Source organism: Microtus pennsylvanicus, chromosome X (genome assembly GCF_037038515.1).
Source record: "Microtus pennsylvanicus isolate mMicPen1 chromosome X, mMicPen1.hap1, whole genome shotgun sequence".
Classification (NCBI taxonomy): domain Eukaryota; kingdom Metazoa; phylum Chordata; class Mammalia; order Rodentia; family Cricetidae; genus Microtus; species Microtus pennsylvanicus.
This window is the reverse complement of record NC_134601.1, coordinates 54394242-54466330: the sequence shown is the minus strand read 5'-3', so window position 1 is coordinate 54466330 and position 72089 is coordinate 54394242. Positions and strand designations below refer to the sequence as shown.

The window sequence follows — 72089 nt, the reverse complement described above, 5'->3', positions numbered from 1 at the left end:
ATCCATATTAAACCTGAGAAAACTTGGAAAGGAATTCTAGACACAATAGAACAGAGTTAAGCACAGCTTAACACTATGGTTCCTTTAAAAGAGGTCTTCCTGATTCAACAGTAGCAGAAAAAGAAAAAAGAATGCTTGGTTTCAAAATGGCTGCTTCCTGGTTCACCAGCACAAATGGCTCTGACTATGTTTAGGAGGTTAAGCTCTGGAGCATTTGAAAGAGTTTGTGGTCTTGAGTATTTGTATGCCTACTTGAAGTTAGGAGGAAATTAACTGAGACCATGCCTGAAGATTAATGCCCCTGCGTGGGCAGGCAATAGGTTCAGGTCTGCTAGGAATCCACAAAAAGGAGAGTATAACAAATTCCCTTCCACCATACACAGAGCTATTTCTAGGCCACACAGTACTCTGCATGGCATATTTAGCTATTATTCAGATAAAAATAATTTATGTGTTGCATGCTCCTTCTGAGAGTTAAAGTGGTGAGCATGGCTCCTACCTGACAGTCCCAGAGGGCTGGTAATGGTACCTCCACCATTTTGAAAAGTGAAGAGAGGAGGAGCCAGCCACCAGGGCTTACAGTTTTAAAAGCTCTCTAGGACTGCTTGATGTTGTGCTATATGAACTAGACGTGCAGCCCCCCCCCCCCAAGAAAAAATAACTGCTGAACTTGCCTAAAGGTGAGACAATCCTGTGGAGTTCCTGCTACAAGAAAGAGTCTGCCAGACATTCTGCAGGACACAGAAGAAAGTGACTGATAAACTGCCAATATAGGTAGAACGGTCTTTGAAATTTCTTGCTTCTTGGTAAAGTCTGCCAGATGCTATGGGCCTGTAAGCTGAAGATGGATGCCCCAACAGTACAGAAGAGCTTTGGATGACTGTCCAGGCAGCATGATGTCTCTGTCAATTCTAGAGTTTTGGAAGTTTCTTACAATACACCTCTTGTTTACTTAGGTAATATTATATCCTTCTGGAGTCTTTGATGGAGTTAAAGAATAGATAGTTATATTTATTCCTTTCCTTAGTTATGATAATATAGAAAATAGATATAAATATTATAACTAATTCATGCTTAATACCTGTTCTGTTATATGTAATTTTACCATGTTAAAGTGAAAACCTTCCTTTTTATTTAAACAGAAAAGGGGAGATGAAGTAGGAATTCCTTCTTTATATTTGTTACTTCTATTGGTTTAGGAATAAAGAAATTGTTTTGACCAGTGGCTTAGCAGAATAGAACTAGGCAGGATAAACTAAACTGAATTCTGGGAGAAAGAAGGCAGAGTCAGGAGGAAGCCATGTAGCCCCACCAGATACCGATGCAGGAAGGAAACTTGCTGGTAAGCCACAGCCACGTGTCAATACACAGATTAATAGAAATAGGTTAAATTAAGATGTAAGAGTTAGCCAATAAGAAGCTAGAGCTAATGGGCCAATAAGCAATTTATTGAATACAGTTTTCTGTGTGATTATTTTGGGACTGAGCAGCCAGAAACAAACAAGAGGCTTCCTACAACACACTGGTGTGGGATTTTTCCAGTTTCTTTCTCTTTTTTTTTCTGATGTTGTATTTATTCTAGTGAATTATTTTTTTTAATTTATTTATTTATTAAAGATTTCTGTCTCTTCCCCGCCACTGCCTCCCATTTCCCTTCCCCTCCCCCATTCAAGTCCCCCTCCCTCATCAGCCCAAAGAGCAATCAGGGTTCCATGCCCTGTGGGAATTCCAAGGACCACCTACCTCCATCCAGGTCTAGTAAGGTGAGCATCCAAACTGTCTAGGCTCTCACAAAGCCAGTACGTTTATGTAAGCATTTAGTGCTATGAACTTTCCTCTTAATACTACTTTAATTTTGTCCCATAAATTTGGATATATTGTGTATCATCCTCTTGAATTTTAAGAAGTCTTTATTTCTTTCATTATTTCTTCCTTGACCCATTAATGTTTCAGTTGAGCATTGCTCATTTTCCATATGTTTGTGCAGTTTCTAAAATTTTCATTGCGGCTAAATTCTAATTTTAAGCCATAGTGATCCAATAAGATATATGAGGTTGTTCCATTTTTTTGTATCTGCTGTTTGCGTTGTTGCCCAGTATGTGGTCAATTTTTGAAAAGGATCCATGAAATACTTAGAAGAAGGTATATTCTTTTAAGTTTGGATAGAATGTTCTATAGATGTCTGTTAAGTTCATTTGAGTCATAACATCTCTTAGTTTCCTTATCTCTCTGTTAATTTTCTGTTTGGCAGGCCTGTCCAGTGTGGAGAGTGGGGTGTTGAAGTCTCCCACTACTATTATGTGGGGTTAAATGTGTTATTTAAGCTTCGGTAGTGTTTCTTTTACATATGAAGATGCCCTTGTATTTGGGGCATAGGTATTCAGTATTGAAATTTCTTCTTGAAAGATGTTTCCTGTTACTAAAATAAAATGTCTTATTTGTCTCTTTTGATTGATTTTAGTTTGAGGTCTATTTTGTTAGATATTAGGATAGCTACACGAGCTTGTTTCTTAGGTCCATTTGATTGGAATTTTTTTCCCAACCCTTTACTCAGAGGTGATGTCTTTCATTGAGGTTGAAGTGTATTTCTTGTATGCAGAGGAAGGATGGATTCTGTTTTCATATCCTATCTGTTAGACTTTTTATATGTTAGTATCTTTTTAATAGGTGACTTGAGTCCACCTACATTAAAGGATATTAGTGACCAGTGATTGCTAGTTCTTGTTATTTTAGTTTTCATTGTTTGTGATGTTATTATGTTTTTCCCTTTTTTAGGATTTGCTGCTGTGGGATCATCTATTGTACTTATTTTTGTGGATGTAGCTATCATCCGTGGGTTGGAGTTTTTGCTCTAATACTTTGTGTAGGGCTGGATTTGTGGCTAGGTATTGGTTAAATCTGGTTCTGTCATGGGATATTTTGTTTTGTCTGTCTATGGTGACTGAAAGTTTTCCTGGGTATAGTAGTCTAGGCTGGCATCCATGGTCTCTTAATGTCTACATAACACTTGACCAGGACTTTCTGGCTTTTGTTGCTTCAATTGAGAAGTCATGGGTAACTATTTTAAATTGGCCTTTATATGGTGCTTGACATTTTTCCTTTACAGCTCTTAATATTCTTTCTTTATTATGTATGTTTAGTGCTTTGATTATTATGTGGTGATGGGACATTTTTTTATCCAGTCTATTTGGTGTTCTGTAAGTTTGCTTGAATATATTTTCTATGCTCTTGAGTTGAACTTTTTCTCCTTTTTCTATCCCTATTATTCCTAGGTTTGGTCTTTACATGGTATCCCAGATTTCCTGGATATTTTGTGTTAACCTTTGTGCTTGATTTAATGTTTTCTTTGACCAATAAGTATATTTCCTCTATTGTGATTTCAGCCCTTGAGATTCTCTCTTTCATCACTTGTATTCTGCTGTTCATGCTTGAGTTTGTGGTTCCTGATTGTTTTCTCATGATTTCTGTTTCTATAATTTTCTTGGCTTGTGTTTTCTTTCATCTGATTGATTTTTCTTGATTTTCTTTAAGGGACTTGTTGATTTCGTCCAGTTTTTTATTTGTCTTTTCCTCCATTTCTTTTAGGGAATCTTTCATTTCCTCTTTAGGAGCCACAAACATTCTCCTAAAGTTATTTTACGTCATTTTTTATGTTTTATCTATATTGGGGTGTTGACTGAGTTTTCTGTCTTACCAGGTCCCACAGCCATTTAGTCCCAAATAAACACACAGAGGTCTACATTAATCATAAACTGATAGATCTATTAGCGTACGTTTCTTATTAACTCTTATAACTTATATTAACCCATAATTCTTGTCTGTGTTAGACATGTTGCTTGGTACCTTTTTTGGCAAGGCAGTCACATCTTGCTTTCACTGTGGCTAGGTGACTACTGCAGACTGACTCTTTCCTCCTTCCAGAATTCTCTTGTTCTCATTGCCCCACTTCTACTTCCTGCATGGTCGCCTTGTCTATGCTTCTTACCTGGCACCTGTCCAATCAGCATTTTATTAAACATATACAAGTAACAAATCTTTACAGGGTAAAAACATTGTCCCACAGCACTCCCCCCTTTTTAACAAGAAATCTGAATCTACGATAATTTGTTTAGCTTTCTTCCTGACCATTATCCATACATATTATAACAAACACTCTAAACAAAAAAATCCATAATCCATTTTTTTAGGAATGTGGAGATAGATTTCTAGGATATTTCCTGCTTATTGGAAGTTCTGATATGGGGACCTAAAGAAAATTTAGAATTATGATCAAGTCTTGACTAGAGAGTATCCTGTGAGGCTTGATAATCTCAGGCAGCACTATTTGAACTGTTCTGGATATAGAACTAAGACATCTGGGCCATCTGCTCCTATTGGAGATTTCTCAGAGGGGTCCTCCTTGATCAAACCTGATTTTTCTTAACCCAGAATGAATCCATAGTTTATCATTTCCTGTTGATACCAAAGCAAATCTTCTTCTCCAAAGTAGCATACCTTTTGACTTAAATTTTTAAGTCAAGGCATTTTTAAAATATATATTTTGTATTAATCCAGCAGCATTTATAATAAAATATTTTTAGTAGCTTTTGTTCTTTCCTCAGTAGTCATACAATTCAAAGACAATGCATTAATATTCAGTATCCAGACTCTGTGTATTTTTCATCTTTACATGACTTTACTTTAAACTCTATTTCTTTCATTTTTAATTCCTTGCCTTTTTGAGACACTGTTCCTCAGTGTATCTTTCTGTCCTGGAACTCACTCTGTAGACCAGGCTGTTCTTGAACTCACAGAGTAAGTGGATTTAGATGTCCATGTTGGTGCCATTTGTTGACCGAGTTTTCTGTCCCACCAAGTCCCACAAACATTCAGTCCCAAATAAACACACAGAGGCAAAAAAGGTACCAAGCCATGTGGCTAACACAGACAAAAATTATGGGCTAATATAAGCTATAAAAGTTAATAAAAAGCATGAACTAATGGTCCAATCAGTTTATGATCAATGTAGGCCTCTGTGTGTTTGTTTGAGACTGAACGATTGCGGGACCAGGCAGGATAGAAACATTGGTCAACATTGGGGTGTTCAAGTCTTGTTCTTGTAGAGCCACTAGTCTTGTTGGTGTCATGTTACTCTTTGTGGTGTTGTGTTCTTACCTAATCTACCTGTCTTTTCCTCTGATTGGTGTAATTTGGGCTGTGTCTCTAGGAATCTGTCTTCCAGGTGCCAGTCGATCCAAGGCACAAGTGATTGCTGCTCATGGTGTAGTCAGGGTTATAATTCCAGACACTTTAGAGATCATTTGGCATCCCAGGAACATGCTCAGTGCTCCTAGTGGTACTCTGCAATTCCAAATGTATTTTAGGCTTGTTTCCATGGAGATCACTTGCTTGGGCCTGCGCCCATTGAGGTCACTGGCTCAGGCCTGGTCCCACAGAGGAGGCTGACTTTAGCCTACTTAGGTGGAGCTTGCTTGTTCAGGCCTGCTCTGATGGAGGACACTGGCTAGGGCCTCCTCTGGCAGAGGTTGCTGGCTTGGGCTTGTTGCCACAGAGGTCACTGGCTTGGGCTTGTTCCTGTGGTTGTCCCTGGCTGGGTTCTGCTTCCACAGAGGTCCTGTCTTGCGCTGGGTCCTGCAGTGGTCCCTGTCTCGGACCTGCTACCTTGGTCGTCACTCCTTTGTACCTGCTCCTGTGGAGGTCACTGACTAGGGCCTGCTCTGCCAGAAGTCACTGGCTCAGGCCTGCCCCTAAGGAAGCTGCTGGCTCAGGCCTATTCCTGTGGATATCCCTGGCTTGGTGCTACTCCCGCTGAGATCCTTGGCTTAGGCATGATCCCATAGGTCTCTGGCTCAGGCCAGCTCCCTTGTCATTAGCTCCCTAGTACTTGCTCCTAAGGAAGTGTCCTGTTCCTACAGATGTCTTTATCTCAGTCCTGTGCCCACAAATGTCCCTGGCTTGGGCTGCTCCCAAAGAGGTATTGGACTTTGGCCTGCTCCCTTGGCAGTCACAAGAACACTTACTTGGGCCTTGTCTGGCACAGGTATCTGACTCAGGCCTGCTTCCACAGGGATTGCTAGCTCGGCAAATGTTGTATTTCTTTAAACTTGAATTCATGCAGAGATTCTTCTGCTTGTTTGAGTGACTTAGTGATCTTCAATGATTTTATTTTGTTGTTGTTGTTGTTAAAAGTCTCAGTTTATTTGCTGCTTTCTCTTTCATATTGCTAACTTTTTCATTGATATTATTGATCTTATAAACTATTCTGTTCAGTTATTCCCCACTGTTGCTGGCTGATGGAGGAAGGCCATTAGTTAAGTAATAAAGAAACTGCTTGGCCTCATAGGTTAAAACATAGGTCAGAGGAGTAAACAGAACGGAATGCTGGGAGGAAGAGGAAGTGAGCTCAGACTTGACAGCTCTGCTCTCTGGAGCAGAGATGCCATGCTCTGCTCTCCCGGGCAGACACACACTATGACACATGCCAGGTCAGAAATGCTGAATCTTTCCCGGTAAGACCAGAGCTACACGGTTTATTAGTTGATCGGGATATCAAAATTAGCCAGTAAGGGCTAGAGCTAATGGGCCAAGCAGAATGGGCCAAGCAGTGTTAAAAAGAATACAATTTGTGTGTTGTTATTTCGGGGCATAAGCTAGCAAGGCGGCTGGGGTGCTGGGGATGCAGCCCTGCTGCTCCGATTACAACAGTTGGCTTTCTTTAATGGTTCGTAATTCTTCTTTCAGACAATTTTTCATTTTTATCAGAAAATTTTTGAAAAGTTCATTGGAATTTCATCTTCTTCAGAATGTTTGGGTTCAGTAGTTGAAGTGTTAATATTGTTTGAGAGATTCGTGTTAACTTGTATTGTCATGTGTTTTTGTGTTTCTATGCTGTGATTTATTGATCCGTTGGCTTGCATGTCTCTTCTTATTATTTTGTGTTCATTTAGAGGGGAATATTTTTTAACACAGGTAATTCTTGAAGGTTTGATATCCAGTGTGATCCAAGGAGGAGAAATCAAATTTCTCTAACAAGAATAGTAAGCCATATACAATATGGAAATACATTTAAAATTGATTGAAACTGTGTTTCACTTGACAGGATCTAAAATCATCTGGGAGACAGGCCTCTTGCATGTGCCTATAATAGGTTATTTTGATTTCGTTAACTGATATATGGAGAGCATTTTTTGAAGCTCAAGGAAAAATTTTATAGTAGCTTAAAAAACCTTTGGTTGACAAGATGTGAATACCAAACATCTGCCTAAAGCAAGATAATGAAGTTGGGAAGGAAAACAGCCATGTTCTTTGATTTATTGGCAAATGTCCACCATGTGGCAGCAGGCAGCCATATGGTAGAGAGTTGACAGAGGAGCTTCAAAGAAAGATTGATATTCCAACATATCAGAAAAACACAATTTGGTTTTAACCAGCATCTGAAAGAAAATAGAATAAAGGGAAAGGAACAGTTGTAAGGTTAGGACTCATAAAGTTGGGTAGACCCACAGAAAGCTCTTGGCTTCTAGGCTTATCGGAGTTATGAAAATTCTGTTTAGGAAATATTCCATATTCTTTAAAAGAAAAGTAATATTTCTCCTATTTCTTTTGTGTGCTCAATCAGAATCTACCTTCCAGAGGGGTGGTCCCTAAGTAAGGTCAATGACACTGTATTAGTTACTTTTGATTGCTGTGATAAAATACCATTACCAAATGTGACTTATAGAAGAAAGACTTTACTTTGGATTATAGTTCTAGAGAAAGACTCCATAGTAGCCGAGAAAGCGTAGTCACAAATAGATGGATTGGGAAGCTAAGAGATCACATCCTTGTTTACATTCAGAAAGAGTGAGACCTAACTGGAGGGAAGTACAACAAAGGTATAAGCTCTCAAAGCCTATGCTCAGGCCCCAGTGATAAATTTCTCCCAGTAAGGCTATATGTTCTAAAGGTTCCATAACCTCTCCAAAAGTACCAACAACTGTTGAAATATCTGAGCCTATAGTGGACAATTCTCCTTTAAAAACCACACTGTCCAACTGGAAGTTTAGATCTCCACCCAGGCCAGAGAATCTATTCTCTATAGCCAAAGGACCTTTTATTTCTACTCTAACATGCCCCCTGTAGAGGTGATGGAGGAAGGTCATTGGTTAATTAATAAAGAAACTGCTCGGCCTGATAGGTTAGAACATAGGTGGGTGGAGTAAACAGAACAAAATGCTAGGAGGAAGAGGAAGTGAGCTCAGACGCCATGCTGCTCCTCTCCAGGGCAGACCTTCCTGTATCATAGAGGTAATTTTAAAATCATTTGGGAATGAGATTAGTGATCAGATCCCCTAAACAATTTGTGTGTCTTTGACCTCTGAAATGATAAAGTCTGCTAAAAAGTCCCAGAAAGTTTTTCATCTTTAGCCAAGAAAGAAACTGCTTAATTTTCCATGGTGTCTCCTAACACTAAACTACTTAGCCAATTTCTACTCCTCATTCACCCACCATTCTTTCCCTTGAAGAGGTCCCTCTAGTTGTTACTATAGAAATGGGCTATGACTAATTTGGCTTCTTGAGATGAATGGGGACATCAGGTATAGGAATTATGGCAGTGCTCTAGATCTAGATCTAAGATCTCAAAAGTACAGGGGTAGATTAATTTTTAAAATAGCCAAAAGGAAGAAGGAGAGAAAGTCTTTGACTAATACCTGGAAGAAGATGTGAAGAAGTTAAAACAAGGGTTTTTAACAATAGAAGCCCTCACAGAGAATCAGGAGAACAAAGGATATTTTTTTAAATGTCTAAATAAAAGTCCACTAGAGTCTCTTGATAGCATACTTCCATTTCAACCCTTAATATTTTTTTTCACTTTGTGTTTTGGCCTCTAAGAATGGACATGAGAGTTACGAGTTCAGGATCTGCTTTTAGGAAATTTGATGGCTGTTGGAGTGGCTAGAATCACAGTGTGAAGTCCTTCCCAAATAGTTTTTGGAGTGGGAGAGAAGAAATTTGATCATCATTCAATTTTTAGTTTAAAACAATAATGGACCTATGTATTTTGGCTGCAGGTAGGTGCTGCATTATTGAATTGAGCCAAGATCCCATGTCTTCTATCTGGGCATCATTTTCCTTATCAAGAAAAAATCATTAGTGAGAACTATTTGTCTAAATAATTTCTCATATGAATTTGAGCCTAATGTCTAGGGATGGGGTAAGTCCTTGAACTGTTAAGCAGGCATATAAGCCATTTTAATCGGTGATTATACATTCCCAGCGAATGCTTAGACCATGGATATGACAAAATTAACCTTTTAATTATTATTTTAAGACAAGTTGTGAATCTTACTTGCCTTTGGGGTCATTTGTGATAAGAATAACCCCCTGAGTCCTCTACACTCCCTTTTTTTCAGTTGTTCCATCTTCCAAATATAAATAAAAAGCTTGACTGTGACTTTGCTCAGAAGTATTAAAGAAACGTTTTTCTCTGGGTTTATCCTGCTCCTTATAGGCTTGACATAAGTTATTATGGTCACCCCAAACAAGAGAATGGGGACTTGCCAAAGCTGCAGGATATTTTTTGAGTGATGCTCCACAGTTCCCTAGAAGCTAGTTGACTCTGGAGGACAGGGAAAAATATTGTCCCTCTATTTCCTCTTACCACATTAGTGTAGGACTTCAAATAGGGTTGTTGGAGACCTAGAAGGTCAGTTACTCGTGCCTGTTTCTTTTTAACCATTGTACAATACTTGGATAAAGTTTGGGCAAAACTAAATATGTTTAAATAAACCTTGATTAGACATTATTTTTTAGCCTTAGCCAAATCTTGTAACTGTTACCAAGAGAAAAAAAAAAACCCAAAACAAAACAAAACAAAACTCCATTGATAGAAGTAGAAGTTTGATAACAATGTATTGGCATTTTTCTTTAGAAAATTTAATATCATATGTATATCATCTCTAAGTCTCACATTTTATGTATATTATTTAGCATTCTGATAGTTTTGGGACTGTCTTAGTCTTTCCTGATTTTTTTCACTCTCATGAAAAAAAAATCCAGGTATCTTAATCTTTATACATAGATCCTTTATGTTCAAAATATTTTTATTCTTATATTCCTCTAACATTTATTTTCCTGACTTCCTGATTACCTTTAATTTATTTTTCTATTTCATACCATGAGATACAGTAAAGAAAATTTACTGTCTGTTGTAAGCATTTTCTTTTTGAGGGGACTAAGCAATAAGAAGACTCATCTTAATGAGGAAGTTGCCAGTTCCTGGAGAGAGGAGAGCATCACAGAATATATAATGTGGAGAATATGAACTGAATGCTATCTTGTATTTGTCTCATTTTGTTCCTGATTGTGAATACAATGTGATCAGATGCTTCAAACTTTAGGTGCCATTTCTTCTCATCTATAATGGACTGAATTCATGAAATATGAGCCAGAATAAACTACTATTCCTCTCTTAATTGCTTTTATTCATGGATTTTATCACAACAACAGCAAAGGAAACCAAGACAGAAATTAAGATATCATCATTATCTATAAGACAGAAATTATTAAAAATTAGTGGGAAAAGTATTATTCAGTTAAATGTCATTTAAGATAAGTTTGGAAATAGTTAATGAATGACATGAATGAAGGTGAAAGAGTCAGTAAAAGAGAAGAAATAGACACCTCCCTATCCAACAACTCATAAAACACCTCATACCAGGGACTGAGAATTTAGTTTGAGAAACAAAAACTGCTATATATAGTACTATCTGTCCATGCAGCAGGACACTTCCTTCTCACTATTTTTAACACACACACACACACACACACACACACACACACACACACACACAGTATTTTAATTTTTTTAAATTATTTTTTATTATTATTAAAAATTTCCACCTCCTCCCTGCCTCCCTTTTCCATCCTCCTCCCCCCACTACCCTCCCCCTCCCTCTCCAGTCCAAAGAGCAGTCAGGGTTCCCTGCCCTGTGGGAAGTCCAAGGTTACCCTCCCCCTCCATCCAGGTCCAGGAAGGTGAGCATCTAAACAGACTAGGCTCCCTCAAAGCCAGTACATGCAGTAGGATCAAAACCCAGTGCCATTGTCCTTGGCTTCTCAGTTAGCTCTCATTGTCCGCCACGTTCAGAGAGTCCGGTTTGATCCCATGCTTTTTCACCTCCAGTCGAGCTGGCCTTCCTGTGGTCCTGATTTCCTTGCTCATGTTCTCCCTCCTTCTGCTCATCATTTGGACCTTGGGAGCTCAGTCCAGTGCTCCAATGTGGGTCTCTGTCTCTACTTCCATCCCCTGAAATGACCGGAACCTATAGTCATACTAATGAATATCTTGCATATCACCATGATTTATTTTCTTATCTGCAAGTCCTTTGAGTCATTCCTTTTATTTCTTTCCAATGCATGTCATAGTAATAGCCATAATTACAGTCAAACTTCACTAAGTAGTTGTCACCAATTGCATCTTCTTACCATACCTGTTTTAATTTTTTCTAAGACTTAACTTTTATTTCATGCCTGTTTTTTAAAAGTACTTACAAAAGACTTGACTAATATCTCTTAAAATCTGTACTAACATATGAGTTCTAAGCATGTCATCATTAAAAAAAGCATGTATAAAAGAAGAGATAATGAAAAAATGAAATAATTTATCTAGCGAGTACAATCCAGAAAGACATATAGAAATTCAATAAAATATAAAACCTTAGAAACAAAATTCCTTCACCAAGATGGTGTACAATAGGACTCCAACATTGCAAAAATAGGATAGACACTAGAGATTTAGTGTGCTTCTCTTTTGTGTGTGTATCTGTGTGATGATAAAAGATGACTAAAATATACTCTAGAATTTCTCCAATAAGGATCTGTGGTAGCATAATTATTTCTAATCTTTATTTTCATAAGGCATGAAATTCAACTTTATCAAGCAAGCTAAATGAGAAATTCGATTTGAACTCACATTAAGCTGTATATGATTATATACCGTGTCATTATCTTGTATCTGTTTGTTTTAGCAGTAATTCTATTACTGAGAAATTCAGACTGTCAGGGGTTAAGCTAATTTCCTTTTGAGTTCCAGCCTGTTTGGAGTTTAATTGCTGTTTGTTAGCCTGAAATGACTATATGTAATAAGATGATAATTTACTGAGAAATGACATAATCTAGAAGGCAGATAACTCATCATGTTTATTTGTGAGCTTGGATCTATGGAAATCAACCATCAAGTCAAATGGTCGTGTGTGTATATGTGTGTGGGTGTGTGTGTGTTTGTGTGTATGTGTGTGTTTGTGTGTCTATACTACAAAGAGATACCAAAGTATGAGAAGTGAGATTATCCAAGTGAGCACACCCACACTCCCTATGTGTAATGATGAGTGTGTGTGCTTTAGTTTCATGTTTTGAAGATTGACACTGTGGAAAAATCCTGTTCATATTTTTCATCTATAATGCAGCACAGAGAAATACCTTCAGCCTGAACTCTCACTGCAGTGTAGAGGAAAGAATTCCTGTGGCATTAACTGAAAGGAATGGTAGCTTAAGTAGAGCAGAGCAACATAAAGGCTGGAATATATGCATATTCAAACTGGCCATCTGCACTATCTACTTACACTTGAGGCATTTCTGCATGCTTATTTCCCAGAAACATTTTAGTGAGGAGCTCACTTTCAGTACCTGAGCTAAATCTCTTCTCTCAGAAGAGTGTTTGTGACGTGATTCTAAAAGAAAGTAAGAAATAGCTGAATAGTTTTTCATAAGTGCATTTCAGAGGAATTGCAGTCTATGAACAATCTCAGTGGATGTAATTCAATTTTTTGGCTAACATGTAAGATTAATGCATGCCTCAATAAAAGTAGATACTTTCATTGGAAATGAATAATATAAATAAGGTAAGAAGATTAGTTTTTGTTATGTTGATATGAAAATTATGAAATGATAAATAAGATATAACAGCATAAATAAAAATAAATATGTAAGTCATGTAAATTTCCCAATTATTTTCTGAAAAAAAATATACCAATATATTTTTTAGGGAAGACAGAACTTTAATTAAACCTTTATGTATGTATCAGACTAAATATTTAAATAAGGAGTAAAGAATTTTAAATTCTTGCCTCAACAACAATCATACTGATATTGCCACAAGAAGAAATATGAGTTGAGCAAAATGTGAGCATAAATTTTTATAATGATTATCAATCTATATACAATGAAATAAATCTATAAGAAATAGATTGAGGCATCAAAAATGAAAGATTTGTAAACATATGTATGATTTATGCTTTGGTATATTAAATACAATGCACAGACCTCTAAGATGGCTTATGAACACAGGAGGTAATTTATGACATATTTTGAATAAGAGTTGAACTCATTATATATAGATTTTTTTCTTTCCTCATTTCCATACAAGAAATATTTTCTGCACGATCTGTTATTTTCTTTAGTTCATTTTCTGTTGCCATAAATAACTACCACAGGATGCTACAGAGAGTTATTTAACACGAGTTTTGAAAATTTAGAGTTTAAAATTGTAGTCTACATACATGCTCTGCACTAGTTTCTGACCTTCTTGTGGCACCATGACATGGAAAGAGACATCATACACAGAGAGACACAAGTCCCATGGTATTCTTCCCTTGTGATCTTGTGCAATTCCAATCTATCCCAATAGTCCATTTTCAAATAACATTAATGAAAATGGTCAAAGATTAAATTTCAAACACATGCATTTGGGAGGGCACATTCTAATGATACCATAAGCTGACCAGAATTCGTAGCTCAGGTATGTTCTAGACATAAGTCATCATACTTCTGACATACCACATTCATTGTCCGTGATTACTGTATTGAACTACTAATACACTGATATTTTGTCATCATGACTTAGTCAGCTTTGAAAGGTATTATCTACCAGACATCATAAACATGAGTTTGGCGATTAAATTTGGACACATAAATGTTTGGCAGAGGCATCTAAGTCATAGTAATTTTACAGTGATGTGTTCTAGGCATCAGTCTTCTTTGTCAGATAATTATTTCAAAGGTATTTCTTTAAAATATTTTGCTTGAAAAGTGTATGATTTCTATTAATTTATAATGATGTGAAAAGAAGAAGAAAAGCACAAAATAATTCCAAATCAGACACAATAATCAACAAAGTAACAATTCTTACTATATTATCAGTTTGAGTGTAAATGAATTAAAATATTTATGACTAAATTGATAAAAAAATACATAACCTAAATATATGTTACCAATAAAGAACTCAGTTTATGTATGTATATGTAATGACATACATAGGCTGCAAGGAGAAAGATATAAAAAATAGTTCATGGAAATTATAAACAAGAGAGCAGGTGTAGTATACTTACATAGACAAAATAGATTTTTTTAATCAAAATCTGTCACAAAAGAATGGAAGGTAATTATAAAATAGTCAGAAATGTGTATAAATATATACATATATATCTTCATCTCACATATATAAAAATATTGACAGACCTGTAGGAAGGATGGCTAACACATTAATAGTGGACTTCCAGCTATACACTTTTAAAAATACATACAATGCCCAATCCAAAAGTGGTTAAAGGACCAACCATGAATAATGGTATAGAGTAAATGAGCATAGTATGCAGCTGAGAGACATTTCACCAAACAAGAGAATGCAAATTCTTCTCCAGACCATCTGGATTCTTCAGAATATCACATGTTGGGTCACCAAACAAATCTTAAAAAATTTACAAAGACTAAAATCAGAGCAAATAATAGAATGAAGCCAGAAGAAACAGATGAATACTGGACAATTCATGAGTATGCAGACATTAATCAGCACAACACTGACTCACAAGTCAGTCAGAGAAGAAACCCAAAGGGAAGTTAGAATGTGTCTCAAGACAAATAAAAGAGAAAACACATCATAACACATATGGGAGGAAGCTACAGCAGTATTAGTCCTTGTTGTGTGACTACATTAAAAAAGGAAACTCTTAAATTACCTACTTAAATTTATAGAACAAACTAAATTAGAAATCAGGCCCAATGTTAGCACAATGGAGGAAGTGAAAAGAGATTAGAGCAGAAATAAAATAAGGATCAAAGCCTGAACTGGCCATTTTCTGTTAGCAGGCAAGGCCTCATGTTGAGGGATTGGAAATCAGGGAGCCTGTACTCGGTCCTCTGCATATATGCTATTGCTGAGTAGCATGACATTCTTGTGGGATTTCTAACAGGGGTAGTGAAGTAGTCACTGATTGTTTTGCATTCTTACAGGACCCTTTTCCTCCTACCGTGTTGCCTCATCCAGCCATGGTATGATGATATGTTCCTATTCTTATAGCAACAGATTATACCATGTTTGGTTGATATCCCTTGGAGACCTGCTCTTTTCTCAAGAGGGAGCAGTGGAAATAGAGGGAGGGTGGATCTGGGAAAGAGAGGAGGTGGAGGAGAGAGACTGCGGAAAGGGAGGGAGGGAAAACTGAAGTTAAGATTTAATATATGAGAGAAGAATTTTTAAAATTCTTTAAACAGAAAAATCAATGAATAATGGTTTATTTGAATTTATAAATAAAGCTTTTTATAAATTTATAATTGCAACATGGTGTTCTGATGTACATATCCATTATCAAATGACTGCACTAGGTACTTTAATTTATATTATCTTCCATACGTGTGTGTGTGTGTGTGTGTGTGTGTGTGTGTATGACAGGAAGAGAGAGATGAGATTACAGACAAATCTACTTCAACCAATTTTTAAATGCACAATATGCTACTTGTAGTCATTATGTGAAACAGATTTCTGGAATTTTTTGCTATTGTCCAATGTAAATTTTGAGTTCTTCAGATAGTGCCCCTCTTTATCCATCCCTCCAGCAAACAGCGTTTCTTTTTGTTATCTCAAGTTTGATATGTATTTAGGCTTCAAATATAAATGAGAACGTGTAATGTCTATCTTTCTGTATCTGTTCTTTTTCACATTAGTAGTCCTTAAGGTTAATTCATCTTATGTAAAATTACATAAGTTCATTATAATGGCTGAATATCAGAACATTGTTGATGTATTTGTGTAGTCATATCGTTGCCAAGTTTCTTTATTCTTTCATCAGAAGCTATGCAATTAGATCAAATTCTGATTCTTGACCATCACAAGTGTGCAATGGGCAGCAAAGTGCAGATAATACTTCGGCATGCTCTTATCTTTTAGTCCTGGGACTAGTAGGTCATATGGTGTGGTGTAGGAGGTCCTTTTGTATTTGTGTTGCTTTCATTGGTTATTAAAGAAACTGCCTTGGCCTAGTTGATAGGGTGGAACTCGGGCAGATAGAGAAGACAGAATGGAATGCTGGGAGGAAGAAGGGCAGAGTCAAGATGCCATGATTTTCCTGCCCTATAGGGACGCTGGTTAGACTCATGCCCGTAAACCACAGTGAAGTGGCGATACCCATTAATGGAAATGGGTTAAATCAAAATGTGAGAGTTAGCCAATAAGAGGCTAGATATAATGGGCCAGGCATTAATTTAATTAATGCAATTTCTGTGTGATTATTTTGGGTGTAACGTAGCCTGAAGGGATGGAACAAGGGGCCCCGTGCTCCTGCAACAGTGGTGGTTCAAACTCCTTGAAGAACATCCATATTATTCCCAAAGTGTTCATATGAATTACACTCTCACCACACGTCTTCCAGGAGACAAAGTTCCCCTTCCTCACACTCATATCACTTGTTATTTTGTCTTTTTGGTAATAGACAACTTAAGGTATATGATCTAATATCTCATTTTATTTTTAATTTGCTTTCCCTGATTAAGATGTATAACATTCTCTGTTATTTGTTGGTCATTTACACGTTTCCTTTGACAAATAGTTGTTCAGATTATTTTTGTACATGTTTAATTAAGAAAATTGTTTCTCATTTTTCAAAAAGTTTTCCATAGTACCTTTGTGAAAAATTTAGTTATAAATCTCTAGGTATGTTACTGTTGTCATAAAAGATAGAACTTCATTCTTTCTATGGCTGAATAGCATGCCATTGATATATATATATATATATATATATATATATATATCCTTTTTAAACATCCCTTTATTAGTTTATTGTAACATAGTTTACTAACATTTCTTTGCTATTATAAATAGTCCTGGAGAAATAGAAAATTTGCTTATATATACTTACATCATTTCACTTAGGTATATAATCAATAATAAAAGTTTTGAATCATGTGATATCTCTTTATATTTTGATTATTTGAAAACTTCAATTCTGTTTTTCATGAAATTAAAGCTGTAATTATTTGAATGTTCACCAAAAATATTCATTTGTTGCCTTTTTCTCCATATTCTTGCCAGTACCTGTTATATGCTAAACCTTTCATAATATCCATACCTGTTGGGATAAAGTGCTATCCTTATGTAGAATTTATTTCAAGATAACTCAGCATTGATACACACACACACACATACACACACACACACATAAATGCTAAGTATTTATATGCTGATTTTTCTCCTGCAGTTTAAGACATTATTTATTAGCTTTAATAGACTTCTTGTGAAGTGTTTTGGGCTTTACCAGTCTAAGATCATGCTACCTGCAAGCAGTGGCAATGTGACTGCCTTGAATTTAAATCACACTTACTTATTTTATTTTTTGGTTGATTAATCTACACAAGGCTTGTAGTACTATATAATCCATTAATGATTTACTCATTATTGGTCAGTTAAGTTTTCTATTTATTATTTTATTTAGGTAAGGTACATGCATCTGGATTTTGTCTATTTTTAGCTTATCAGATTTCTAGATATATATATTGCTTATGATAACATCTAAATTTCATTTGAGGTATAATGATTCCCCTCTGACTTATGGGGACTCTTATTTATCTTTTTCTTAGTATGGCTAAAGATTCATTAGTTTTGCTTATCTTCTCAAAAAACAGTACATTATTTCATTGGTTTTAATATCTGCTTTAATTAATAAATATTTATTACATCTGTTGATGGGTTTTACCGTATTTCCATTCATGCATAAATAATACATTGTTAGAGCAAATAATTCAGCCTTCTTCCAACCCTAACCACAAAGCTCAGTTTCTAGCTCCTAATGATTATATCCTAACTTTAGATTGACCTTTAGTTGTTGTTGTATCCACATATGAAAATAAAAGGATGAAATACTTGGTATTCTGTTTCTGGATTTCATTTTTGTGGATGAATAATACAGATCATGGTATACATGCTATATGTTCTTTATCAATTTATATTTTGTTGGGCATCTGGACTGGTTCCATACCTTATGTATTCTCAATAGTGGTACTGTTGATGCAGGATGTCCTTCTGAATATGTGTTGCTTTTATTGGTTAATGAATAAATCTCTTTCAGCCAATGGCTTGGCAGAGAACAGCCAGGCAGAAAATCTGAACAAGATACAGAAAGAGAGTAGGCAGAGTCAAGGAGATGCCATGAAGTTCCTGAAGGAGAAAGATCCCCACCAGAACCTTACTGGTAGGCCACAGATGCATGGAGATACACAGAGTAATATTAATTGGTTAATTTAAGATATAAGAGTCAGCCAGGAATATGCATGAGCCATTTACCAAGCAGTGTTAATAATTAGTATAGTTTCTGTATGATTATTTGTGTTTGAGAAGCCAGGAAATGAATGCACAGTCTCTGCTTACACACAGAAAATGTGAATACAAAGGTATTTCTTTGTATTTTTGCATAGGAGTGAGATATCTGAATCATATGCTATTTCTACTTTTAATCATTTGAGGACTTCCGTGCTGTTTTCCATAGTTGTTTGCTTAGTTTACATTCCCACCAATACTGTACGAGTTCATTTTCCTTCCCATATTCACTGGTACTTTTTGTTTGTTTTGTCGTTCTACATGGGGAAAGATGTGAGGCAGCATTGATTAACATTCATTAATGTTTCCCTGTCAGTTAATGGTACTGGGTGATTTTCAAACTTTTATTGGTTATTTGTACTTAATCTTTTGAGAAGTTCAAATGATCTGGATATTTTAAAGATTTATTTATTCAAAAACACCAATGATAGTTTATGGTGGAGAGGATGTGCAGTAAGGGGAACACTCATCCATTGCTGGTGGGAATGCAAACTTGTGCAACCACTTTGGAAATCAGTATGGCAGTTTCTCAGAAAATTGGGAGTCAACCTACCTCAGAATCCAGTAAGACCACTCTTGATAATATAACCAAAAGATGCTCATTCATACTACAAAAGCATTTGTTCAACTATGTTTATAGCAGCATTATTTGTAATAGCCAGAACCTGGAAACAACCTAGATGACCCTCAACTGAAGAATGAATAAAGAAAGGATGCACATCTACTCATTAGCATACTATTCAGCGGTAAAAAACAATGACATCTTGAATTTTGCATGCAAATGAAAGGAAAACACTATCCTGAGGAAGATAACCCAGACCCCAAAATATGAATATGGTATGTACTCACTCACTAGCAAATTCTAGCCATAAACAAAGGACATTGAGCCTATAGTTTATGATCCTAGAGAAGCTACGTAATAAGGTGAACACAAAGAAAAACATATATAGATCCCCCCTGGAAATTGGAAGCAGACAAGATTGCTGGACAAAAGTTGGGAGCATGGGGGTCAGGTGGGGTAGAGGGAAGGGGAGTGGAGGAGAGAGAGGGGAGAAGGGGAAGGTTGGGGAGAGCTTAGGGGAGTGGGATGGTTGAGATGGAGGAAGGTTGGATATGAAAGCAGGAAAGGAGATATCTTAATTGAGGGAGCCATTTTGGGGCTGGCAAGAGGCTTGGCTATGGAAGGGTTCCCAGGAGTCCACAGGGATGACCGAAGCTAGGACACTGGTCAGTGGAGGAGAGGGTGCCTGAATTGGCCTTGTCCCATAGTCACACTGATGAATATCTTGAATATCACCATAGAACCTTGCTTCTGGCGACAGATGGAGACAGAGACAGAGACCCATATCGGAGCCCTGGACTGAGCTCCCAAGGTCCATTTGAAGAACACAAGAAGGGAGAATATGAGCAAGGAAGTCAGGACCATGAGGGGTTGGTCCACCCACTGAGACAGTGTGGCTGAACTAATGGGAGCTTACCAAATCCAGCTGGACTGCAACTGAACGAGCATGGGATCAAACTGGACCCTCTGAATGTGGCTGACAGTTGGGACAAACTGAGGAGCCAATGATAATGGCACTGGGATTTGTCTCTACTGCATGTACTGGCTTTTGGGGATCTTATTCTCTTTGGATGCATGCCTTCCTAAGCCTGGATGTAGGGGGCTGGGCCTTGGACTTCCCACAGGGCAGGGTGCCTTGCCCTCTCTTAGGACTGGAGAGGGTGGGGGGGAGGGACTATGGGGGAGCAGGAGAGAAGTGAAAGGAGGGGAGGAAGTGGGGATTTTGATTGGTATTATTTCTAAAGTAATAAAAAAGATTTATTTATTTATGATGCATTGTGTGTTCTGCTTGCATGTACACTTTCATACCAGAAGAGAGCACCATATTTCATTACAGAGGGCTGTTAGCCATGTGGTTGCTGGAATTGATCTCAGCACCTTCGGAAAAGTAGGCAGTGCTCTTAACTACTAAGCCATTTGTCCAGCCAGATCTGGCTCTTTTTAATTGCAATAGTTGTTTTTGTATTATTTTAAACGATATTATTTACTTTGTTTCCCATGCTTTTGGCATGTTCTCCTGAAAACGCCTTTACCAATATTTGGAAATGTTTTTCCCATGTTTATTTCTAGTAGTTTAGTGATTTGGAGTCTTTGATCCAGTTTGAACTTCCCTGTAACAAGAGTGAATGATAATTATTAGCTTTTAAACTTCTGCATGTGGCTTGTCAGTATTTCCAGCATTATTTCTTTAAGACACTGTCTTTTCTCCGAAATATGTATTAGATCCTTTGTACAATTGTACCTAGGAATGTCTGTGGGTCGGGTTCTATGTGTGTTTGTTTATATATATCACAACAATTAATGAAAATGAAGGCCATGGATTTGAAAAAGAGAAAGAAGGGGTAATAGGAGCATCTGGAGGGAAGAAAGGGAAGAGAGGAGGGAAACGATGTAATTGTATTATAATCTTGAAAAAACAGTAAATTTGAAAAAATCAAAGGCAGTGGTGGCGTATGCCTTTAGTCCCAGCACTGGGGAGGCAGAAGCAAGCAGATCTCCGGGAGTTCAAGGCCAGCCTGGTCTACAAGAGCTAGTTCCAGGACAGATTTTAAAGCTACAGGGAAACCGAGAGAGAGAGAGAGAGAGAGAGAGAGAGAGAGAGAGAGAGAGAGAGAGAGAGAGAGAATTAGCTGACTGTGGAATATGAGTTTATTGTTTGGATTCATTCTGCCCCAACAGACTAAATACTTGCTTTGATGCTAGTACAATGCTGTTTTGATTATTGCAGCATTGTAATTTATTTAAATTTTGATAGTATCATATCCTCAGTGTGTTTGGTTGTTTGGGGGAGATTAACATTGCTTCAACTATTTAGTCATTTGTTCCTATAAAACTTTTAGTATTGATTGTCTATTTCTTTGAAGAATAAAATGAGAATTTTATTAGGAATTTATTTAATCTTTACATTATTTGGAATATTTAGTAACTTGTTAACAATGCAAAATTTTCCAAATTCATGAGCAGAGGATTTCTTTTCATTCATTTTTCTAAGTTCTTTCATCAAGTTTTGTGCCAGAATGTATGTCCATGTCAGTAGGGGCTCAAGAATGGGGTTCCATTTAGATGAGAACTCTCCTACAATGTAATAGAACAAAAAGACCCCTTTGTCACCAGAAAAGGCTTCCAAGAACAAGGAATCTGGTACTGATGCCCACACAAGGTAAAGCTACAAGAGGAAAAAGTTTGCGCCCAGTAGGAGTCTATCAAAAGAAGCTCAGCATTCTAACCCATCCTCAGAGAGCCAGCCTGACTTCAAACTCTATTACAGAGCTATAGTATTGAAAACAGCTTGGTATTGGCATAAAAACAGAGAAGTCGACCAATGGAATCAAATAGAAGACCCGTATTCTAACCCTCAATCATATGAACACCGGATTTTCCATAAAAGAGCTAAAAGTATACAGTGGAAGAAAGAAAGCATCTTCAACAAATGGTGCTGGCATAACTGGATGTCAACCCGTAAAAGAATGAAATTAGATCCATATCTATCACCATGCATAAAACTCAGGTCCAAATGCATCAAAGACCTCAAGATAAATCTGAACACACAGAATCTGATAGAAGAGAAAACGGGAAGTACTCTACAACACACGGGCACAGGAGACCACTTCCGACGTATAACCCCAGCAGCACAGACATTAAAGGAAACATTGAATAAATGGGACCTCCTGAAACTGAGAAGCTTCTGTAAAGCAAAGGACACTGTCACTAAGACAAAAAGGCAGCCCTCTGACTGGGAGAAGATTTTCAACAACCCAGCAACTGACAAAGGTCTGATCTCCAAAATATATAAAAAACTCAAGAAACTAGATTTTAGAATGCTAATAACCCAATTAAAACATGGGGCCCTGAACTGAACAGAGATTTCTCAAAAGAAGAAGTTCAAATGGTTAAAAGACACTTAATGTCATGCTCAACCTCCTTAGTGATCAGAAAAATGCAAATCAAAACAACTTTGAGATACCATCTTACACCTGTCAGAATGGCTAAAATCAAAAACACCAATGATAGCCTTTGTTGGAGAGGTTGTGGAGAAAGGGGTACACTCATCCATTGCTGGTGGGAATGCAAACTTGTGCAACCACTTTGGAAAGCAGTGTTTCATTTTCTCAGGAAATTCGGGATCAACGTACACCTGGACCCAGCAATACCACTCTTGGGAATATACCCAAGAGATGCCCTATCATACAACAAAAGTATATGCTCAACTATGTTCATAGCAGCATCGTTTGTAATAGCCAGAACCTGGAAACAACCTAGATGCCCTTCAATGGAAGAATGGATGAAGAAAGTATGGAAATTATACATATCAGAGTACTACTCAGCAGTAAAAAACAATGACTTCTTGAATTTTGCATGCAAACGCACGGAAATAGAAAACACTATCCTGAGTGAGGTAAGCCAGACCCAAAAAGAGGAACATGGGATGTACTCACTCATAATTGGCTTCTAGCTATTAATAAAGGACATTGAGCCTATAATTAGTGATCCTAGAAAAGCTAAATAAGAGGGTGAACCCAAAGAAAAACATATCAACATCCTCCTGGATATTAACCTCCATCAGGCAATGAAAGGAGACAGAGACAGAGACCCACATTGGAGCGGTGGACAGAAATCCAAAGGTCCAAATCAGGAGCAGAAGGAAAGTGGGACATGCTTTCTTCCTGTAACAGTCCTAGATGTCCCGGAACTAGCTCTTTTTTTTATATTTGTTTTATTTTATTTTTTATTTTTTTGGCACAGGGTTTTGCCATAGCTATGAAGCATGTCCTGGAACTAGCTCCTGCAGCCCAGGCTAGCCTAGAACTCACAGAGATCTGCTCTCCTCAGCCACTATTGCCCGGCCATGTAATAACATCTTAAGCAGATCATTTCCTTTTGGGGGAGCATATCGTTTGTTTGCTTTTTGACAGTGTCATTAGCTAGAATTCTATTCCAACCCACTCCTAATATCTTGATGTTGTACTTGAAAAGCAATGTCTGGCTAGCATTCAGTGTGCTAACAGGCACTCCTGAACTAGCAGCCACTAAAGCTGACCATGTCCACTTAGTTCTAAACCCATTCTCTGAGCTGCTAGTGCTGGGTGGTGGGTGAGCATCACCGAAATTTTTACATGTTCACTCAGGCATCCTGGAGTCAAGCGTGTGCCTCTCTCCCATGCTCAATTCCAAATGATCTTGCATTTCCACACAATCTACCTGTCATCTCCTCCCTAAAACCTAGGAGGAACGGGCAGCATGTGGACACGCATTAAAGCACATTCTGGAAGCATGCCCTAGGAAAAAGATTTAACTCCATGCTACCTTTTCACACCCCCATCAGTCTCCCTCAGGTCCTCCTCATTTGGGACACAACCATCATTTGTGAGCTAAAACAGAGAGCACTTACCTCAGCAAGTGGGCAGAAGGGTCATCGCAGTCAGTCAGGACAGCAGTGAGTGACGGGCTCGCGAGTGTACAGCTTCTTCCTGCAAGCGAGTGCCTGGACATTGTGCGTGAGGACCCTGGAGAACTGGGGAGCATGCGCGGACCTGCGCATTGACGCATTGACGTCATCCTTTGCTTCCATCCTCTCGTTGTTTGGTCGGTAGCCCTGCCGAGATTCTAGACCTCGAGGTCAGTCATTCCCGGAACCCGAGTGCTGTTTTAGGTCCACAGTTGTAGTTATGACCAAGAAGCTTTATTATGTGCATAAATATTATACTCGGAAAGATTATGAGGAGGAAATAGTTTGTGAGAACGGAGTTGTGGCCTCCACGTCAGCTGCGGCCATGGAGGCAGATGGTGGCCATAGCCACACAGATTCTTCTTTGGAGCTTGACCTGGAAGAATTGAACACCTCAGAGGCTGGTGTGGCAAGGATTCCTCAGCGGCACCAGCGTCATCAAAACCTCTTCCATTTCACACCGCGTCAGATCAGGAAAATGGAATGCGTCTTTAAAAAATCCCAGGACCCAGATTTGGCTGCCAGGTATGTGGTTTGGAGCAAGAGCTCCCCAACCTCCCTGGCCTCTGGCTCATGTTGAGGAGCCTTTGGTTCTTTGAGGCCCTGTATTCCTTATCGTCCATCTCCAAGTCAAAGGTTTCTTCTCCTTTGGTGGTGGGCACAGGAGCATGCCCCGTGTGGGGCCCGAGCTCAGTACCAACAGGTAGCGCTGGCATGAAGCAAATGTCCATAGTCAACACCTCTCATTCCGAGTCATATTTTAATTTCTGTGAAATATAGAGACCAGAGTTTGTGGACCCAAACAACTTACTAGCATCAAGTTCACGAGTGCTAGGAGTTTATAGTTTGTTGTGTGACCTCCTCATCTTTTCAGGGACAGTGTACCTAGCCATCAACTCCTTTTTGTTTCTTTTTCCGCTACCCTAGTGCTGTTTTTAATTTAGCATACTTTGCTCAGCATAGACTTTGATATTTATTTTTAATTTTCAATAGTTGGTTAAAATTGTTTGTCTCTATCATTTAGAAACTTTTGCAGGAGATGAATTTATTTCAAAAGTGAGACTTCCTCTGAGAACAAATGTTAATGCCAAGTGTGAGGGAGGACAGTGATATTTTAAAAGGCATAGAATTCATGTATGACATTGTATTGCATGTAAAACCCTGCATGATAAACATCCATGGTTGTCTTTACACAGGAGAGAACTTGCAAGAGCTCTGAAAGTGCCTGAAGCAAAACTGAAGGTCAGTGAATCCAAACAAAGCAATTGGACAGACAATCTATAGCCTTCCTTAGGCATTAGCTAGCCTTGTCCTAGGCACTTTTAAATGAATGGATTCCATTTTATTTTTTTTTTCCCTGTTTGAATGTTGGTTTTTGGCACAGGGTTTCTCTGTGTAACCCTTGCTGTCCTTGAACTCATGGTTCTTTTGCCTCCAACTCCAACCCCCCCCCAAGTGCTGAGATTACAGCACTTGACAAACTGAGCTGTCTTTAACTCTATTTTAACCTTAGTTCAAACAGCTCTACATAAAAGGGACATCATTTCTAGGTGGGCAATATTCATAGCACATGGTTTTCATTGTGATGCAGTTTTGGACCCCCAGCTGGCCACACACTTAGCCTCCTATGGAAATACTCCTTGCCCCTTTCATTCTTTAATTGTCCCCGTCTTTCTATTTTGTGTCTGGAATATCAGGGTTAAAAGTGCTACACTGCATAAAGAAAAAAATGATCCTAACTTGAGACGATGGTATTAATACTGACAACCCTTAATGTTAATTTTTCTGGGATTCTGTGTGTGGCTAGGCAAACATATTGCCAAATAGTTATATTAGGGTTGAGAGGAGGCATGGAGTGATAGGTATGGAAGAACAACACTTACAACACAGAGATTAATATTGTGCAGGGCAGGATTCTGGAAATCTCGCTGAAGCAGAGATAGTATTCTTCATCCTGATGCTGGAGAACTTTGTATAACATGAAAGAATATGCTGGTCAGATTTACCATGCGTGGAAATCCCCACTGAAGTGTATATACTGCGGGAAAAAGACAAAATCATGGCCCTGCTTGCAGAGGTTGACACACAGCCGGGGCTTGCTTTTGTGAGCTGAGTAGGAAGTTCCATGTTAGGTGCCTTAAAGTGACTTCTCTCTCTTGGCTCGGGATGTGGAAGCCAATGCTAAAACAATCATGTCTCCCTCTGATTTTAGGTGTGGTTCGCCAACCGAAGAGCCATAGAGAGGAGTGAAACACTCGTACAGTTAGGAAACACACCTCCTGTTGAAGACATCACCATGCTGTGGGACACTGAGGAAGATTCTTCCTAGAATTGCATCATCATTCAGGAGCCAAATGGCTAATTGGTGACCAATGTGCCTATTGCCAACATTAACTAAAATTGATCACTCATGTTAACAATAAACACATAAGCTCCGCATGCTTTCTAGTATTTTGTACGATAAGATGTACACTTTTCAGGAAATTCCATTTAAACAGAATGACATAGTCTAGTTACATAGATTAGCATTTTAAGTCATGAGTTTTGCTTGCATAGATGAATATTCCCAATACATGGTGATTGGAAGACAGTGGATCACATAAGCCTTCTTGATTCAGGCTTAGTAGATCCTCTGAGCAAGTGATTCAGAAGTAATCCTGCAAACAAGAAATCTAAGGAGAAGGTGGAACAGACCATATTGATGGTGATGAAAACTTTTATTTGGGGGATTGTACCAATACTTTTTTATTCTTAAAGAAATTAGATTTTTTGTCATACCTGTTTATGGTTTTCCTTCCTCCCAGTTCCTCCCCACTTACCCTCCTATCTGGATACATTCCCCTTTTTGTCCTTCAGCTCACATAGATGGAAGCTGCCCACAGGCCTTCCTGGACCTGCTGAAGACATTCATGGGCAGGAGGTGGTCACTGTGATGAGCAAATGTGTGTTGGAGAAATTGGAAGGAACGAATCAGAACGGTTCATGTGCTGTAGAAAGAGGGAGAACAGAAGGAACAAAGGGGGTGAGGAGCAGACTACTGTGGGCATCCTGCTAACCACCCAGGGTTGAGGTGGTACCCAGACCTGGCCGGGCTGCTACCAAGGTTCTGTGGGACCATGGTCCTACTGCGGGCAGGGACTGTGTGGACATGCATGGGTTGTGCCATCATCAAAGACCACTGGACGCCCTGTGTCTTTATTTTCACCTGTTGGTGGAACATGCCACTTCAGGGGCTGTACTGATCTGAGTGTCCTGCACTGCCACCGGTGCCATTGTGACATCAGGGACTGAGATGCTGCTGAAGGACATGTCTGAGAGAGTGGCCAGGGTCTCTGTGTTGATGTCCATGGCTCCTGCTACCACTGAAGGCTATGTGTATGCCTGGCGTCTGGGCTCCCACCTGAGGCCATGTTGGTGTCCTGGGTCATGCTGCTGATGGAACCAAGCCAATTTGAGTACCTGTGCTCCCACCTAGGGTCTTAGGGGCGTCCACATGTGCCTACTCCCAAGGACCATTCTGGGTCCCTTTCAGAACTGCAACCAGGTTCTGTGTTGAAGTCCATGTCCTGTGTTGTCACCAAAGACCACATGGATGCTCAGGGCCTGGGCTGTAATCTGGGACCTTGTTGGTATGCAAGCTTCCAGAGTCATTCTGATCTGAGTAATCTGTGCTGCCACCCAGGGCCTTGGTGTTATACAGGCCCAGGTAGCTACTGAGTGCCATGTGTGTGTCCCTGTCCCAATGGCAGGCAGTAGTCTGCTCCTCACCCCCTTTGCTCCTTCTGTTCTCCCTCTTTCTACAGCACATGAATCATTCTGATACGTTCCTTCCAATTTCTCCACCACACATTTGCTCATCACAGTGACCGTCTCCTGCCCATGAATGTCTTCAGTAGGTCCAGGAAGGCCTATGTGCGGCTTCCACCCACCTGAGCTGTTTTCAAAGAGGGGCAGAAAGGGGAATATATCCAGATAGGAGGGTAAGTGGGGAGGAACTGGGAGGAAGGAAAACCATAAACAGGTATGACAAAAAATCTAATTTCTTTAAGAATGAAAAAGTATTGGTATAATCCCCCAAATAAAAGTTTTCATCACCATTAATATCGTCTGTGCCAACTTCTCCTTAGATTTCTTGTTTGCAGGATTACTTCTGAATCACTTGCTCAGAGGATCTACTAAGCCTGAATCAAGAAGGCTCATGTGACCAACTTTCCCCAATCACCATGTATTGGGAATATTCATCTATGCATGCAACACTCATGACTTAAAATGCTAATCTATGTAACTAGAGTTTGTCATTCTGTTTAAATGGAATTTCCTGAAAAGTGTACATCTTATCGTACAAAATACCAGAAAGCATGCGGAGCTTATGTGTTTATTGTTAACATGAGTGTACAATTTTAGTTAATCTTGGCAATGGGCACACGGGTCACCAATTAGCCATTTGGCTCCTGAATGAAGGATGATGCCATTCTAGGAAGAATCTTCCTTAAAGTCCCTAAGTATGATGATGTCTTCAACAGGAGGTGTGTTTCCTAACAGTACGAGTGTTTCCCTCCTCTCCTTGGCTCTTCGGTTGGCGAACCACACCTAAAATCAGAGGGAGACAAGATTGTTTTAGCATTGGCTTCCACACCCAGTGCTGAGAGAGAAGTCACTTTAAGGCATCTAACATGGGACTTCCTACTCAGCTCACAAAAGCAAGCCCCGGCTGTGTGTCAACTTCTGTAAACAGGACCATGATTTTGTCTTTTTCCCGCAGTATATACACTTCAGTGGGGACTTCCACCCATTGTAAATCTGACCAGCATATTCTTTCATGTTATACAAAGTTCTCCAGCATCAGGATGAAGAATACTATCTCTGCTTCAGCGAGATTTCCAGAATCCTGCCCTGCACAATATTAATCTCTGTGTTGTAAGTGTTGTTCCTCCATACCTATCACTCCATGCCTCCTCTCAACCCTAATATAACTATTTGGCAATGTGTTTGCCTAGCCACACACAGAATCCCAGAAAAATTAACATTAAGGGTTGTCACTATTAATTACCATCGTCCCTATTTAGGATCATTTTTTTCTTTATGCAGTGTAGCACTTTTAACCCTGATATTCCAGACACAAAATAGAAAGACGGGGACAATTAAAGAGTTAAAGGGGCAAGGAGTATTTCCATAGGAGGCTAAGTGTGTTGCAAACTGGGGGTCCAAAACTGCATCACAATGAAAACCATGTGCTATGAATGTTGTCCACCTAGAGCTGATGTCCCTTTTATGTAGAGCTGTTTCAACTAAGGTTAAAATAGAGTTAAAGACCGCTCAGTTTGTCAAGTGCTGTAATGTCAGCACTTGGGGGGTGGAGGTGGAGGCAAAAGAACCATGAGTTCAAGGACAGCAAGGGTTACACAGAGAAATCATGTGCCAAAAACCAACATTCAAACAGGGAAAAAAATATAATGGAATCCATTCATTTAAAAGTGCCTAGGACAAGGCTAGCTAATGTCTAAGGAAGGCTATTGATTGTCTGTCCAATTGCTTTGCTTGGATTCACTGACCTTCAGTTTTGCTTCAGGCACTTTCAGAGCTCTTGCAAGTTCTCTCCTGTGTAAAGACAACCATGGATGTTTATCATGCAGGGTTTTACATGCAATACAATGTCATACATGAATTCTATGCCTTTTAAAATATCACCGTCCTCCCTCACACTTGGCATTAACATTTATTCTCAGAGGCAGTCTCACTTTTGAAATGAATTCATCTCCTGCAAAAGTTTCTAAATGATAGAGACAAACAATTTTAACCAACTATTGAAAATTAAAAATAAATGTCAAAGTCTATGCTGAGCAAAGTATGCTAAATTAAAAACAGCACTAGGGTAGCGGAAAAAAGAAACCAAAAGGAGTTGATGGCTAGGTACACAGTCCCTGAAAAGATGAGGAGGTCACACAACAAACTATAAACTCCTAGCACTCGTGAACTTGATGCTAGTAAATTGTTTGGGTCCACAAACTCTGGTCTCTATATTTCACAGAAATTAAAATATGACCTGGAATGTGAGGTGTTGACTATGGATATTTGCTTCCATCTGCCTCCATGGCCGCAGCTGACGTGGAAGCCACAACTCCGTTCTCACAAACTATTTCCTCCTCATAATCTTTCCGAGTATAGTATTTATGCTCATAATAAAGCTTCTTGGCCATAACTACAACTGTGGACCACATAAGAAAGCTGACAACCACCTATTACTCTAGCTCCAGGGTATCCAGTGTCCTTGTCTGGACACTGCAGACACCCACACACATATACAAATACTTACACGTGAAAGCACACACACATACACATAAATAAAACCTAAACTATATCTAAAAATGAGCTGAATCTTCCAAGAACTGGGAAAACCCTAGCGAATCTGTTAGGAAGAGGAGTCATGACCCTTCCCCATTTCCCTCCGTGATTAGCTCAGGCAACGATTATTTTCCCGAAAAGGTGTCATATGCCTTATTTTGTGTGTTTATACAAGTTGATTACTTGACTGTTTGTAGATTTGGCAGTGTAGATGAAGAGACAGGGACCCTGAGCCTGCAGTATGCCAGTGCAGGAAGCTGAATCTTTCTGATGACATGGAATCATGGGATGATACTTGACATTTATACTTGGGCCTCAGAACAGTTTCCCCCTCTCACTGAGTACCAAGCACTTTCTAGGAGACCTCTGGATTATAACTTCAGAGGAAGAAGAGAGTAGACAGCAAAGAAAGAAGCAGCATAAGAAAAAGAAAATGGGATTGGCAGTGCCAGCTTTGTCTAATAGGAAGCTAAATCCCAAAGACTGAGCTCTACATATCTTGGGACCCTGAATGAAATGCTTCATTCACAGCTTCCTAAACCATGAATGGGGATGACATCAATGGCACAGGACCGGGATACCGTCCGGGTTCATGAATTACTTGCAGAATTTTGGCATCCTTTTACTTCAGCTTCACAAACCAGTGTACCAGCAACTACAGTTTCCTTCCCCTGGGAAGCACATCCTCAAAGCTCTTGATGTCTTCCACAAAGCCTAGTAACTCACCACCTAGATAGATTTTATATTAGCTTCCATTTTCTGGCTTGGACCTTTTCTTCCTTGCACCTCCTTCCATTCAACAGTGGTGGAGGATGGGCCTATGGATTCAGCCCTGTTGCTGCACCTTATTACACCTTACGATGTTTGTCTTTGGCTTGTGCTTGGGAGAGGCACTTAATATTTGCAACGGAGTTCGGCCTCATCATTTTCATGGATATAATAAATCATGTAGTAGGCCACAAAAGCAACTGTACCAAGTGTGTCAAAGAGATGACTTCCTGGCAGAGTTCCTGGCAGTTCTCACACCTAGAGCAGCTAGATAGAAGGACAAGGCAGAGGAAGCATTGAAAGTCAGCCAGTTCTGTTGCAGGAGCCCTGCTCAGGTAACCCCATGAGCTTTGGGAGTCAGCCTACAACCGGAAGGGCCCTAATGGAACACAGATCAGGTCATATGCTGTGGGACACAGAGCTCATGCAGTGTGGGTATTGGTGGATGCATGAAGCACCATGCTGAGGTCCACACGTGCACTGCAGAGTGGCAGACATTGCTCCCAATCAGAGTACCTTACCTGAATGACAGTCTCACCACTAGGATAATACTTTCAGAGCTCTCGTCAGCCTGGAAGCTGCTGACTTCTGTAGTACTGTAAATAGCCCAATGAAAGTGATTTTACCAATTCATTGTCCCTCATACTCGGCACTAATGGGATGTCTCCACCAAATCCCTCCCATCAGATCTCAGGGAACACCATGGAAGAGGAGGTAGGAGGGGTGTGAGAGCCAGAGGGGATGGAGGACACCAGGATAACAAGTCCCTCTAAGTGGACTGAGCACAGCTCATAGGAACTCTCAGAGACTGCGACAGCAAGCTCAGGGCCTACAGTGTCTCTGCTAGTCCTCTACATATAAACTATAGCTTTCAGTTTAGTGTTTTTTTTGGGACTCCTGAGTGTGAGAACCAATGGTATCTGACTCCTGGGATCTTTTCCTTCTCTTAGTTTGCCTTGTCCAACTTCGATGTGATAAACCTTTTTAGCATATTTTATTTTATTTCATTAAAAGGAACGATAATGTACTATAGGCCAATCTGGTGAGGGTACTCTCTCAGTTCAAGTTTCCTTTTCCAAAATGACTCTAGCTTGTGTCAGGCTGACATAAAACTAGCCGGCAAGACAGTCAAGAATGTAGTTTATCTGTATTGTATTCATTTATATTACACAAGGATTTTTAAATTCTGTTTGTTTGTTTGAGAAAAGATCTCATTATGGATTACTTTCTGATCTGGAATTTCCTACATCGACCAGCAGAGCCTCAAATATGTGGTGGTATTGTTGCATTTGCTTTCTTAATGCTGGGATTATAGGTATGTGATACCATGCACAACATTGTTGACTGTTTCTTATAGAAATATAAAATATTAGACCTGAGTTTATATATGAAAATTTGAATTACAATTAAATTCCTGATAACAGTTGGAATGACCAGAGACCAGATCCCCCATCCGTGTTCATGAACGGCATTGCTAGTTCACGAAGGCTTTCTTCTCGCCCATGGAAGCATCAGTTCCTCGTCACAGAAACTCAGTCTCTTCATCTAGGGATAGTAAATATATTTGTAACCTGTAGCAAAAATGCTGACACCAGAAACAGACATGTCTAGAGGGGCAGATTCTACTAAGGACAAAACCCCTCGACCCACATGACAATAGCAGAGGACCAAAGGACATGCTTTGCGGAGGCAAATGCTTTGTTCACCACATTCAGGCCATGGAGTCTGCAAGTTAAGTGAGAGCTGACGCATGGATGTCCATCTGAGCATGAAAGAGGACATGGAGGTGCTTTGTGGTCAGAGCCAGGATGATGGCAGGTGTCCCAATTAACTCCCAGATACTACATTTCTCTGGGGATAGCTCAGTGTTCTTCTCCTGTTCTAAATCTGCAACTTTTGGTTTCCCATCACGGACTCTGGGACCCAGGGTTCCAATACCTTCCACAGCCAGTGTGTGTGTATGTGTGTGTGTATTTGTGTGATTTTGTGTGTGTGTGTGTGCTCGTGTTGTGTTCATTTTCTTTACTTTTTCTTTTTTATGTATTTTTGAGATAGACTTTTTATGTAGCTTTTGGTACCTGTAATGGAACTAGGTCTTGTAGAACAGACTGGCCTTGAACTCACAGAGATCAGCCTGCCTCTGCCTCCTGAGTGCTGGGATTAAATGCATGTGCCACCACTGCCTGGCAATGTGTTCATTTTCTGTATGGTGAACTCTTCGTGGATGACCGGAGAGACCATGAGTGTAAGTCCTGTCAGGAACAAAGAGCCCTGCCATAGTAGCTGTAGCAATGGAACATAATGGAAAGAGGAAGTGGCCAGGAGCACAGGTAACCTGGGGTCAGTCTAGAATCCCTGGGACTTCATGCTTTCAGCTTGTGATTCCAGAGCTGGGAGAATATTTCCCTAATATTCCTAATGTTCCTAGTCCTTATGTTTGTGGGATACGCACCATGCTCATGGCCTGAGCAAGGTATGAGCTCAGACCTTATTCCCCACTCTTTGGCTCATTTCATGCTTCTGACATCACACTTCTGAGTCTTGATATTTGTCTCCCCCTGCCTCCTGACACATTCCTTACCTCCCTTTACTCCATGAGAGTGCAGCCCTTTCTCCACCCTACTCCTGAACATTCTCATCTTCCTCTCTCTCTCTCTCAGGATGTGTCCCGCTCCCCCTGCTCTCCCTCACAGTCCTGTCTATGCAGCCATGTCTGTCACCTCAGATTCACTGGAATGTTCCTCCAATTTCACTCCAGTGTTCTTTTGTCTCACTGCTATCAATCTTGAGGTCATTGAGGAAAGAAGCCTGACATCCAGACTCTCCTGAGTTCTTTGAGACTGGGCATGGACTCTGAACTTCTGATATGTGTCTGCCTGCTGCAGGTTTAGCAAAGCTCACACTCAGTCAATTGAGCCGTCCCACATAGCCTAGCACTGCCGATGTCTGCTCTGCATCAACATCCTTGTGCACACCCAGCAGAAGTCTGCACAGCCTGGCCTTACTTAGTCAAAGTCTTATTATCTTTAGTCAACCGAATTCTTCCTTATTGAAAGTAGTTCTGTGAATAGAGTTTCCAGACACTACTCTAACCCTCTCTTAAACTGTGAATTCCCACATTCCCAGGTTGCCATTGTTCTTAGATCTATTTCTGTTAGTTTATGTGTGTGACTGTTTGGGCTGCCTTTATGTATGTGTACTACGTTCCTTTCTAATGTCCGTGGAGCTCAGAAGAAGTTAGTAGATACCCTGGAAATGGGGCTCTAGACAGCTGTGGCCCACCATGTTGGTAACAGTAACTGAACCTGGGTCTTCTGCAAGAGCACCAAGTACTGTTAAGCACTGTGTCATCTCTCTAGTCCAAACCAGGCTTCATTGTAGTGACAGTGATCTCAGTTATATCCCTAAATGCATGATATAACAGAAGAAGAAGCTAAACTTCTTTTTCTTTTCCACAGTCGGGGTCAGAGCCCTGGTTGCTCAGTGTTTAGGCCAAAGAAAACAATTCGCTCCAAGCTGTGTTGACTTTGTCCCACCCTGAACATGATCTCAGCTCCTTTTCCTATTTCTGTCTGGATGACCCTCCACCCCCCCACCCCCCGCCCGACCTGGGAAAAGCCTCGTTTCTACCACTGGAGAATTCAGTCAATGTTTTCCTTTCATAGTTGTGATATTGGAACTTCACCATCGCTGAGGTCCTAGGCCTCTCCTCTGGGACCCCAGGTACTCATACTTCCACGATGAGCCTTCACTCCTGACCTATATACTTGACATTGATCATGAATCATATTCCAGAAACCTTGCTTCAGGCAGCTTCTGTGAAGATGGTCAAGGTGGACTTAACTCTGGAGTCTTAAGACACCTGGGAGGCTGGCTCTCCGAGGATGGGTTAGAATGCTAAGCTTGTTTTGATAGACTCCTCCTGTGCACAAACTTTTTCCTCTTGTAGCTTTACCTTGTGTGGGCATCAGTCCCATATTCCTTGTTCTTGGAAGCCTTTTCTGGTGAAAAAAGGGGTATTTTTGTTCTATGACATTGTAGGATAGATCTCATGTAAGTGGAACCCTATCCATGAGCCCCTATGTGCACGGACATACTTTTGGGCAGGATTTGTTGAAGGCAACTTGAACATTCATTGCAGAAATTGAGATACAGAAGTCGCCACATTGGATATACCAGGTTCTGTTCTCTGTTTCTGTCCCCTTTCCCCAGCTGGTCATCCTCAATCCATTTCTTTTCCGTTCTTGACCCCGTCAATGCTCCTTGTAAAGCCTTCCCTTCTCCATATGCCCTACCCTTCCATACTATTTCCTTACCACATCAGATCCTGTGCTGTCTACAGTCACTGGCCATGTATGCCCTCTTTTTCTAAAGGGATTCATATTGTCTACACCACTAGCATGAACCTCTAATGGAAGAAATCCCACTGTCCAAATACAGAGTATTTCATACCCTCAGATGGGCTTAGAAGACATTCAAATACAGCCTTAGTCCCTCACCTAATATATAGTCTACAGATTACAGAAAATTTCATATTAGCATCCAACAAAATCTGTGTAGGTTTTTTTTTACAGATATTCATTGTGTGTTTGTGTGTGTGTTTGTGCGTATGTAAAGGAGTGTTATTGTACCATTGGCTTTTGTGTATGTATTTATATATGATCTAACACTTAGAATGACACCTACAAGATCTGTCTCTCCAGTTACATGTTTGTTTAGTAACACATATTAATACATACTAGATAGTTCCTAAATGTGGCTGCAAGTACTTATTGAGTGTGCCAACTCTCTTAAAGCATTTGCACTTACATTGGGTTAGAAATAAATAAGCCCTTACAATAATTAAATATTCACACATCTCACAGAAACAAGGAAAGGAAACTATATTTTTCTCAAGTACACATTTTCACTGTGTCTTGCAATGAGAACTTAAGGGTAGCCAACTAGGTGGATATTAGAAAATATTTGAACTGGAGACTGTTGGCAGTACCCAAAAAACTACTGGCTTTTTCTGAATCAACAATTGTACTTCTGGCTCCTAAAATTTGTTGTGAATTTGCCACGAGCACAAATAGGCAGCATCAAATATGTATTTGATTAGGGATGTGGAACTTTGAAGTGGACTGTGGTGTCGTAGGTGCCAGGTGAACCCAAATTCCCTGAGGTTCGCTTGAGGAAAACCAGGTACATACAATTCAGATGAAAGTCACCTTTGCTTAGAATAGTGGTTCTCAACAAGTTTGACCCACTTGGGGTTGCTTCTCAGATATCCTGCATGTCAGATATTTACATTATAATTCATAACAATAACAAATTATAGTCATGAAGTAGCAACAGACAATTTTATGGTTGTAGGTCACCACCACATGGGAAACTGTATAAAGTGTTGAACCATCAGGAAGGTTGAGAACCACTGCTTTAGAATCATATAGAAAGCTGTTCTCTCTGTGCCAGTTCAGATGGATTCAGTGGCATTGCAGTCAATGTCTACAACAATTCTGCCTGCAAATTCCTCAAATGAAGTCCTTGGGTCATTCTGGATCATTGGCCAACATTGGCCTCTCCACAAGTTTAGGTGTTCTGTGGCCTGGGATCATTTTGTGAACCCGGGGAAGTGTATCCCTACCCCTGTGCCTTCTTCTGCTCCCCAACTGTCTTGTTCTGTAAATATGACCTGATTAGTTGCCCGGGAACAACAACATACTCTCTTATATCCAAAATGTGCCAGAAACATGTATGTTTAACGAAGATGACAGGAGTTCCTTTGTGGCCTGCTCTGCTCTGTCCCCAGGTACATGAATGGTATAAGGCCATATGGATTTCCAAACATCATGTGACTTCATGGGGAGAGTGTCATGAGGATCATGACAGCCTCAAGTGCGCATTTCTGTCATTGTCTCTTGTTATGCAGTTCCTTAGCAGTGTCCTCTAGTGTTAAAGCATTCAGTCCAGCAGAAAAGCACTTTAAGGGGTAACCAATTGTGAGTAACTTCAGGAAGAGCCCCAAACTGAATGGATCCAGTAGTCTCCGTACTCCCAAGTGTAGATAAATAGTAGAGACTGCTGGGAGTCATTCTCAAACCAGCAGAGCAGTCTGGAAGAAACCAGTAGAACAGCTCAGCAGGAACAGAGACCAGGTGAGCTGCCTGGAAGAGGCTAGAGGAGCTGATCTGTCTGGAAAGACTGCAGCCTGCTGTCCTGTCTGTGGACTGCACAGTGTGGCTCAGGTTTCCAGATTTGGCGAGCCATCAGTCCTACCTTGGTAGGCTTTCAGGACAAAGCTGATTTGGAGTCATTTCTCTCCTGTAAGCAACCGCTCACCCATATTCCTGTAAGGAAGTCTGGTAAATGCAATTTGTTCTCCAGGTGGACTCTGGCATTGTTGTTCCTTCTGTCTGGGGCAGGATTCCTTTCTGCAGTAGTAAATGTGTGTTGTTTCCTTAGAAAAAGTGTGTTTCACAACAGCAGCTGAGAGTCAGATGTTGCCAGAGGCAAAAGGAGTAGGTGAGGCTGCAATACAGAAGGCCAGTGTAACTGTTCTGAGGCCCAAGTATAAATGTCAAGTATCATCCCATGAATCCATGTCATCAGAAAGACCCAGCTTCCTGCACTGGCATACTGCAGACTCAGGGTCTCTGTCTCTTCATCTACTCTGCCAAATCTACAAATAGTCAAGTAATCAACTTGTATAAACACACAAATTGAGGCATATGACACCTTTTCGGGAAAATAATCGGTGCCTGAGCTAACCAGAAGGGGAAATGGGGAAGGGTCATGACTCCTCTTCCTAACAGATTCGCTAGGGTTTTCTCAGTTCTTGGAAGATTCAGCTCATTATTTAGATATATTTTAGGTTTTATTTATGTGTATGTGTGTGTGCGTTCAGGTGTAAGAATTTGTACATGTGTGTGGGTGTCTGCAGTGTCCCGACAAGGACACTGGATACCCTGGAGCTAGAGTAATAGGTGGTTATCAGCTTTCTTATGTGGGCTCTGGGAGCCGAACTCCGGTCCTTTATTAGAGCAGCAAGGGCTCTTGATCACTGAACCATCTATCTATCCAGTCCCCCATTGTGCGTTTTTAGCAAAACTTCCATCTTTGCACTTACTCAAAAGAAACCTCTTTCAAAAATCTAATGATTCACAGAGATTCCCAAGAGAAAAAACATGAAATGATTCAAAGACATCTGCAGACAGGCACTGGGTTGAGCTCTGGGAGTCCCCCTGAGGAAGGGAAAAGGGATTGTATGAGCCAGGGGGTTCAAGGTCATGATGGAGGAACCAAAGGCACAGCTGATCTAAGCTCCTGGGACCACATGGGCTCTGGACCCACAGTTAAGGAGCTTTCATGGACCCGACCTAGGCCCTCTGCATGTGTGGGACTATTGTGTAGCTTGTTCTGTTTGTAAGGTTCCTAGCTATGAGATCAGGACCTGTCCCTGGTGCTTAGCTGACTTTCTGGAACCTATTCCCCGTGGTGGATACCTTACCCAGCCTTTATACAGGGTGAAGAGCTTGGTCCTCCCTCAACTTGATGTGCCCTGCTATGTTCAAGTCCACAGGAGGCCCGCCCCTTTCTAGATGGAGACTTAGGAACAGTGGGTAGAAGGGAAGGGGGATAGATGGGAGTCAGGGAGGGTGAGAGGTTGAGAGGAGAGGAAGGAAAAAAAAACTGTGATCCCTATTGTAAAATAAAGGGAAATGTTAATTTAAAAAGAGATTTTAGCCTCTTCCCCTGTATAAAGGACTGCAAGCCGTAATAAAGACATTAATGCTAAAAAAATAAAGAGAAAGAAAAAAATTAAATGATTCCCTATTCTATATCTGTAAACAGATTTAGCCATTCATTTTATATCTATATTGTGTATACAGTGTAAAAGGATATGACTACTGATCCCAAAAATTCTAAGAGCAAGGAAAACCCTAAGGAATCGGTCAGGAAGAATGGACTGAACCTCCCCAACTTCCAACCTTGAATAACTCTGACACGTATTCTTTTGTGGAAAACGTGTCACATGCTATATGTCATAGGCCAAGTATTATTCTAAATATTGCCTGAATATTTGTGTGTTTACCTTCAGTCACACAGGAGTAAGGGACTGACCAAATCAATACCTCGGTGTTAAGAGCTGATGCAAATATTACACCTGAAATTTAACAGAAATTATTAAATATCTGAGGTGATTATAATCATTATTATTATTTCGGCTTTTTGAAACATGATTTCTTTGTGTAACAGTCCTAGATGTCCTGGAACTAGCTCTTTTTTTTGTTTTTTTTTTTATTTTGTTTTAAATTGTTTTGTTTTTTTTTGACACCGGGTTTCTCCGTAGCTTTGAAGCCTGTCCTGGAACTAGCTTTTGTAGCCCAGGCTAGCCTAGAACTCACAGAGATCTGTTTGTCTCAGCCACTATTCCCCGGCCATGTAATAACTTCTTAAGCAGATCATTTTTCTTTTGGATTAACACACCGTTTGTTTTAATTGGACTGTGTCGTTAGCTAGAATTCTATTCCAACCCAGTCCCAAAACCTTGATGTTATACTTGAAAAGCAATGTCTGGCTCGCATTCAGTGTGCTAACAGGCACTCCTGAACTAGCAGCCACTAAAGCTGACCATGTCCACTTAGTTCTAAACCCATTCTCTGAGCTGCCCTTGCTGGGTGAAAGTCTGGTAAATGCAATTTGTTCTCCAGGTGGACTCTGGTATTGTTGTTCCTCCTGTCTGGGGCAGGATTCCTTTCGGCAGTAGTAAATGTGTGTTGTTTCCTTAGAAAAAGTGTGTTTTGCATTAGGAGGTGAGAGTAAGATGTTGCTAGAGGCAAAAGGAGTAGGTGAAGCAGCAATACAGGAGGCCAGTGTAACTGATAATCAGACAGTGGTCTAGGGTCCTAAGACACAAAGCTCAGGCTTTGGAGCTGGCCACCATGTGCCACCTCCCACTGTCAAGCATTTCCTTGCTTCACAGCAGCCTGCCCTTTCCACTCCTTTTATGCCCATTCTTCTGTCTTTTCCCCTCTCTTCCTTCTCAGAGGTTAGAATCCAAGGATTTATTAGCAGTGAGTAAAAGGGAAGGTGAGTGTGTCCTGTTCTGCTGATGCTCACACGATGCACATATTAGGGGATTGCTGTGTGAGGCATCACCCTTGAAGAACTCAGCTTCTGGCATTAGCAGGATATAGACTCAGAGACTCTGCTTTTTATATTTATGGCTGAAATCTACAAAAGAACTCATCTTTATAAAAACACACAGTATATTAAAAAGGGTAATAAATATTCAGGAAGGATAGTATTGTCTTCAGAGTGGCTATTCTACCCTTTTTGCTGATAGGGTGTTTAGGAGGGATTTGATAGATTTACTTAGGTCAAGAGTCTTTGGGGAAACTGTTATGATTTATGAACCCCTATAGTGTATGTAGGGCTCAATGTTCAGTAAGCTGAATATTCAAAAGATTTTTTTGTTTGTTTTGCGAGACAGCGTTTCTCTGCAGTTTTTGGAGGTTGCTCCGGATCTAGCTCTTGCAGACTAGGCTGGGCTTTAATTCACAGATGTTCACCTGCCTCTAACTCCCAAGTGCTGGCATTAAAGTTTTGTGCCACCTTATCCTGGTAAAAGTATACTTAATGTTGTTTGAAGATGTTAATCAACCATACTGTTATGGGGTCATGACAATCCCTCACTCCTTATACATAAAAAAGAAGCCATGGGGGTGTTTTTCTGCAATGATTCCTTGGTAAAGATGCTTGCTTGCAAGCCTGATTGTTGTAAGGGGGGATGCTTGTTCTTCTTGGCTGCCCAGCTTGCTTAGCCCAGAAATAACCACATAGAAACTGTATTAATTAAATCACTGATAGGCACATTAACTCTAACTTCTCATTGGCTAACTCTTACATATTAATTTAACCCACTTCTATTGATCTGTGTATCACCATGAGGTCTTGCCCTACCAGCAAGGTTACAGCACATCTATTTCTGGTGGCAGCTCCATGGTGTTTCTCTCACTCTGCTTTCTCCCTCCCAGCATTCAGTTCTGTCTTCCCTGCCTACCTAAGTACTGTCCTATCAAAATGCCTATCTCTATTCATTTACGTATGAAAGGAGCACATAAACAGAAGGATCTCTGCCCCACAGATGACCTGAACCTGATCTCTGGGAAGTGCATGATTGAAAGAGAACTGATTTTCCCAAGTTGTCTTCTGACATCCAAACATGTGCTGTGACATGCACAAAATGGTAAAGGTCCATGCTCACATAACAAATAATTTCAACAATTAGAAGGAATCCTAATTTACTTACCTACTAACTATACAGGTATTTGACAATGATTTTGTGTTTACGCACGTTGATTTTCACATTTGTAAGTCAAAATAATTGCACTACAACTTCCTTAGGAATCTTGCTAGCTGTCCTGATATCACAGCACTCTAGGGTTCTACAATTAAAAGGAAGAAAGAAAAAGTTTGCATTTGTGTGAGGAGAGTGTACAGACGACTAAATGGCTAAGAGATTTTGTTGTTCTTTCAGAGGACCAGAGTACAGTTCCCAGGATCCACCTCGGTAACCATCTATCTCTAAGTAGAGCTTCAGGAGATCCAGTGCCCCCTGTAGGCATGCATAAGTACAACCACACTAACTAATAATGACCTTGTATTTAAAAAAGATTTTTAAAAAATCTGACAATCACAATTTGTGATTTCTTAACCTGTAACTTCAATAAATTTAATATTAATTTTTAGATTGGTTTATTTTTCATGTGTACAGTGTTCTACCTGCATGTATGCCTTCACGCCAGAAGAGGGCACCAGATCTCATTATAGACGGTTGTGTTCCACCATGTGGTTCATGGGAATTGAACTCAGGACATCTAGAAGAACAGGTAGTGCCCTTAACCTTTAAGCCATCCCCTTAATATTAATTTTTAAAAGCAATGTTAAACTCTACTTTTCTTTTTATTAATTAATTATTTTCCCAATCACATTTCCTTTCCATTCTTTCTCTCTTCCCAGACCTATCTAATAACCTGCCTCTTCCCACTATCTACTTCTTCTCTTTACAGAAAAGAGCAGGTCTCCCATGTATATCAGCCATCTGTGGCATATCAAGATGCAGTAAGACTAGGCACGTCATCTCCTATTAAGGTTGAATAATACAATCCAGTAGGAGGATAAGCTTCCCAAAGCAGATCACAGGGTCAGAGACATCCCCACTGTTAGGAGCCCCACCAGAAGACCAAGACCATAATTTACAAAACTATAAAACATGGGTAGAGGGCCTAGGTCAGTTCCTTGCAAGCTCCCTGAATTGCAGCCAAGTCTCTGTGATCCTCTCTAGACCTAGGTTAGTAAATTCTGCGGTTTATCTTTTGGTGCTCTTGGCCTCTCTGTTTCCCACAATCCTTTCTCCACCTTTTCCACAGGATTCTCTGAGGTTCACCAGTGTTTGTAGTTCTGCATCTGTTTCCATCAGTCGCTGCGTGAAGGATTGCAGTTTCTTAATGAGATCCTCTTGATATTTTCCAACATCTTAGCCCACTGAGGAAATTTCTTTGAGAATATTAATTGTTTGAATGGAAGCTAGCCCGAGGTTATTTCACTTTTGTATACTTACTGTATATATGGTGATTTCTCAGCTCCAGTACTGTTGAGAGCACTTTCAAGCTTCAGGAGTTTGCTGACACTGTGAAAAGGGCAGAGACCCACACAGTGTCAGCCTAGTCAGACATGAGAAGTACTGGGCAGGACATCGTACAGTGACTCTGATGGAGAGTCCCAATCTTTAGCATTTTCATTGTTTCAATGGTGACGTCCAGTGTTTTGCAGCGACTTGTCCTCCCAGAATGCTACATAAACTCCACTTCACAAGCATGACACTCCTTCAGGTAGAGGACAGTGTTGGTGTGTTTTCAATGTCCTCTCAAGGAAACTGGGACAAACACTAGCTGACATAACCATGTCCACTTAATTCCCAGATCTTGCAGTGTGCACCCAGTGAGATACAGAAGCTAGAGTTCTCCAGGGGTTCACCCAGAGGTTATGTGCTCGGTGTAAATGCCTGTATTCATCCCTACTTGTGCACCTGCAACAGCTTTCTTTCTCCTCCACTCCATTCCTAGAGGCTTTGGTGTACTTGGTTGGATCCATGTTAGATCCATTCTGCACATGTTCCCTAGAGCCACTTTCAGTGGGCATATATCTCCTATAGGGATTGTGTGATGGAAAGAGGACGGATATGAAACTTGCTAAAAACTCACATGTTACAAAATCATTACTATCCACAAACCATTTATGGAGATGACACTACTCTCTTTTAGGTCTCATCATGGCTTTCCAATCCCAACATGTGGAAGACAGTTTATACAAACTGAATGAAAATAAGATTGAGATGAGCCTTGATTTTGAACATGAGGCCACTGCAGCAACAGAAATTGTCATCTATGGTGAAGGTTCTCTAAAGGGTTCCGACAAGAACCAGGGCATCCCACACCACAAGGATGATGTGACCCACGTTGTTAACTTCAACTACGTTGGTGATGACATCAGGCATGAGAGCCATGGGAACCACCAAGGGTACAGAAACCCACAGTTGAAGGAGCAGGAGAACGTGGCTGCTGCCAGAGTGCCTCAGGTCTGGCGTACAAGGCCACAGGATCCAGTTTGGTCTCACACCCAGGCAGCTGAATGAGTTGGAAGATGTTTTTGAAAAAACTAAGTACCCTGATGAGATCATAAGGTATGTGACTTGTTTCAGTAGCTGTTCCAGCTCCCATCCATCAGCATCTCAAGGAGGTGTGTTCTTCACACTGTGGGTCCTATCTGCTTTGAGCCCAAGCACGAGGTCTTTGTTTAGTTGCTGGGTATGGGAAGGATGTTTTAAGAGGTCAAAGTCAACATTTATATCTGTATCTATGTCTATATTTATCTATTTGTCTATCTATCTCTCTATGTATCTCTCTATCTCTATCTATCTATCTATCATCTATCTATCTATCTATCTATCTATCTATCTATCTATCTATGCAGTGTTGGTTGATGCCTCTCAAATTCTTCTTTAAGTTTTCTTTTTGTTGTTTTTTTTTTCATCACCCTTCTTATCCTCTTCTTCTTGACCCACGTTTTATAATGGGAATTGTACTCAAGATGTTCTATTGGGAACTTACCAAGGCCAGCTGGCCTGGGTCTGATAAAGCCTAGGATAAAACCGGACTTGCTGAACATAGCAGACAATGAGGACTACTGAGAATCAAGAACAATGGCAATGGGTTTTTGATCCTTCTGCACGTACTGGCTTTGGGAGCCTAGGCAGTTTGGATGCTCACCTTACTAGACCTGGATGGAGGTGGGTGGTCCTTGGACTTCCCACAGTTCAGGGAACCCTGATTGTTCCTTGGGCTGACGAGGGAAGGGGACTTGATTGTGGGAGGGGGAGGGAAATGGGAGGCGGTGGCAGGGAAGAGACAGAAATCTTTAATAAATAAGTAAATTAATAAATAAAAAAGACCTAGTGGTTTCTAAGTAATCCCTCTACTACTATAGCATATCCACCTTATGTCATTTAATGGTTTCTTGAGACAGGGTTTCTCTGTAGCTTTGGAGCCTGTCCTGGAGCTAGCTCTTGTAGAACAGGCTGGACTCGAACTCACAGAGATCTGCCTGCCTCTGCCTCCTGAGTGCTGGGATTAAAGGTGTGTGCCACCACCGCCATGCTCAATGTGGTTATTTTTTTTTTAAATAAAATAAAGATCAATGAAAAGCCGTTTTCATACTTCAGAGCTCACCATCTCTACATAGTTTTGTGTTGGGTGTGATTCATCTCCAGAAATGACTTTCATCTTGCCAAGCTGAAATGCTTTATTTCCCTAACAGCTCCACGTTCCATCTTCTTCTCACAGGAAGGATCTTGCAAAGCGCTTGTTTCTGGGAGAATCCAGAGTGCGGGTTAGTATGTCTGAAAAAGCTTTGGGCAGGACACTCTGCTTCAGGTCATGGTCCATGTTCTTGTATCCACTATGAAAAGCGAGCGTGGGTGAGAGGTGTCCTTGTCTGGGTTATAATAATAACTGAGCACTGACTCTTGAAGTTTTCCAGAGTTAAAATGGAACGGGCAGCCATTAAGTGTCTTTTCCCATTATTGGAGACACCGTAGTCTCTTAATTGAAAAAAATAAAAATAAAAAATGCACACAATTTTTTAGCATTTTTATTTTATTTAATTGTCTTTATTGAGCTTTATATTTTTCTCTGCTCCTCACCCTTTTTCCCTTCTCCCAGTCTCACTGTCCTGTGACCCCCACACTCCCAGTTTACTTAGGAGATCTTGTCTTTTCCTACTTCCTAAGTAGATCGATTTATGCCTGTATCAGGGTCCTCTTTGTTGTCTCAGATTCCCGGTATTGCTGGTTTTCTTTCCTTTATGTGTGAAAATTATGTATGAGTGAGTATATATTATATTTGTCTTTCTGTTTCTGAGTTACATAACCAAATATGGTGTTTTCTAGATCTATCATTTGCCTGCAAATTTCAAGATGCCATTATTATTATTTTTTACTGTTGTGCACATGTATGAATAATGCTGCTATGAACATATTTGAGCTGATGTTCTTGTGGTGTGATTGAGTATTTGGGGGTGTATTACCAACAGTAGTATTGCTGGGTGTGGAGGTGGATTGTTTCCTAATTTTCTCTGAAATCGCCATACTTATTTTCAAAGCAGCTGTACAAGTTTACACTCCCACCACCAATGCAGGAGTGTTTCCTTTACCCCACATCCTCCCTAGATAGGATGTCATCTGTGTTTTAATCATGGCCATTTTTATGGGTTTAAGATAGAATCTTAGAGTTGTTTTGGTTTGCATTTCTCAGATGACTAAGGATGTTGAACATTTCCTCAAATGTCTTTCAACCATTTGAGATTCAAAGAACACTTATAATCAGTATGGGAACATCATATATATAGACAGCATTGAGTATTATATGGTCATGCATATAGGAAAACATTAATGTTTACTGGTATGTGTACAGAGATTAATACTGAAGTCCGGACACTCAGGTCATTTCAGGGTACTTATGTGTACTGTTGTAGTAGGACTCTAAGTGACCTTGGGGACATCTAATTGATGTAGCAAGAAGTAGGAAAAAAATAGGGCTCTGTTTCAACAAATAAACACTTAGTTATAATGTGGATTAAGTGAGACCAGAGAGATAGTCAGTGTTTCATAATTAACCTGTGTTTAAATTATCCAAGAGTCATGTGGGAAGACACTCACAAGTGCACATGGTTGGCCTTCCACCTTTGTAAGTTTGTGGAAAGCCAATGTAGAAAGCAGCAAAGTTGAAACTTCATGTTCCCCGATGCTGTGTTTAGATTATCTAAAAACAATGCAAAATTGTCATGTCAGTGTTATGATATGTATGTGGCTGACAGCTTTAAAGGGTTAATTTTGTTACAATTAAACAAAAAGAATAACATTGAGCCCATTTAAGTTAATCGATTAAAAGACAATGGGAACAGGGGATGTTATTGAAAGTCAAAATGCAGGTTGGTACTGAGGAGAGGGCCCGAAGGATAAAGCTCTTGCCACATGAGTCTGATTATCTGAGTTGGGACCCTCAGCATAAAGTTTAGCAGGTGTCAGCTCACCTGTAGTCAGAATCTCTTATTCAGGAGGCAGAGACTGCGGATCATTAGGAGACCTAGATTAGCTCAGTTACTGAGCTGACGTTCAGGGACAACCATGCCAGTTTAAATCATGTGGGGAGCAAGCTAGGAAGATGCATGACTCTGACCTTGGTCCTCTGCATGCACGAGTGTGCATTTGCACATAGATACACATGCAGATCACACACCTTTGTAAGTTTTTATGTGTTTGCAAATACATAAAAAGCAAAGGTGCCAAGCCACGGTCAAGTGTGTCTTCTGTTGACTAACTTGAAATCTGAAAGTATTCTTTTCCTTTAAAGGAGACTATGTTGAACATGTGGGTTTTTTGAATGTGGGAAAATATAGAGCTCACTTTTAGGAAGAGATGTAGATATCTTATTTTCAAATGAATTTCTTTCCTCCAGACCGTAAAGACTAATGTTTAGATCATGGGATAAAAGGTGAGGCCATGAGCCCAGAGAAAGGGACTGCTCCATAGCAAATGAGAAAGGGGAAAGGCAGTGCAGAGTGCTATTCATGCTAACTTCCTTCAGCAAGAATCGGGCAGTCTTGATGTAGGCAAACTCCCTACCTGCAGCAGTAGCTTGTACAGAATAGCAGTCCTGCCTAGGAGCCCCTGATGAATGACAATCTAACACCACAAGGTGTAAACTACAGTAGGACCAGGCTCAGGTTGGATAAACTGGTAGAGAAGAGGGAGATTCCCCCAGGATGGAGAGGAATAGAGATTGGAAAAGTAAAGCAAACGAGTGAGGCATTCTCCCCCTGTTGAGCTGACAGGACCCTGTACTACAGCTCCAGAGAGACAGAGGTGCTGCAGCCCCAGAAACTGGTGTGAGGAAGCTCTGGAGACACAGATGCACTGCAGCTTCAGAGAGGCCAATGCACTACAGCTCTAGAGGCTGATGCACTGCAGCTCTAGAGATGCTGATGAATCGCAGCGCCAATGAGACTGATGATGCACTGCATCTCTAGAGAGACTGATGGACTATCACTCCAGAGCCATTTGTACTGCAGCTCCAGAGAGACTGATGATGCACTGCATCTCTAGAGAGGCTGATGGACTATCACTCCAGAGCCATTTGTACTGCAGCTCCAGAGAGCCTGATGATGCACTGCATCTCTAGAGAGGCTGATGGACTATCACTCCAGAGCCATTTGTACTGCATCTCTAGAGAGATTGATGGACTATCACTCCAGAGCCATTTGTACTGCAGCTCTAGAGAGACTGATGATGCACTGCATCTCTAGAGAGACTGATGGACTATCACTCCAGAGCCATTTGTACTGCAGCTCTAGAGAGACTGATGATGCACTGCATCTCTAGAGAGACTGATGGACTATCACTCCAGAGCCATTTGTACTGCAGCTCTAGAGAGCCTGATGCACTGGAGCTCCAGAGAGGATGATAAACTGCACCTCTAGAGGGCTATTCACTGCAGCTCTAGAGTCTAATACACTGCAGTTCCAGAGAAGCTGATGCTCTTCAGCTTTAGAGAAGCTGATGGGCTGGAGCTCTAGAGGCTGATGCACTGCAGCTCCAGAGAAGATGATGCAGTACAGCTCTAGAGGATGAGGAATATCAGGTCTAGAGATACTGATGTACTTCATATATAGAGGCTGATGCACTATCACTCTAGTGGCCTATGCACTACAGCTCTAGATGCTGATGAACTGCAGCACCAGAGAGAGGCTAATGCATTGCAGCTCCAGAGAGGCTCATTTACTGCAGCTCTAGGGGCTGATGCAGTGCATCTCTAGAGGCTGATACACTGCAGAACTAGCTAGATTAGATAGAACTAATATGCCATCAGTGACTTAATTAATATAGTTGCTTTGTGATTGTTTCGGGGCTAAGCTAACTGGACAGGTGAGAACCAACAAGTGGCCTCCTCCAAACACACTGGGGCTTTGATTGAGTTTATGGAGGCATCATGTTGGTATGTTTGAGTTCCCTTCATGGCTTCTGGTCCTTTGTCGGTCTTCTTTAGACTATATGTCCACATAATAGAAGGGTCAGGGAGGGACAGAAAGTAAGCAGTTTGAATCAAGCTGTTTACTGAAGCTAAGACAGCAGTTAGCTGGCAGAGGGGTTCATACAAACAGGAAGTTTAACCACAGCTAAGTTAGATAGGATATCCCTGATCTTTGGTCCCTAGAATAGAATTAATTAATTTCCCGTGGGATTCTTCATGACAGAGATCAAAGTCTATTTCTACCTGCAGTGGCCTCAACAAGAATAGAAGATGGAGGAACCTCTTCACTGGATTAAACTGTCACATTTCCGACTAGGTCAGAGGGCTTGAGTCTAATCATTGACTCTTCTTGTTCTAGGAGGGCATAGTTGTTTCTAGGGACCAGTAACTTAAATGAGTTTATTTTCTTTTTTTTTATTCAAAAGTCTACATAGTTTATCACATACTCAACAATGTTTTGTTTTTTTTAATTTATTTATTTATTAAAGATTTCTGCCTCTTCCCCGCCACCGCCTCCCATTTCCCTCCCCCTCCCCCAATTAAGTACCCCCCAAGCCCGAAAAGCAATCAGGGTTCCCTGTCCTGTGGGAAGTCCAAGGAACCCCCACCTCCATCCAGGTCTAGTAAGTTGAGCATCCAAACTGCCTAGGCTCCCACAAAGCCAGTGCGTGCAGTAGGATCAGAAACCCATTGACATTGTTCTTGAGTTCTCAGTAGTCCTCATTGTCCGCTATGTTCAGCGAGTCCGGTTTTATCCCAGGCTTTTTCAGACCCAGGCCAGCTGGTCTTGCTGAGTTCCCGATAGAACATCCCCATTGTCTCAATGTGTGGGTGCACCCCTCGCGGTCCTGAGTTCCTTGCTCGTGCTCTCTCTCCTTCTGCTCCTGATTTGGACCTTGAGATTTCAGTCCTGTGCTCCAGTGTGGGTCTCTGTCCCTGTCTCCTTTCATCGCTTGCTGAAGGTTAATATTCAGGAGGATGCCTATATGTTTTTCTTTGGGTTCTCCTTATTTAGCTTCTCTAGGATCACTAATTATAGGCTCAATGTCCTTGGTTTATGGCTAGAAACCAAATATGAGTGAGTACATCCCATGTTCCTCTTTTTGGGTCTGGCTTACCTTACTCAGGATAGTGTTTTCTATTTCCATCCATTTGCATGCAAAATTCAAAAAGTCCTTGTTTTTTATTGCTGAGTAGTACTCTAATATGTTTGAGGCATTTGGCCTTGCAGGTGAAGAGGCAGGGTGCCACTGTTATTCTGAGCAGGACAAGAATCAATGTTCCAGTTAATGCTGAAACTAAGGTATAGAAGTCCGGTCACCAGAGACTATTAACAATGTAATGATCTATATCTTCTTTCTTTTCTTCCTTTGAGCTTTTCTCTCTCCCTTTCTTTTCCTCCTGCCCTTCTCTTATCTTCTGCTTTCTTTCTTCTTTCTATCGACTATTCTTGTCCCCTCATTTACCATTTCCACCTTCTTTTCCTCATCATCCCCCAGTCCTTTCTCCTCTACTTATTTAAAAAGCAGTTACTCATGTATGCACTCCAGGGCAATGGCAGCCAATTACAACCACCTCATCTTCAGTCTCCTCTACGACCTTAGACCAATTTCCAGGAAGCCTGCTGAAAACCAGACTTATCCAGGTAATGACACATCCACTTTCTTGCAGCTTCCTTTCCTGTGCATAGGAGATAAGAGGCCTCTATGGGAGGCCACAGAAACCTCCACAGTCACCCAGCAAGGGCCCTGCATTTTTGTAGATCTTTAATGGATAAAAGAGTACAGGGTCATATAGAAAAAGAAATTAGTAATATATTCAGCTTTCTGGCTCTTCAACTTAGATCAGAAATGTAGGCATCATCTAAAACAATCAAATTTGAGGAATCTATGGCAATTATTTCAGCTATTCCTGCACCTATTTAATCAGAACCAGAATTGGGACGTGTTGTGCCTTTGTTAACATTGATTCAAGGCCAAATATGAGCTCTCCCATCCTTTCTATTATAGCCATATATCATGAGGATTACATAGACATGAATTGATGTAGTGGGGTGTGACTTTCCAGAGAGTCAGAGGAGATAACTTTATTCTAAGCAGTAGTTCAAGTAAACCAAATAATTCAAGGGCATGATGAGTTATCTTGTCCTTGGCAGAGAGTGTGTAGATTGTAATCCCTGAAAACCTTTTGATATCTCGTCTTCTCCATACCCTGATTTACTGATCCCCGATCTCTTTCTTAGAGTCATATTTTCCCATTTCCTTGAAAGGACATAAGAGAGGAAAGGTTCTCCCTAATGAATTTCCCTTTTCCGGTTGTTCTGAATTCCGACTTCCAGGGCTGGGGTTGCTAAGGGTTTTGTGTGTCCTTGGTTCCAAAGTTTGTTCAATCAAAGGCTCACTGGCATTTACTGTTACACAGAGTTGTTTTAGCCACTTGTGATACTGACTGTTGAATACACTAAAGCCATCTCTTTCACCATGTTATTGCAGAGCTGGTTTAAGAAAAGAAGAGCCCAATACAGAAAACATCAGCAGTCTCAGATTCTCCAGTGTGCATCTGCTGATGGCCAGGACACCTTGCAGTAAAGCTTTTGTAGGAGTCCTGAAGCATCATCCTGTCCAGGCACCAGATGAATACAGGATCTTCAGGTGTCACTGACACCTTCTGATGGCTGTGACACCTTATCCCTTCAGCAATAAAGAGATGTGTATTCAAAATATTTCATGCCCTTTTTGGGGGTCAGAAGGGGGGGATGTCTATTATTGAGAAAATATTTAACAGAAGATAAAAGGAAGGGATCAACCCTGAGTCATCTTTACTACTCCACAAGTCACAAAAGTTTCTCAAGACCGATGGCAATCTCGCACAGACATAATTCTTGTCTGTTGTCACATTGTACCATCCTCACCTTAACTCGACCCTGTGGGAACAAACACCTAAGAACAGGAACAGGACAAGTCCCCTGTGAGAAGACTGTTCACAACAAAAACAGAGTTTCCCCCAAATCTACGAGTTCACCCTTGTACTACAACAAATACAAAAGACTACTTTCTGAGCATTCATCAGTGGGGAGTGTGACCAGTGACCTAGGTGGCCCCCAGGTCTGTTCACTGTCCCTCCTTTCAATGGCACAGTTATGGTACTAGGAGTCCTCCTGACACAGGTCCTACTGTTTCAAAGGAAACACAAGAGGCCTTTTACGCCCATTAGAAAGAGGCTACTTCTTTGCTCCCCCACCTAGACCAAGATGCACAAGAGGCATATTGATCGATCCTCCCAGTTCAGGCAGGAGAGGAGAAGGATTCTCAGCAGATATACTAGGCCAGGTTAGTGGAAGACATAGGATGCAGACTTCAGAGCATGCAGGGAGCAATGGGCTGTGTTAGCCCAAGGGTGATTGGAGGAGAGGCAGTGTGGAAAGCCTATAAAGAGGATTATGCCTGAGTTCTGGCAGGGAGGACTCATAAGGGTGGCATTAATATGGTGGTGTATGTCGTGGGGTTAGAACACATGACCTGTGAGAAATTGGCCAAGGCGTGAGCTGCTTTTGATGCTGTGACTGCTTGTAGACATGGGAGTCATTCTCAAACCAGCAGAGCAGTCTGGAAGAAACCAGTAGAACAGCTCAGCAGGAACAGAGACCAGGTGAGCTGCCTGGAAGAGGCTAGAGGAGCTGATCTGTCTGGAAAGACTGCAGCCTGCTGTCCTGTCTGTGGACTGCACAGTGTGGCTCAGGTTTCCAGATTTGGCGAGCCATCAGTCCTACCTTGGTAGGCTTTCAGGACAAAGCTGATTTGGAGTCATTTCTCTCCTGTAAGCAACCGCTCACCCATATTCCTGTAAGGAAGTCTGGTAAATGCAATTTGTTCTCCAGGTGGACTCTGGCATTGTTGTTCCTTCTGTCTGGGGCAGGATTCCTTTCTGCAGTAGTAAATGTGTGTTGTTTCCTTAGAAAAAGTGTGTTTCACAACAGCAGCTGAGAGTCAGATGTTGCCAGAGGCAAAAGGAGTAGGTGAGGCTGCAATACAGAAGGCCAGTGTAACTGTTCTGAGGCCCAAGTATAAATGTCAAGTATCATCCCATGAATCCATGTCATCAGAAAGACCCAGCTTCCTGCACTGGCATACTGCAGACTCAGGGTCTCTGTCTCTTCATCTACTCTGCCAAATCTACAAATAGTCAAGTAATCAACTTGTATAAACACACAAATTGAGGCATATGACACCTTTTCGGGAAAATAATCGGTGCCTGAGCTAACCAGAAGGGGAAATGGGGAAGGGTCATGACTCCTCTTCCTAACAGATTCGCTAGGGTTTTCTCAGTTCTTGGAAGATTCAGCTCATTATTTAGATATATTTTAGGTTTTATTTATGTGTATGTGTGTGTGCGTTCAGGTGTAAGAATTTGTACATGTGTGTGGGTGTCTGCAGTGTCCCGACAAGGACACTGGATACCCTGGAGCTAGAGTAATAGGTGGTTATCAGCTTTCTTATGTGGGCTCTGGGAGCCGAACTCCGGTCCTTTATTAGAGCAGCAAGGGCTCTTGATCACTGAACCATCTATCTATCCAGTCCCCCATTGTGCGTTTTTAGCAAAACTTCCATCTTTGCACTTACTCAAAAGAAACCTCTTTCAAAAATCTAATGATTCACAGAGATTCCCAAGAGAAAAAACATGAAATGATTCAAAGACATCTGCAGACAGGCACTGGGTTGAGCTCTGGGAGTCCCCCTGAGGAAGGGAAAAGGGATTGTATGAGCCAGGGGGTTCAAGGTCATGATGGAGGAACCAAAGGCACAGCTGATCTAAGCTCCTGGGACCACATGGGCTCTGGACCCACAGTTAAGGAGCTTTCATGGACCCGACCTAGGCCCTCTGCATGTGTGGGACTATTGTGTAGCTTGTTCTGTTTGTAAGGTTCCTAGCTATGAGATCAGGACCTGTCCCTGGTGCTTAGCTGACTTTCTGGAACCTATTCCCCGTGGTGGATACCTTACCCAGCCTTTATACAGGGTGAAGAGCTTGGTCCTCCCTCAACTTGATGTACCCTGCTATGTTCAAGTCCACAGGAGGCCCGCCCCTTTCTAGATGGAGACTTAGGAACAGTGGGTAGAAGGGAAGGGGGATAGATGGGAGTCAGGGAGGGTGAGAGGTTGAGAGGAGAGGAAGGAAAAAAAAACTGTGATCCCTATTGTAAAATAAAGGGAAATGTTAATTTAAAAAGAGATTTTAGCCTCTTCCCCTGTATAAAGGACTGCAAGCCGTAATAAAGACATTAATGCTAAAAAAATAAAGAGAAAGAAAAAAATTAAATGATTCCCTATTCTATATCTGTAAACAGATTTAGCCATTCATTTTATATCTATATTGTGTATACAGTGTAAAAGGATATGACTACTGATCCCAAAAATTCTAAGAGCAAGGAAAACCCTAAGGAATCGGTCAGGAAGAATGGACTGAACCTCCCCAACTTCCAACCTTGAATAACTCTGACACGTATTCTTTTGTGGAAAACGTGTCACATGCTATATGTCATAGGCCAAGTATTATTCTAAATATTGCCTGAATATTTGTGTGTTTACCTTCAGTCACACAGGAGTAAGGGACTGACCAAATCAATACCTCGGTGTTAAGAGCTGATGCAAATATTACACCTGAAATTTAACAGAAATTATTAAATATCTGAGGTGATTATAATCATTATTATTATTTCGGCTTTTTGAAACATGATTTCTTTGTGTAACAGTCCTAGATGTCCTGGAACTAGCTCTTTTTTTTGTTTTTTTTTTATTTTGTTTTAAATTGTTTTGTTTTTTTTTGACACCGGGTTTCTCCGTAGCTTTGAAGCCTGTCCTGGAACTAGCTTTTGTAGCCCAGGCTAGCCTAGAACTCACAGAGATCTGTTTGTCTCAGCCACTATTCCCCGGCCATGTAATAACTTCTTAAGCAGATCATTTTTCTTTTGGATTAACACACCGTTTGTTTTAATTGGACTGTGTCGTTAGCTAGAATTCTATTCCAACCCAGTCCCAAAACCTTGATGTTATACTTGAAAAGCAATGTCTGGCTCGCATTCAGTGTGCTAACAGGCACTCCTGAACTAGCAGCCACTAAAGCTGACCATGTCCACTTAGTTCTAAACCCATTCTCTGAGCTGCCCTTGCTGGGTGAAAGTCTGGTAAATGCAATTTGTTCTCCAGGTGGACTCTGGTATTGTTGTTCCTCCTGTCTGGGGCAGGATTCCTTTCGGCAGTAGTAAATGTGTGTTGTTTCCTTAGAAAAAGTGTGTTTTGCATTAGGAGGTGAGAGTAAGATGTTGCTAGAGGCAAAAGGAGTAGGTGAAGCAGCAATACAGGAGGCCAGTGTAACTGATAATCAGACAGTGGTCTAGGGTCCTAAGACACAAAGCTCAGGCTTTGGAGCTGGCCACCATGTGCCACCTCCCACTGTCAAGCATTTCCTTGCTTCACAGCAGCCTGCCCTTTCCACTCCTTTTATGCCCATTCTTCTGTCTTTTCCCCTCTCTTCCTTCTCAGAGGTTAGAATCCAAGGATTTATTAGCAGTGAGTAAAAGGGAAGGTGAGTGTGTCCTGTTCTGCTGATGCTCACACGATGCACATATTAGGGGATTGCTGTGTGAGGCATCACCCTTGAAGAACTCAGCTTCTGGCATTAGCAGGATATAGACTCAGAGACTCTGCTTTTTATATTTATGGCTGAAATCTACAAAAGAACTCATCTTTATAAAAACACACAGTATATTAAAAAGGGTAATAAATATTCAGGAAGGATAGTATTGTCTTCAGAGTGGCTATTCTACCCTTTTTGCTGATAGGGTGTTTAGGAGGGATTTGATAGATTTACTTAGGTCAAGAGTCTTTGGGGAAACTGTTATGATTTATGAACCCCTATAGTGTATGTAGGGCTCAATGTTCAGTAAGCTGAATATTCAAAAGATTTTTTTGTTTGTTTTGCGAGACAGCGTTTCTCTGCAGTTTTTGGAGGTTGCTCCGGATCTAGCTCTTGCAGACTAGGCTGGGCTTTAATTCACAGATGTTCACCTGCCTCTAACTCCCAAGTGCTGGCATTAAAGTTTTGTGCCACCTTATCCTGGTAAAAGTATACTTAATGTTGTTTGAAGATGTTAATCAACCATACTGTTATGGGGTCATGACAATCCCTCACTCCTTATACATAAAAAAGAAGCCATGGGGGTGTTTTTCTGCAATGATTCCTTGGTAAAGATGCTTGCTTGCAAGCCTGATTGTTGTAAGGGGGGATGCTTGTTCTTCTTGGCTGCCCAGCTTGCTTAGCCCAGAAATAACCACATAGAAACTGTATTAATTAAATCACTGATAGGCACATTAACTCTAACTTCTCATTGGCTAACTCTTACATATTAATTTAACCCACTTCTATTGATCTGTGTATCACCATGAGGTCTTGCCCTACCAGCAAGGTTACAGCACATCTATTTCTGGTGGCAGCTCCATGGTGTTTCTCTCACTCTGCTTTCTCCCTCCCAGCATTCAGTTCTGTCTTCCCTGCCTACCTAAGTACTGTCCTATCAAAATGCCTATCTCTATTCATTTACGTATGAAAGGAGCACATAAACAGAAGGATCTCTGCCCCACAGATGACCTGAACCTGATCTCTGGGAAGTGCATGATTGAAAGAGAACTGATTTTCCCAAGTTGTCTTCTGACATCCAAACATGTGCTGTGACATGCACAAAATGGTAAAGGTCCATGCTCACATAACAAATAATTTCAACAATTAGAAGGAATCCTAATTTACTTACCTACTAACTATACAGGTATTTGACAATGATTTTGTGTTTACGCACGTTGATTTTCACATTTGTAAGTCAAAATAATTGCACTACAACTTCCTTAGGAATCTTGCTAGCTGTCCTGATATCACAGCACTCTAGGGTTCTACAATTAAAAGGAAGAAAGAAAAAGTTTGCATTTGTGTGAGGAGAGTGTACAGACGACTAAATGGCTAAGAGATTTTGTTGTTCTTTCAGAGGACCAGAGTACAGTTCCCAGGATCCACCTCGGTAACCATCTATCTCTAAGTAGAGCTTCAGGAGATCCAGTGCCCCCTGTAGGCATGCATAAGTACAACCACACTAACTAATAATGACCTTGTATTTAAAAAAGATTTTTAAAAAATCTGACAATCACAATTTGTGATTTCTTAACCTGTAACTTCAATAAATTTAATATTAATTTTTAGATTGGTTTATTTTTCATGTGTACAGTGTTCTACCTGCATGTATGCCTTCACGCCAGAAGAGGGCACCAGATCTCATTATAGACGGTTGTGTTCCACCATGTGGTTCATGGGAATTGAACTCAGGACATCTAGAAGAACAGGTAGTGCCCTTAACCTTTAAGCCATCCCCTTAATATTAATTTTTAAAAGCAATGTTAAACTCTACTTTTCTTTTTATTAATTAATTATTTTCCCAATCACATTTCCTTTCCATTCTTTCTCTCTTCCCAGACCTATCTAATAACCTGCCTCTTCCCACTATCTACTTCTTCTCTTTACAGAAAAGAGCAGGTCTCCCATGTATATCAGCCATCTGTGGCATATCAAGATGCAGTAAGACTAGGCACGTCATCTCCTATTAAGGTTGAATAATACAATCCAGTAGGAGGATAAGCTTCCCAAAGCAGATCACAGGGTCAGAGACATCCCCACTGTTAGGAGCCCCACCAGAAGACCAAGACCATAATTTACAAAACTATAAAACATGGGTAGAGGGCCTAGGTCAGTTCCTTGCAAGCTCCCTGAATTGCAGCCAAGTCTCTGTGATCCTCTCTAGACCTAGGTTAGTAAATTCTGCGGTTTATCTTTTGGTGCTCTTGGCCTCTCTGTTTCCCACAATCCTTTCTCCACCTTTTCCACAGGATTCTCTGAGGTTCACCAGTGTTTGTAGTTCTGCATCTGTTTCCATCAGTCGCTGCGTGAAGGATTGCAGTTTCTTAATGAGATCCTCTTGATATTTTCCAACATCTTAGCCCACTGAGGAAATTTCTTTGAGAATATTAATTGTTTGAATGGAAGCTAGCCCGAGGTTATTTCACTTTTGTATACTTACTGTATATATGGTGATTTCTCAGCTCCAGTACTGTTGAGAGCACTTTCAAGCTTCAGGAGTTTGCTGACACTGTGAAAAGGGCAGAGACCCACACAGTGTCAGCCTAGTCAGACATGAGAAGTACTGGGCAGGACATCGTACAGTGACTCTGATGGAGAGTCCCAATCTTTAGCATTTTCATTGTTTCAATGGTGACGTCCAGTGTTTTGCAGCGACTTGTCCTCCCAGAATGCTACATAAACTCCACTTCACAAGCATGACACTCCTTCAGGTAGAGGACAGTGTTGGTGTGTTTTCAATGTCCTCTCAAGGAAACTGGGACAAACACTAGCTGACATAACCATGTCCACTTAATTCCCAGATCTTGCAGTGTGCACCCAGTGAGATACAGAAGCTAGAGTTCTCCAGGGGTTCACCCAGAGGTTATGTGCTCGGTGTAAATGCCTGTATTCATCCCTACTTGTGCACCTGCAACAGCTTTCTTTCTCCTCCACTCCATTCCTAGAGGCTTTGGTGTACTTGGTTGGATCCATGTTAGATCCATTCTGCACATGTTCCCTAGAGCCACTTTCAGTGGGCATATATCTCCTATAGGGATTGTGTGATGGAAAGAGGACGGATATGAAACTTGCTAAAAACTCACATGTTACAAAATCATTACTATCCACAAACCATTTATGGAGATGACACTACTCTCTTTTAGGTCTCATCATGGCTTTCCAATCCCAACATGTGGAAGACAGTTTATACAAACTGAATGAAAATAAGATTGAGATGAGCCTTGATTTTGAACATGAGGCCACTGCAGCAACAGAAATTGTCATCTATGGTGAAGGTTCTCTAAAGGGTTCCGACAAGAACCAGGGCATCCCACACCACAAGGATGATGTGACCCACGTTGTTAACTTCAACTACGTTGGTGATGACATCAGGCATGAGAGCCATGGGAACCACCAAGGGTACAGAAACCCACAGTTGAAGGAGCAGGAGAACGTGGCTGCTGCCAGAGTGCCTCAGGTCTGGCGTACAAGGCCACAGGATCCAGTTTGGTCTCACACCCAGGCAGCTGAATGAGTTGGAAGATGTTTTTGAAAAAACTAAGTACCCTGATGAGATCATAAGGTATGTGACTTGTTTCAGTAGCTGTTCCAGCTCCCATCCATCAGCATCTCAAGGAGGTGTGTTCTTCACACTGTGGGTCCTATCTGCTTTGAGCCCAAGCACGAGGTCTTTGTTTAGTTGCTGGGTATGGGAAGGATGTTTTAAGAGGTCAAAGTCAACATTTATATCTGTATCTATGTCTATATTTATCTATTTGTCTATCTATCTCTCTATGTATCTCTCTATCTCTATCTATCTATCTATCATCTATCTATCTATCTATCTATCTATCTATCTATCTATCTATCTATCTATCTATCTATCTATGCAGTGTTGGTTGATGCCTCTCAAATTCTTTAAGTTTTCTTTTTGTTGTTTTTTTTTTCATCACCCTTCTTATCCTCTTCTTCTTGACCCACGTTTTATAATGGGAATTGTACTCAAGATGTTCTATTGGGAACTTACCAAGGCCAGCTGGCCTGGGTCTGATAAAGCCTAGGATAAAACCGGACTTGCTGAACATAGCAGACAATGAGGACTACTGAGAATCAAGAACAATGGCAATGGGTTTTTGATCCTTCTGCACGTACTGGCTTTGGGAGCCTAGGCAGTTTGGATGCTCACCTTACTAGACCTGGATGGAGGTGGGTGGTCCTTGGACTTCCCACAGTTCAGGGAACCCTGATTGTTCCTTGGGCTGACGAGGGAAGGGGACTTGATTGTGGGAGGGGGAGGGAAATGGGAGGCGGTGGCAGGGAAGAGACAGAAATCTTTAATAAATAAGTAAATTAATAAATAAAAAAGACCTAGTGGTTTCTAAGTAATCCCTCTACTACTATAGCATATCCACCTTATGTCATTTAATGGTTTCTTGAGACAGGGTTTCTCTGTAGCTTTGGAGCCTGTCCTGGAGCTAGCTCTTGTAGAACAGGCTGGACTCGAACTCACAGAGATCTGCCTGCCTCTGCCTCCTGAGTGCTGGGATTAAAGGTGTGTGCCACCACCGCCATGCTCAATGTGGTTATTTTTTTTTTAAATAAAATAAAGATCAATGAAAAGCCGTTTTCATACTTCAGAGCTCACCATCTCTACATAGTTTTGTGTTGGGTGTGATTCATCTCCAGAAATGACTTTCATCTTGCCAAGCTGAAATGCTTTATTTCCCTAACAGCTCCACGTTCCATCTTCTTCTCACAGGAAGGATCTTGCAAAGCGCTTGTTTCTGGGAGAATCCAGAGTGCGGGTTAGTATGTCTGAAAAAGCTTTGGGCAGGACACTCTGCTTCAGGTCATGGTCCATGTTCTTGTATCCACTATGAAAAGCGAGCGTGGGTGAGAGGTGTCCTTGTCTGGGTTATAATAATAACTGAGCACTGACTCTTGAAGTTTTCCAGAGTTAAAATGGAACGGGCAGCCATTAAGTGTCTTTTCCCATTATTGGAGACACCGTAGTCTCTTAATTGAAAAAAATAAAAATAAAAAATGCACACAATTTTTTAGCATTTTTATTTTATTTAATTGTCTTTATTGAGCTTTATATTTTTCTCTGCTCCTCACCCTTTTTCACTTCTCCCAGTCTCACTGTCCTGTGACCCCCACACTCCCAGTTTACTTAGGAGATCTTGTCTTTTCCTACTTCCTAAGTAGATCGATTTATGCCTGTATCAGGGTCCTCTTTGTTGTCTCAGATTCCCGGTATTGCTGGTTTTCTTTCCTTTATGTGTGAAAATTATGTATGAGTGAGTATATATTATATTTGTCTTTCTGTTTCTGAGTTACATAACCAAATATGGTGTTTTCTAGATCTATCATTTGCCTGCAAATTTCAAGATGCCATTATTATTATTTTTTACTGTTGTGCACATGTATGAATAATGCTGCTATGAACATATTTGAGCTGATGTTCTTGTGGTGTGATTGAGTATTTGGGGGTGTATTACCAACAGTAGTATTGCTGGGTGTGGAGGTGGATTGTTTCCTAATTTTCTCTGAAATCGCCATACTTATTTTCAAAGCAGCTGTACAAGTTTACACTCCCACCACCAATGCAGGAGTGTTTCCTTTACCCCACATCCTCCCTAGATAGGATGTCATCTGTGTTTTAATCATGGCCATTTTTATGGGTTTAAGATAGAATCTTAGAGTTGTTTTGGTTTGCATTTCTCAGATGACTAAGGATGTTGAACATTTCCTCAAATGTCTTTCAACCATTTGAGATTCAAAGAACACTTATAATCAGTATGGGAACATCATATATATAGACAGCATTGAGTATTATATGGTCATGCATATAGGAAAACATTAATGTTTACTGGTATGTGTACAGAGATTAATACTGAAGTCCGGACACTCAGGTCATTTCAGGGTACTTATGTGTACTGTTGTAGTAGGACTCTAAGTGACCTTGGGGACATCTAATTGATGTAGCAAGAAGTAGGAAAAAAATAGGGCTCTGTTTCAACAAATAAACACTTAGTTATAATGTGGATTAAGTGAGACCAGAGAGATAGTCAGTGTTTCATAATTAACCTGTGTTTAAATTATCCAAGAGTCATGTGGGAAGACACTCACAAGTGCACATGGTTGGCCTTCCACCTTTGTAAGTTTGTGGAAAGCCAATGTAGAAAGCAGCAAAGTTGAAACTTCATGTTCCCCGATGCTGTGTTTAGATTATCTAAAAACAATGCAAAATTGTCATGTCAGTGTTATGATATGTATGTGGCTGACAGCTTTAAAGGGTTAATTTTGTTACAATTAAACAAAAAGAATAACATTGAGCCCATTTAAGTTAATCGATTAAAAGACAATGGGAACAGGGGATGTTATTGAAAGTCAAAATGCAGGTTGGTACTGAGGAGAGGGCCCGAAGGATAAAGCTCTTGCCACATGAGTCTGATTATCTGAGTTGGGACCCTCAGCATAAAGTTTAGCAGGTGTCAGCTCACCTGTAGTCAGAATCTCTTATTCAGGAGGCAGAGACTGCGGATCATTAGGAGACCTAGATTAGCTCAGTTACTGAGCTGACGTTCAGGGACAACCATGCCAGTTTAAATCATGTGGGGAGCAAGCTAGGAAGATGCATGACTCTGACCTTGGTCCTCTGCATGCACGAGTGTGCATTTGCACATAGATACACATGCAGATCACACACCTTTGTAAGTTTTTATGTGTTTGCAAATACATAAAAAGCAAAGGTGCCAAGCCACGGTCAAGTGTGTCTTCTGTTGACTAACTTGAAATCTGAAAGTATTCTTTTCCTTTAAAGGAGACTATGTTGAACATGTGGGTTTTTTGAATGTGGGAAAATATAGAGCTCACTTTTAGGAAGAGATGTAGATATCTTATTTTCAAATGAATTTCTTTCCTCCAGACCGTAAAGACTAATGTTTAGATCATGGGATAAAAGGTGAGGCCATGAGCCCAGAGAAAGGGACTGCTCCATAGCAAATGAGAAAGGGGAAAGGCAGTGCAGAGTGCTATTCATGCTAACTTCCTTCAGCAAGAATCGGGCAGTCTTGATGTAGGCAAACTCCCTACCTGCAGCAGTAGCTTGTACAGAATAGCAGTCCTGCCTAGGAGCCCCTGATGAATGACAATCTAACACCACAAGGTGTAAACTACAGTAGGACCAGGCTCAGGTTGGATAAACTGGTAGAGAAGAGGGAGATTCCCCCAGGATGGAGAGGAATAGAGATTGGAAAAGTAAAGCAAACGAGTGAGGCATTCTCCCCCTGTTGAGCTGACAGGACCCTGTACTACAGCTCCAGAGAGACAGAGGTGCTGCAGCCCCAGAAACTGGTGTGAGGAAGCTCTGGAGACACAGATGCACTGCAGCTTCAGAGAGGCCAATGCACTACAGCTCTAGAGGCTGATGCACTGCAGCTCTAGAGATGCTGATGAATCGCAGCGCCAATGAGACTGATGATGCACTGCATCTCTAGAGAGACTGATGGACTATCACTCCAGAGCCATTTGTACTGCAGCTCCAGAGAGACTGATGATGCACTGCATCTCTAGAGAGGCTGATGGACTATCACTCCAGAGCCATTTGTACTGCAGCTCCAGAGAGCCTGATGATGCACTGCATCTCTAGAGAGGCTGATGGACTATCACTCCAGAGCCATTTGTACTGCATCTCTAGAGAGATTGATGGACTATCACTCCAGAGCCATTTGTACTGCAGCTCTAGAGAGACTGATGATGCACTGCATCTCTAGAGAGACTGATGGACTATCACTCCAGAGCCATTTGTACTGCAGCTCTAGAGAGACTGATGATGCACTGCATCTCTAGAGAGACTGATGGACTATCACTCCAGAGCCATTTGTACTGCAGCTCTAGAGAGCCTGATGCACTGGAGCTCCAGAGAGGATGATAAACTGCACCTCTAGAGGGCTATTCACTGCAGCTCTAGAGTCTAATACACTGCAGTTCCAGAGAAGCTGATGCTCTTCAGCTTTAGAGAAGCTGATGGGCTGGAGCTCTAGAGGCTGATGCACTGCAGCTCCAGAGAAGATGATGCAGTACAGCTCTAGAGGATGAGGAATATCAGGTCTAGAGATACTGATGTACTTCATATATAGAGGCTGATGCACTATCACTCTAGTGGCCTATGCACTACAGCTCTAGATGCTGATGAACTGCAGCACCAGAGAGAGGCTAATGCATTGCAGCTCCAGAGAGGCTCATTTACTGCAGCTCTAGGGGCTGATGCAGTGCATCTCTAGAGGCTGATACACTGCAGAACTAGCTAGATTAGATAGAACTAATATGCCATCAGTGACTTAATTAATATAGTTGCTTTGTGATTGTTTCGGGGCTAAGCTAACTGGACAGGTGAGAACCAACAAGTGGCCTCCTCCAAACACACTGGGGCTTTGATTGAGTTTATGGAGGCATCATGTTGGTATGTTTGAGTTCCCTTCATGGCTTCTGGTCCTTTGTCGGTCTTCTTTAGACTATATGTCCACATAATAGAAGGGTCAGGGAGGGACAGAAAGTAAGCAGTTTGAATCAAGCTGTTTACTGAAGCTAAGACAGCAGTTAGCTGGCAGAGGGGTTCATACAAACAGGAAGTTTAACCACAGCTAAGTTAGATAGGATATCCCTGATCTTTGGTCCCTAGAATAGAATTAATTAATTTCCCGTGGGATTCTTCATGACAGAGATCAAAGTCTATTTCTACCTGCAGTGGCCTCAACAAGAATAGAAGATGGAGGAACCTCTTCACTGGATTAAACTGTCACATTTCCGACTAGGTCAGAGGGCTTGAGTCTAATCATTGACTCTTCTTGTTCTAGGAGGGCATAGTTGTTTCTAGGGACCAGTAACTTAAATGAGTTTATTTTCTTTTTTTTTATTCAAAAGTCTACATAGTTTATCACATACTCAACAATGTTTTGTTTTTTTTAATTTATTTATTTATTAAAGATTTCTGCCTCTTCCCCGCCACCGCCTCCCATTTCCCTCCCCCTCCCCCAATTAAGTACCCCCCAAGCCCGAAAAGCAATCAGGGTTCCCTGTCCTGTGGGAAGTCCAAGGAACCCCCACCTCCATCCAGGTCTAGTAAGTTGAGCATCCAAACTGCCTAGGCTCCCACAAAGCCAGTGCGTGCAGTAGGATCAGAAACCCATTGACATTGTTCTTGAGTTCTCAGTAGTCCTCATTGTCCGCTATGTTCAGCGAGTCCGGTTTTATCCCAGGCTTTTTCAGACCCAGGCCAGCTGGTCTTGCTGAGTTCCCGATAGAACATCCCCATTGTCTCAGTGTGTGGGTGCACCCCTCGCGGTCCTGAGTTCCTTGCTCGTGCTCTCTCTCCTTCTGCTCCTGATTTGGACCTTGAGATTTCAGTCCTGTGCTCCAGTGTGGGTCTCTGTCCCTGTCTCCTTTCATCGCTTGCTGAAGGTTAATATTCAGGAGGATGCCTATATGTTTTTCTTTGGGTTCTCCTTATTTAGCTTCTCTAGGATCACTAATTATAGGCTCAATGTCCTTGGTTTATGGCTAGAAACCAAATATGAGTGAGTACATCCCATGTTCCTCTTTTTGGGTCTGGCTTACCTTACTCAGGATAGTGTTTTCTATTTCCATCCATTTGCATGCAAAATTCAAAAAGTCCTTGTTTTTTATTGCTGAGTAGTACTCTAATATGTTTGAGGCATTTGGCCTTGCAGGTGAAGAGGCAGGGTGCCACTGTTATTCTGAGCAGGACAAGAATCAATGTTCCAGTTAATGCTGAAACTAAGGTATAGAAGTCCGGTCACCAGAGACTATTAACAATGTAATGATCTATATCTTCTTTCTTTTCTTCCTTTGAGCTTTTCTCTCTCCCTTTCTTTTCCTCCTGCCCTTCTCTTATCTTCTGCTTTCTTTCTTCTTTCTATCGACTATTCTTGTCCCCTCATTTACCATTTCCACCTTCTTTTCCTCATCATCCCCCAGTCCTTTCTCCTCTACTTATTTAAAAAGCAGTTACTCATGTATGCACTCCAGGGCAATGGCAGCCAATTACAACCACCTCATCTTCAGTCTCCTCTACGACCTTAGACCAATTTCCAGGAAGCCTGCTGAAAACCAGACTTATCCAGGTAATGACACATCCACTTTCTTGCAGCTTCCTTTCCTGTGCATAGGAGATAAGAGGCCTCTATGGGAGGCCACAGAAACCTCCACAGTCACCCAGCAAGGGCCCTGCATTTTTGTAGATCTTTAATGGATAAAAGAGTACAGGGTCATATAGAAAAAGAAATTAGTAATATATTCAGCTTTCTGGCTCTTCAACTTAGATCAGAAATGTAGGCATCATCTAAAACAATCAAATTTGAGGAATCTATGGCAATTATTTCAGCTATTCCTGCACCTATTTAATCAGAACCAGAATTGGGACGTGTTGTGCCTTTGTTAACATTGATTCAAGGCCAAATATGAGCTCTCCCATCCTTTCTATTATAGCCATATATCATGAGGATTACATAGACATGAATTGATGTAGTGGGGTGTGACTTTCCAGAGAGTCAGAGGAGATAACTTTATTCTAAGCAGTAGTTCAAGTAAACCAAATAATTCAAGGGCATGATGAGTTATCTTGTCCTTGGCAGAGAGTGTGTAGATTGTAATCCCTGAAAACCTTTTGATATCTCGTCTTCTCCATACCCTGATTTACTGATCCCCGATCTCTTTCTTAGAGTCATATTTTCCCATTTCCTTGAAAGGACATAAGAGAGGAAAGGTTCTCCCTAATGAATTTCCCTTTTCCGGTTGTTCTGAATTCCGACTTCCAGGGCTGGGGTTGCTAAGGGTTTTGTGTGTCCTTGGTTCCAAAGTTTGTTCAATCAAAGGCTCACTGGCATTTACTGTTACACAGAGTTGTTTTAGCCACTTGTGATACTGACTGTTGAATACACTAAAGCCATCTCTTTCACCATGTTATTGCAGAGCTGGTTTAAGAAAAGAAGAGCCCAATACAGAAAACATCAGCAGTCTCAGATTCTCCAGTGTGCATCTGCTGATGGCCAGGACACCTTGCAGTAAAGCTTTTGTAGGAGTCCTGAAGCATCATCCTGTCCAGGCACCAGATGAATACAGGATCTTCAGGTGTCACTGACACCTTCTGATGGCTGTGACACCTTATCCCTTCAGCAATAAAGAGATGTGTATTCAAAATATTTCATGCCCTTTTTGGGGGTCAGAAGGGGGGGATGTCTATTATTGAGAAAATATTTAACAGAAGATAAAAGGAAGGGATCAACCCTGAGTCATCTTTACTACTCCACAAGTCACAAAAGTTTCTCAAGACCGATGGCAATCTCGCACAGACATAATTCTTGTCTGTTGTCACATTGTACCATCCTCACCTTAACTCGACCCTGTGGGAACAAACACCTAAGAACAGGAACAGGACAAGTCCCCTGTGAGAAGACTGTTCACAACAAAAACAGAGTTTCCCCCAAATCTACGAGTTCACCCTTGTACTACAACAAATACAAAAGACTACTTTCTGAGCATTCATCAGTGGGGAGTGTGACCAGTGACCTAGGTGGCCCCCAGGTCTGTTCACTGTCCCTCCTTTCAATGGCACAGTTATGGTACTAGGAGTCCTCCTGACACAGGTCCTACTGTTTCAAAGGAAACACAAGAGGCCTTTTACGCCCATTAGAAAGAGGCTACTTCTTTGCTCCCCCACCTAGACCAAGATGCACAAGAGGCATATTGATCGATCCTCCCAGTTCAGGCAGGAGAGGAGAAGGATTCTCAGCAGATATACTAGGCCAGGTTAGTGGAAGACATAGGATGCAGACTTCAGAGCATGCAGGGAGCAATGGGCTGTGTTAGCCCAAGGGTGATTGGAGGAGAGGCAGTGTGGAAAGCCTATAAAGAGGATTATGCCTGAGTTCTGGCAGGGAGGACTCATAAGGGTGGCATTAATATGGTGGTGTATGTCGTGGGGTTAGAACACATGACCTGTGAGAAATTGGCCAAGGCGTGAGCTGCTTTTGATGCTGTGACTGCTTGTAGACATGGCAGACTCTAGAAAAGGGGGTGCAGCAGGATGTGTTAAAGCCTCTTTCTAAACTGAGGACAGGTAAAGTGGGAATCCGGACTTTGTAATAGAGAAGATGGGTAAACAGGGCCGTGTACTGAGGACACACATACAGAATTCTGGTGTGACAGAGGAGGGTCAGGTAGTCTGGCTGTTGTACAGCGTTGTATTATGAAGTTTTGATGATTGTAGAGGCACTGCAGAGAGATGGAGGATGTGAATCCCTATAGCAAGAGTTTCCAGAGGACAGATAATGAGTACTGGGTGGTTTTGTGTGTCATCTTGACACAGGCTAGAGTCATCAGAGAGGAAGAAGCCCCAGTTGAGGAAATGCCTTCATGAGGTCCAACTCAAATTCATTTTCTCAATTATTCATCAAAAGGCAAGAGCCCAGCTTACAGTATAAGGTGCCATTCCTGGGCTGGTTGTCCTGGGTTCTATAAGGAAGCAGACTGAGTAAGCCATGGGAAGCAAGCCAGTAAGCAGCTCTCCTCCATAGCCTCCTCATAAGATCCTGCTTTCTGTGAACCTTCCCTGTTTGATTTCCTGTTCTGCTTCCATGAGTGATGAACAGCAATGCTGAAGTGTACATAAAATAAAACCCTTCTTCCTCAACTTCCATTTTTCATGGTGTTTTGTCAAAGTGACAGAAACCTTGAGACAACATCCTTCTACTCAAAGAGGAACTGGGAACTCTGGTGCTGGGATTATAAGCACCAAGGTAGATGCTGTATTAGGGACATATACAGGACCTAGAAGGAAGGTAGATTCATTGGGGTGTTTGTGAGGTGGAGCTGGTGAGAAAGACTGCCTGGGATACTACCACAGATTGTAGTCAGGCTCTTAGTATAGTACTGAGAAACTGACAGGGTCTGGCTACACAAAGTAGGCCTGTGGATCAGAGCCCTACAAATGCAGAGGAAGATTCTGCTGTAGAGACTTAAGAACAGTGAGGGAGGGGCTCACTGTTCCTAATTAGTTCCTGGTGTGAGGCCAGAGAGAGCACCTGCAGCTTCACATTCCAGGAGAGGAGGGCACATATGTGTCTAATATACACATAAGGAGATGACCCCCATTGGGATCTATGTTCTTATCCCATGACTGTCATTCCCACAACAAAACATTCCAAACCAACACACATCTCTTGGGGCCAAACAAATCCCAGGATAAGGGCATAGAAAGATGGCACAGCAAATATGTGATGATGTGGGATTCCCCTCTTTATGTCGTTAAAAAGGAGCTATATGGGCCTATAGAAGTTAATGGGAACAGAGCTAGGTTTGGAAAACTAAACTGAATGCTGGGAAAAAGAAGAGGAAAGCCAGAGAGAAGCCAAGTAGCTCCTCCAGAGAGGGATGCCAGAACTTTAGCTGTTAAACCAAAGCCACGTGGCGATACACAGATTAATAGAGATTGGGTTAGATAAGGATATGAGTTAGCCACAAATACGCTTAGGCTATTGGACACACGGCATTGCAAATAATATGGTTTATGCATGATTATTTCTGGGCTGAACAGTCAGGAGACACACAAGTCTCCTTCTTGCAACAGCTATAGACCAGTCATGCTCTTTCATGGTACATTTTTCAGAACCTATGGTGTCTTGCATTGTAGCGGCGTAAATGAATGCAGGCAGATTGTAAAGAATATATACAGCTTTAATGAAGAAATAGACTTACAGGACCAACGTTCCCGCAGAGCACAGGAAGTAGAAGGAGTGTGCGGGCTCCCACGTGCCCGATTTATAAGTAAACTTTCACCAGAGGCAAGCGTGCCCCCTAAGGGGCTGGCTTAACCCTACATTGCATCTTCCTGTAACTCCAGCTCCAGGGAAGAGGATACCCTCCTCTGGCTTATACAGGCCCCTGCATGCATTCATGTACAGACTCATACACATTATGAAAAATAACATAAGATTTCAAAAAGAAGGCCTTGATTGACAATTCTAGGCAACAGATTTTCATCCATGGGTCTTTGTGTACCAGGATCCTTCCAGCTCCTGCCACCATCAGCAGGTGCCCAGTGCACCATGGTTGTGATGTATGAATCTGGACAGGGACATGGCTGCTGTGGAAGTTCAGAAGGTAATTCAATTCTTTTGTATTATTTCAGCTCAACATTCCACATCACAGACCATTCTAGCAAGGAAATTGAGGCAGCAGGATTGTAAAATAGCTGGACACATTAGTTTCATATTCAGGTGTGGAGAGAGGGGAGTGCATTCATGGTTACTAATTGGCTTCGCTGATAGAAATTTATTCAGTTGTATACAGTTCAAGATGCCCTAGTTAGGGAATGGTGTCTCCAAGGTGGGCCAGATCCTTTATAACAACTAACTCAGACAATTTTCCTCAGATCATCCAGTGTAGATAATCTCTCATTGAGACTCACTTCCCAGGTTATTGTACTTTGTCTTAAGATGACAATTAAAACAAATTATCCCATAAGGTCAAGGTGCTTGTCACCAAGACAGCAGACCTGAAATTCATCCCCAGGACTTACAGGGTGGAGGAAAAATCAGCCCATGAATACTGTCCTCTTCTCTCCACACTGGGAAGTGTCATCCCAATAACCAGCAACAATAATAAAATAGTAATGACTAATAATGCTACTCCACACTACAATTCATGTGCTGCATGACAGAGCTTGCCTCGTTTGCACCAGGTCCTGATTTAATGTCTAGTCCCTCAAGAAAGTTGAAATATTGCCATTGGCAGGCACAGGTTTCAAACGTTAAAGAAGGTATCAAGGAAAAGTATCATCGATTTTTCTGATGTTCACAAGGGCTGTACCTGCCCCAGCCCCAAGCTTTGTCAAGACCCACACAGCAGCAAAGCATAGGGCCTGCCTAGATTCTAGGGATCAGAATTCCAGCAGGTTACCTTCCTTCCCATTTGATCTTGCCAGCTCAAAGCCACTTCCGACAGTGGCCCCCTAATATATAGAAACCCATAAATGGTTTGATCTTGGAAATCTAGAAGCATGCGTGAAATAGTCATCTGTATAGCAACTCGATATTGCACACCGTTGCCCAGTTATTACTAGGGAGGTATGTGGTTCCCTCTGGGTCCTGGATGATATAAGTCTCCACCTGTCCATTGCATGGTTATTTAGGACATGGACTGCAGGAATATAAAACGGACCCCGAAGCAGCCATCAGCTTAAGAAAGGGCCTGGAGTGTGTAATATAAGAATTAATTTTCAGCGTTGAAGTGAGTTTCTGGCCCGCAGCGCCAGCCGGGGACGGGGAGCTTGGCGGTTCCTTGGCCTCCTGTCTTTCTTGGGCTCTCTTTGGGCCTCTATTCCCTGGGTACTGCCTCTTTCTTCCTGCCCCACCCAGCTTCCGTCCAGAGCCCTCCCCACTTCGGCCCCACTGCCCTCTTTCGGCACGTGGCATTGGGTGCTGGGTCCCAGTCCTCGGGGCGCCTGGGCGGGCTCCAGTTCCTTTGTTTCTGTGGCCTGCCTGCACCAAGCAGGTTAGGCGCTTTGTTTGCGAGCTGCCCAACCAGCACGGAGGCCTGATCTCTCGGTCCCAGGAGAACCAGCATTGGGGTGAGTTTCTGGCCCGCGGCACCAGCCGGGGACGGGGAGCTCGGGGTTCGTTGGCCTCCTGTCCTTCTTGGGCTCTCTGCAGGGCCTCTATTCCCTGGGTACTGCCTCTTTTTTCCCGGCCCACCCAGCTTCCATCCAGAGCCCTCAGCACTTCGGCCCCACCGCCCTCTCTCGGCGCGTGGCATTGGGCGCTGGGTCCCAGTCCTCGGGGCGCCCGGGCGAGCTGCAGTTCCTTTGTTTCTGTGGTCTGGCTGCACCAAGCAGGGTAGGCGCTTTGTTTGCGAGCTGCCCAACCAGCACGGAGGCCTGATCTCTCGGCCCCAGGACAACCAGCGTTGGGGTGAGTTTCTGGCCCGCGGCGCCAGCCGGGGACGGGGATTTGGGGGTTCCTTGGCCTCCCATCCTTATTGGGCTCTCTGCAGGGCCTCTATTCCCTGGGTACTGCCTCTTTCTTCCTGGCCCACCCAGCTTCCGTCCAGAGCCCCCCCCACTTCGGCCCCACCGCCCACTTTCAGCGCGTGGCATCGCCCAGCCTAGCCTGTCTGGGCGCTAGGTCCCAGTCCTCGGGGCACCCGGGTGGGCTCCAGTTCCTTTGTTTCTGTGGCCTGCCTGCGCCAAGCAGGGTAGGCACTTTGTTTGAGAGCTGCCCAACCAGCTCGGAGGGCTTATCTCTCCCCGCTAGACAAGCCAGTGTTGGGCACGGAGACCTGATCCCTTGGTGCCAGGAGAGCCAACATTGGGGAGGCCGCGTTGGGCAGGCAAGGAGACCTGATCCGGTAAAAGAAGATCCATAAGGGAGCATTTGGAAGAAGAGATGGGCAGACGCCAAGGCAAGAATTCGCCCAACAAACTGAAAAGCAACATGAAGCCACCAGAAACCAGCGACCTCACAATGGAAGGACATGAACACCTTA

The 72089-nt window shown here is 41.5% G+C and overlaps 2 pseudogenes; both read left to right on the top strand.

The window, feature by feature from the left end:
* The first annotated feature begins 43555 nt into the window (after positions 1-43555).
* On the top strand, positions 43556-51457 carry LOC142841829 (rhox homeobox family member 1-like; annotated as a pseudogene).
* A 7238-nt stretch (positions 51458-58695) lies between these two features.
* LOC142841815 (rhox homeobox family member 1-like) lies at positions 58696-66614 on the top strand (annotated as a pseudogene).
* Positions 66615-72089: the final 5475 nt, after the last annotated feature.